Here is a 71,873-nt window from a genome sequence, read left to right as displayed (position 1 = left end):
TGAGAACAAGCAAAGGCTATTTATTCAGAGCTTGCCATAGCAAGGAAGTTGGCCATCAGTATTCGTGTTTGGCAGAGACTTAAAGGCAGGCAGAGGGTAAGAACGCTTCATGAGACAGCGGGGGTTGGGGAGTTGGGAAGAGATAGCATAGGAAGAAATGCCAGATATAGGTGATGGGGAGGAAGGCAGCAAATCACACTGCCATGTGTGTACCTATGCAACAATCTTGCATGTTCTTCACATGTACCCCAAAACCTAAAATGCAATAAAAAAAAAAGTCACACAAAAAAAGTACGCTTCATCATGGGAAGCACATAAGACTCCAGGTGTTCCCTGATTGGAGGCTATTGGTATTGGGGAGCTGCAGGTGGTAAATTAGAAATGGGGCCTCCTGTGTGATTGATTAGGGAGGTTGTGTTAGTCTGTTTGCATTACTATAAAGGAATACCTGAGGCTGGGTAATTTATCAAGGAAAGAGGTTTATTTTGGCTCACAGTTCTGCAGGCTGTATATGAACCACACAGTGCCAGCATCAGCTTTAGGGGGCGCTTCAGGGAGCGTACAATGATGGCAGAAAGTGAAGGAAGCCAGCATGTCACGTGACCAGAGAGGGAGCATGAAAGAGGAGGGGAAGGTCCCAGACTCTCAAACAATCAGATCTCACATGAACTGAGAACTCTCTCATCACCAATGGGATAGTGCCAACCCATTCATAACAGATCTGCCTCCATGATCAAATCACCTCCTACCAGGCTCCGCCTCCACCATAGGGGATTACATTTCAAAATTACATTTTGGAAGGGACAAACACCCGAACTATATCATTCCACCTCTGCCCCCCAAATCTCATGTCCTTCTCACTTTGCAAAATTCAATCATCACTTTCCAATAGTCTCCCAAAGTCTTAACTCATTCTAGCCCCAACTCAAAAGTCCAACGTTTCATTTGAGACTTGAAGTTTCTTTCTGATGAACCTGTAAAATCAAAACCAAGTCATTTACTTCCAAGATACAGTGGGGGTACAGGTGTTTGGGTAAACATTCTCATTCTAAAAGAAAAATCAACCAAAAGAAAGGAGCAACAGGCCCCACACAAGTCCAGAACCCATCAGGGCAGGCATTAAATCTTAAAGTTCCAAAATAATCTCCTTTGACTCCATGCGCCACATCCTGGGCCCACTGGTGCAAGGGGTAAGCTCCCAAGGCCTAGGGCAGCTCTACCTCTGTAGCTCTTTGAGGCGCAGTCCCCAAGGCTGCCATCACAAATTAAAGTTGAATGCCTTTAGCTTTTCCAGGCAGAAGGTGTAAGCTTCCGGTGGTTCTACTATTTTGGGATTTGGGGAAAGGCAGTCCAGTTCTATAGCTCCGCTAGGCAATGCCCTAGTCATAGTGACTCTGTGTGTGGTCACCAACCCCACATTTCTTTTCAGCACTGTCCTGGTAGAGTCTCTCTGTGAGGGTTCCACCTCCATGGCAGGCTTCTGCCAGGGCACCCAGCCTTTCCCATACATCCTCTGGAATCTGGCGGGAAGCTGCCAAGCCCCCTTCACTGTTGCATTCTGCAAGCCTGCAGGCTTAACACCATATAGAATCCACTAGTGCTTATAGCTTGTAACCTCCAGAGTGGGGGCCCAAGCTATACCTGTGACCTTAGAGCTACAGCTGGAGCTAGAAGCAACCGAGATGCAGGGACCAGTGTTCCAATGCTACACGAGGCAGCAGTACCCTGGTCCTGACCCCTCAAATTATTCTTTTCTCTTAGATAGCTGGGCCTGTCATGGGAGGTGTTGCCTCACAGACTTCTGAAATACCTTTGAGGCCTTTCTTTCATTGTCTTGGATATCAGCAATTGGTTCACTTTTAGTCATGCTAATTGCTAGCAACTGGCTGCTCCACAGGCCACTTGAATTCCTCTCCTGAAAATGATCAGGCCAGGCTGCAATTTTTTTAATACTCAGTTTCCTTTTAAATATAAGTTCCGACTTTAAGTCATTCTTTGCTCCCATAGCTGATCATAGGCAGGCAGAAGCAGCCACACCACTTCTTGAATGCTTTTCTGCTTGGAAGTTTCTTTTGGCAGATACCCTAGGTCATCACTCTCAAAGTTAAACCTTCCACAGATCCCTAGGCCATGGGCACAATGAAGCCTGTTTTGTCACTAAGGCCTAACATGGGTGACCTTTACACCAGTGCCCAATAAGTTTCTCGTCTCCATCTAAGGCCTTCTCAGCCTGGTCTTCACTGCCTATATTTTTATCAGCATTTTGGTCAAAACCACTTAACAAGTCTCCAAGAAATTCCAAACTCTCTCTTCTCTTCCTGTTTTCTTCTAAGACCTCTTCTAATACTCTTTCAATATCTGCCCATTACTTAGTTTCAAAGCTTCAGGTATCTTTATAGCAATGCCCCAATCCTTGGTACCAATTTTCTGTGTTCATCTGTTTGCACTGCTATAAAAGAACACCTGAAGCTGTGTAATTTATGAAGAAAAGAGGTTTATTTTGGCTCAAGGTTCTACAGGCTGCACAGGAAGCATAGTGCCAGCATCTACTTCTGATGAGAACCTCAGGAAGCTTACAGTCATGGTGGAAAGTGAGGGGGGAGCAGGCATGTCTCATGGAGAGAAAGCGAGCAAGAGAGAGAAGGGAGAAGTCTCAGACTGCTTTAAATAACCAAATCCTGTGTGAACTGAGCAAGAACTCACTCGTCACCAAGGGAATGATACTAAACCATTCAAGAGGGATACACCCCCATGATCCAGTATCTCCCACCAGGCCACACCTTCGGCATTGGGGAATCACATTTCAACATGACATTTGGAGGAGACACACATCCAGTCTATATCAGAGGCATATTTAACTTACTCTGGTGGGTCCTATGATGGAAGTCCATGAGTGTGTATGGAGGATGGCAGAAATTGGAGCAGCTGTCAGTTATTCATCAAGTCTTGGCTTGGGAGAAATGAGAGAGCAATGGTGGAGGCCAGTTTCGTATTAAAAAAAAATCTATCTATCTATCTCTATATATATTTCATTAGAAATCTATGCATCATCTACATTGTGACCTTCCAGGCTGGGCTATCAGAGTCTAGCCCTGTTCCTTGTCTCAGAGTGAGTGATTGTGCAACTCTGAATACACTGTAGCTGATATGTATATGAAATGGGTCCTGTCTAGTAGTGATTCAGTTTAATTGACTTCCCCCACCTCCTTGGGAAAACAAGTTTGGTTTCCAGTCGCAATTCATTCCAACTCTGCTTTTCCCACATATATGTGTGCTGTTTTGACCTTTTCTTTGACCTGGTTATGACGCTGTTTGCATCCTTCACATCATATGAGTAGCACAGAACCTTTAGTGCATGTTTGTTTTTATGTTTACAGGAGAGCCATTATTTTATTTTTCCCCAAAGTATTTTTTAACGTGTGTGTGTGTGTGCATGTGTGTGTGGGGTTGTGTGTGTGTTGGGGAGAGCAAGGGAGCCAGATGGCTACAGGTTTACCTGGAGACCACCTACAAAGCAGAGTGGGCTTGAGAGTGATGTTGTAGAGTTTTGGGGCTGGCTTGTCCATGGAGAGGGATGGTTACAGCAGTGAGGCCCATCCTATGGGTTCTTGTTTGACCCTGGGGGTCAAACGAGCTGAATTTCTCACCAGCTCTGACTAAGTAAGGTATGTGTGTCTGTGATTGGGAAGGTTGGGCAGGGGAGGGCTTAGAGCCAGATTAAATTTGATGTGGAAATATGAAGAAATGTGAACTATGTCGTGTCTAAGATTTATGGAGCAAATACCATGGCTGCTTGATTTTAGAGTTTTGCCTGGGCTTGTGGAGTACCTTTGCACAGCATGTATCTGCACATACTCGCTACAACCCAAGTTGATCTGAAGGCAAAGCAGGCTTTGGAGAACTGGTGTGCAAAATACTTTTAAGAAAGGGAAGGGCACAGAATATGGAAGATGATTTTAGGGGTCCAACTTCAGATGCTGAATGACTAAAAACAGCAGGGACAACAATTGCAACACAAAAACTTCCTGAAATAAAACAGAATCAAATTCTGCAAAACAGAAGCTCTTCCAGGAGAAAGAAGGGTATGCAGGGGTTGTGTCATGAGCAGGAACGTGGGAAGACTTCCTGCCCCAAGTCTGGGTCTGGCTTCTGAAACATGTGTGGGCTAACATGATGGACAGGGAATGGGGTGGGTTGTGCTGACAAATAGGAAAATAGTGAACTACACTGAGGGTATTTTCGGAAGGATGACACGGCACCTTTGGGGAGGGGGGCTGGAACCCTGGCCTGTTGGCTCATCTGAGATGCTGGGACGATAGCAGCTCTGGGTGGCCAGGAAGTAATATTACTGAAGAAATGCCCAGGGTTCATAATGCACATGCTTCAGGGAGTTTGGTAGGATAACTTAAAAACACACCAAAACACACCTTTGGGCACCTATCAGAGAACCGTCTGCCCTAGCTCCTTAAAAATCTACCAGATGTGGCCTGAGGGTTGGAACTTGAGTTCCCTGGATACTGGTGGAAAGTCTTTGGTCTTGGAAAGTGACAGATTGAATATGTAAGCGGATAATGGCCAGAACACAGACAAAAATAGAACTCTGCCCCATGATCTGCAGCAACCAGTCCAGGAAGCCACCCTGCTCTCAGTCAGACTTGTGGTAAGTCAGAGTACTTCTCGGGCAACAGGTCCAGGAAACCGAAGAATAACCCCTGTAGCAGCTGGCCCCAGATGGCCAGCACTCAGCACCGGCAGCTGTCCTGAGTTTTGACCCAGCTTTCAATTTACAATCAATTGGAGAAAGGCAAACATGCTCTCCAACCAATCATATAGGATGCCCCTACAGGGGTGAGGAGGGAGTGCTCCTCTCCATCTTCTGAGGGTTCACTGAAAATGAATTGACAAGGGGCAGAATAGTAGGAGAAAATGGCACACACTGTGCATAAGCACGGTGAAGTCACAGGAGGGTGATTACCCAGTAACCCAATGAAGTCCAGATGCTTACGGATTCTCCTGCACAGCGGAGGGGGTAATGGGAGAAGTGGGGCCCTTTAGAGGGGTAGTCAGTGACTTCCAGGAAGAATGAATGGGCCCAATGCTTGGACAATGGTCAGTAAGTGATTTCTTTGGGAATTGAATAGGACTGGAGAACAGACAATCATTTGGCACGAAGTTAGCCTGTGCTCCAGGTGTGGTGTTTAATTTTCAGTCTCTTTCTCTGTGATATGAATTTTAATATTCTCTGGTTAATATCTTTCAGGGAAGGCATCTGTATTCCTCTTTGGCGAGTCCAGTTTCTAGGCAGAGAAGGGAACGTCAGAGAACAGCCTCATCCTGTGCTTTGGAAAAGTCAGAGAACTTGGGGGAAGAGACTGGAAGGTCAGAGTGACCTTGAGCCTTGAGGCTGCTTCCTTAATTCAGCGTGTCAAAGTGCATGTCAAAAGATACGTTGGGGTATCATTTTCTGAGCCCCAACACCCCATTAGCCTGCCCGCAGCTCCCACAGGCCATTGCCCTCCAACAGGGCACTCCTGAAGCCTTCTTTTCTTTCTACTACGACGCTTTTGCTTTCCCACTCCCTGCTCTGAACGAGTAGGCTTTGCTCTTTCTCATTGGGAGTGGTCTTCATTTTCTTTCCACAAAAGCGTGGATCTGACGCATGGAGAAACTGAAAACAAAGTGGGCGGGGCCGGTCCCAAGGGCGACGACTCAGAGCTCCTCTCAACTTCCCTCCACCGTGGAGTCAGGGGAAGAGGGAAGGAGGCGGGGCCCGGGAGCAGGGCTGGGGGCTCCGGTCATTAGCTCCTCCCTAGGCTCTGACGGAAGGGAGAGATGAGGAATTCCCGCAGGAGCAGAATCCTGACTGCCTCTTGGGCTCTTGGGGAGTTTCAGAAAGCGAGGGCCCCCTGACAGCCAGCGGCTGAGCCAAGGACTTCTGGAACCTGGCAATCAGGCCTGCGTGACTGCCCTCAGTGGCCACAGGCATGCACAGCGGGGCTGGGATCGGGACAAGGAGACCAAGACCCGCGCACCTGCCAGGTGTGGGCGGTGTCACGAGGCTGGTGACAGATGTTTTTCTAACCTAAAAATTATTTTGACAACATTTGAGACCTAAACAAGAGTTGTAAGAATAGTAAATAGAAATTTCCACATCCTTCTCCAAGATTCCCTAAATGTTTACATTTTTAATATTTATCCTTCTTCTGCCCTCCGTGTGTGTGTGTGTGTGTGTGTGTGTGTGTGTGTGTGTGTGTGTGGTGTGTTTGTATTATTTTTTCCTGAACCATTTCAAGGTATGGTTAGGCATGCCCCTTTACTGCTAAATACTTTAGGTCAGAAGTCCCCAAACCCTGGGCGGAGAACCAGTACAGGTCTGCGGCCTGTTAGGAGGTGACCAGCCCCCGGCGAGCATTCCGTTCTGAGCTCTGCGTCCTGTCAGATCAGCAGCGGCATTAGATTCTCAGAGGAGCACCCTATTGTGAACTGCCCATGCGAGGGATCTGGGTTGCATGTTTTTTTTTTTTTTTTCCCTCCCGAGAAAGAGTCTTGCTCTGTCGCCCAGGCTGGAGTGCTCGATCTCGGCTCGCTGCAATCTCTGCCTTGTAGGTTCAGGCGATTCTCCTGCCTCAGCCTCCCAAGTAGCTGGGACTACAGATGTTGTCACCACACCTGGCTAACCTTTTTATTTTTATTTTATTTTATTTTTTAGTAGAGATGGTATTTCACTGTGTTAGCCAAGATGGTCTCGATCTCCTGATCTCATGATCTGCCTGCCTTAGTCTCCCAAAGTGCTGGTATTACAGGCTTCAGTGGCCGTGCTCAGCCGTTGCATGCTTTTTATGAGAATTGAACTAATCTCTGTTGATCTGAAGTGAAACAGTTTTATTTTGAAACCATTCCCTCCTCCCCAGTCCGTAGAAAAATTGTCTTTCAGGAAACCCACCCCTGGTGCCAAAAAGGTTGGAGACGACAAAAAGGAATTTTCATATAACCACAGTACAATGATCAAAATCAGGTAATGAATATGATACTATTATCTAACATACAGACCTCGTATAGATTTTCCCAATTGTCTCATTAATGCCCATTTACAGCAAAAAAGAATCCAAGGTCATGTGTTGCATTTCGTTGCTGTCTCTCTTCCGTCTCCTGTAATCTGGAATAAATTATAGCTTTTCTTTGTATTTCATGATACTGACATTTTTCGAAGAATGAGGGCTAGTGATTTTGTACAAGTCCCTGTCTTTCTGACTGGCACTTGCTCGTGATCAGATGAAGGCTGGCACCTTTGGCAGTCATCGCAGAGGTAAGGCTGAGCTCTATTCGCTGTGTCAGGTCATTGGCTTTTAAATCACGTCAGCCTCTTTGTGTGTGTACTGAGATTCAGCTATACCCATGTGCTGCAAGCATTCAGTCAAGGGAGCTCAGGCCAAAAGCGTCAGCTGGCCTTCCAGTAAACAGTGTGTATCCAGAGGAGGCTTCTGTTACTTGTATCTCAATCAGCGACCAAGTGAATTGTCAGTCACCTTTTACTGGTGAAAACAGTAACCTATTACTGTTCATAATTCAAGTTAGAAACGGGCCATCATTGCTGAGATGAAAGGTATTTGAGATGTGTGGGTTGGTTAAATGATTCTAGAAAGCATACTCACTCTTGTATAAATAGGACACAAGAACCCTCCTTAGGGATGATGCCCTGCTCATTCTGTATATAGCCACAGTCCCTGACAGATTCCGGTTCTCTAATGCTGGCTTGGTTTTTGGCTTAAATGAATATTTTGTGCCAAGTAGAGGTTGTGGTATTGACAAAAATGGAGAACTGGAACTTTCTCAAGTCTACAGAACAAAATATATGAACACTTCTTTTTTTTTTTTTGGTCTCTGCTGGTAATAAAGATTTAGTGTAAAAATGTCTGTGTATTCATGGGGCCAATGCTGGTCTTAGGTTTGCTTTCATGGCAACCTGGTGGCAAAGTTGTGGTAGGGAACCCTCACCATCTTCAGTCTTCATCCAGGGTCAAAAGTCTCTATCAGGTCAGTTTGCAGCAGTGGGGAATTTCTTGGTGCTGTCATGGAGCATTTAAGAAAGCCAAAGAGCCTTTCTTTCAACTGTGCTTGAGGGGAGTTGGCTGTCATGCCATCCTGCATTAACAGACAGAACATGCAGCTGGTAAAACAAAGCTAAGTCCTGCTCAGAACGCAGTGTTGTTATTTTTCAAGTCAGCTGAGCATTGGAATTCCCCTGGGCATCTTTTAAAAATCTCGATGCTTGATATTTTTCAAAAGAAGGCATACACATGGCCAATAAGCCTAAGGAAAGATGCTCAGCATCACTAATCATCAGAGAAATGCAACTTAAAACCACAATGAGTTACCATCTCACACCAGAACGGCTGCTATTCCAAAGGGAAAACACAATAGATATTGGTGAGGGTGCAGAGAAAAGGGAACACACACTGTGGGTGGCAATGTGGATTTGTATACCCTCTATGGAAAAATAGTATAGACATTTCTCCAAGAACTAAAAATAGAACTATTCAACTCAGAAATCCTACTGCTGGGTATCTACAAAAGAAAAATAAATAATGATGTAAAAAAGAGGCTGAGTGCGATGGCTCCTGCCTATAATTCCAGCATTTGGGAGGCTGAGGCGGGAGGATGGCCTGAGCTCGGGAGTTTGAGACCAGCCCAGACAACATGGAAAAATCCCGTCTCTACAAAAATAATTAAAAAAAAAATACTGGCATTTGTATGTTTATCACAGAACTATTCACAATAGCAAAGATATGGAATCAACTGAAGTGTCCATTGATGGATGATTTGATAAAGAAAATGTCATATGTACATATACACACAAACATAACACACACATACACAGGAATACTACTCAAGTCTTAAGAAAAAATGAAATCATGTCTTTTGCAGCCACGTGGATGGAACTGGAGGCCATGATCTTAAATGAAATAATTCAGACACAGGCAGTCAAATATTGCATGTTCTTACTTGTAAGTAGACCCTAAATAATGTGTACACATGGATAAAAAGAGTGGGATAATGGATGGTGGAGACCTGGAAGGGTGTTAGGGCAGTGGGGATGAGGGATGAGAAATTACTTAATGGGCACAACATACACTATTCAAGTGATAGCTACACTAAAAGCCCAGACTTCACCACCAGGCAATGTATCCATGTAACAAAAATGCACTTGTACCTGCTAAATCTATTTTAAAAGTCCTGATGCACAGGCCAATGTGAGAACTCTGAAATTAGAATGTCTGTGGTAAGGCACGGGCATCAGGATTCTTAAACGCTCCCTGGTTTATGAGCAGGTGCATCCAGGTTAAGAACGCCTGGAGGAAGTCCCCCTGGGGATTGGACAGCTGAGACTTGCCCTCTTGCCACCTAGGAGAGCAGGGCCCATGAAGGGAGCAGGCAGAGAAGGGAAAGTCCTTCCAAGGGTGGGTCCCAGGGAGGCTAGGGAGCTGCCTGTGCCTGCTCTGTCCCAGTCGCTTTTGGGGGCGTCCTTCTTTCAACATCTTGGAAGGGCCCAGATGTAAACAGTGGAGGGAGGCAGTTCCGAACAAAGAAGGCCTGGTTGGAGATTTGGGGTAGGATTTGCCCCCCCCGTACTGACCAAATCCAATCCTGACTCACCTGCCTTAAAGGCCAGGATGAGTGCTTGCTGCCCATCATGGAAGGAAGGTACAGTGCGGAGAGGTTCATACTCAGGGGTCTCCAGAAGCTTCCTTTTGGAAGGTGAGGGTTTGGTCTCCTGTCCAGTTGCACTGTCTCCCCTCTTCCCATTGTGGGCACTGGCTGCGGCGGGGCTGTGTGGGCCCAGCATCTCCACCCTCCTGGGCTCCTTCCCTGGAGGCCCTGGGCTGGGCGCTAAAGTCCTATGCCAGCCCAGCAGTTTTCTGTAGGAAAGTCTATGGAGATACCACTTTTCATCTGATTCTCAGGGCACTAGGAAGGTCCTGAAAGAAGAAACACAGGAATGTCCCCCCTTCCCCTCTGAAGAGGAGAACAGCAGGCCTTTGGGTTCAAGTCTTGGACGCCTTGCTCCAAGGCCAGTGTCATTTGCATTTCAAGGCCAATGTTTCCAGGTGGCATGGTTTGGGAATGCAGGCCCCCTGAGGGGTTAACCTGAAGGAAGCATCATCTGAAGAGGCGGGGCGGGGGGGCCCTCCAGAGAGAGGGAGAGAGTGGCACCAGCCTGCATGGGGGCTGGCAGCTGGAGTTGGGTAGGATGGGCATGTGCAGGGTGAGGGCTTGGACTGAAGGTCTGGCCTGTGATCAGTGGACAGCCTGTTGATGGTGGACAGTGGCAACCCTGGGTCCTGTAGCCACAAGAGCAATGTCCTGACTTTGACTATGAAGATGACCACCAAAGACCCCTCTCTCTACTGGACTGGACAAGTTCTGGTGTGACCCTGCTCACACTGCCTGGTGAGTCACTGGGCTCATTCAGGGAAGCTCCTATGGCCAAGAGCTTCACTGGGAAGATGAGAAGTGCTGTCAGCTCACAAGGGGCTGTTTTGAATTCCTGAGTTTGTGCAGAGCAGACAGTGGATCTTGCTGGTGTGTGGGCAGTGCCTACCACTCTGTGTTGATAACCCCATTGCCCAGCCGCCACCTGCAGCCCAGGGATTCTCAGGAGCCCGTTGCTTGGATTTCTCCGCTCCATCTGCCCAGCCTGAGCAACCAGTTCCCAAAGTTCACCCTCACAAGAACCAGGGCTCTGAGGAACACAGAACTGGCCAAGCTGGGGAAGAGATGTCACTCAGAGATGAGCCCCCAGCCCCCAGCTACTGGAGGAAGTACTGGAGAAGGCCGGGAGGCAGAGGCTTGGCCAGCTGCGGGCAGCAGAAAGTCTGCATGGGGACTGAGGGTGTGCCTGGCAGGAGAAGGGAGAAGATCTGTGAGCAGGGAACAGGGCTTGGGGCTCCTGGGTCAGAATACTAGCTCTGTCTTTAACTGGCTGCGTGACTTAGCTTTTCTGACTCTTGGTGTCCTTGTCACCTCGGTCAATGAGCTAACATTGCTCACTGCATGGAGGGCCGGGCCACTGAGTGGCATGATGCACGTCCAGTGCCTGGAGCATAGCACGAGCTTGGTAAACATCAGCCCCCTGTCTCTTCTTTCATGGGAACTGGGGTGCCCGGGGAGTTGATAGTGAGGAAGACATCAAGAGCTCAGTCATCAGAACCCAGGGTCTGCGGGGACTAATGCTGCCTCCGAGGTCTGTCCTCTATGGCCAGGCCAGGCACCAGTACCACAAGAGCAGGCACCCGGGGATGTCTCTGGAAGGGAAGATGGGGCCCACTTCACCAACTGCCACATCCCTCCTGCTGCCACCTGCCCACTGCCACCTCCTTCAGCCCCTCACAGTGACTCCATGATGTCTTTACCTCCCAGGCTTCAGGACCAGTTTCCTGGCCTCTGACTGGCCTCTCCCAGTGCCTGGCCCTGGAGGCCTATGCAGAGCCAGGAAGGCAGCCCCTGCAGGTCTCAGCCTGACCTGGGAGTGGGGGTTGGTAGGAACAAGGTCAGCGAAGCCTGAAAAGGCTGACGAGACCCTGAGCCAGTCGCCTGGGGCTTTCTAAATTCCCTCTAACCAAAATAGGCTGGGACCAGTTCCTTGGGTGGGGCTGTGCACAAGGGTAGGAGCCAACAACTCTGCAGCCAAGACTGGGAGCAGGGCTGGCCCTTGCTGTCTCCAGCTGGAATCCACCTTGTACTAAATCTTTCTCGGTACCTCGAGTCATTATGCTTCAGACCGCGTCTTCCCGTTTAGCGCACTCATCAGTTCACATGTTGGTTTTGTCACAGTTGCTGACACTTAATGAGTGCTTTCCTCTGTGCCCAGCCTTTACTAAATGCTGATTTAATCCTCAAATAACCCTAGAAGATAGTATTCTTGTCTCCGTTGTACACAGGAGGAAACGGAGGCACAGAGAGGTGAAGCCCAGGCTCAGCGACCAACTAGTACAGAGTCGTATTCATGTTGCACTTGAAATCCACAAAGGCCGAACAAAGAACTAGGAAATGTTCTTTAAGTTGGACTGAATTTGGGAGCGATACCACTTTGTGCAGTGTGTCTCCACTCTTGCTCGCTGGGGCTTCTTTTTCTTTAGGGTGTACATCAACAATGCACTCTACTCCCGAAGCAGATGAGGAGCTGCACTTTTATCCAGCACCCAGCACCCCGAGATGGGGCGGGCGTGCCAGATCTGGGCCCCTGCGGCGACCCTGTGCTGACCAGGTCTAGGGTGGGGAGGAGCCTGTTTGCGGGAGGCCTCTCACCTGCTGCACCTGGGAGGCGTTTGGCTCTGGCCTCATTCTGCTTGGCAGGGGCAACCAAAGTCATTTGCTTCTTGATGCAGGGAAACAGGCTCAACCCCTCAGAGTAAAATATCGGCTGTAAAAAGAAAGTGATAAACAAACCCATGCCCTCTCTCCAGGGTACATGACATTCTTGCCTGAACTGTCCTGTTGCTACTTGCTGGGAAGTTAGGAGATGTTTCAGTTTTGTTAGAGATGTTTGCCATCTTTTTGGGTCTATTTAAATCTTCAAAGAATGTGGATGGTGGCTATTCCATCTCTGCAGGGTTCTTCGCTAAATTGCCACCACCACCACCATGGCTACCACCACATGGGAACGTGTGTGCTATGCCGGCAGCCCCTCCACACAGCCACGCTGCATGGGGAGCCTGGGCTCCAACACCAGCTACTTGTGTGTATTCGTTTTCTAGGGTTGTCATGACAAAGTACCACCGAGTCAGTAGTTTAGAACCTCACAAATGTATTGTCTCACAGTTCTGGATGCTACAAGTCCGACATCAAAATGTTGGCAGGGCCAGGCTCTCGCTGACAGCTCTAGGGGAGGATCCTTCATTATGTCTCACAGCTCCTGCTGCTGCTGGCAATCCTCGGCATCCCCTGGCTTGTGGACACATCACTCCAGGCACGCGGCCGTCTCCTCCCTGCGTGTCTTTGCATCATCGTCCCTCCGTGTAAGTCTGCCTCTGTGCCCCCATTTTTTCTTTTCTTTTCTTTTTTTTCTTTTGAGACAGAGTCTCTCTCTGTCTGGAGTGCAATGGCTAGCTCTTGGCTCAGACTGGAGTGCAATGGCTAGCTCTTGGCTCACCGCAACCTCTGCCTCCCGGGTTCAAACAATTCTCCTGCCTCAGCCTCCCAAGTAGCTGGAATTACAGGTGCACGCCACCATGCCTGGCTAATTTTTGTATGTTTTTAAAGTAGAGACGGGGTTTCACCACGTCAGTCAGGCTGGTCTCGAACCCCTGACCTTGAGATCCACTTGCCTCAGCCTCCCAAAGTGCTGGGATTACAGACGTGAGCCACTGCACCTGGCTCCCATTTTTCTTTTTATGAGGACATCAGTCATGTTGGATTAGGGCCTACACTCATAACTTTATTTTAACTTGATTATCCCCATAGAGACCTCATCTCCAACTAAGGTCACACTCTGAGATACTGGGGGTTAGAACTTCAGCATATCTGTTTTGAAGGGACAAAATTCTACCCATCATAACACGGTGTCACCTTTGAGAAGTTATTTAATGTCTGAATATCTCAGTCTCTTTACCTGCAGTAGCTGTATGCTACTACACCATAATACTTGCCTCTTTGGGTTGCTGGGATGATCCAGTCAGCTGATACGTGAGTGAAGTGTTTGGGACAGTCAGGAACTCTGTCAATGCTGCGCGCCTGGGCTCTGTCGCTACCACAGCCCTCTCGTCACAGTAGCGGAAATGCAGGCTTGGGGGGGTTAAGGCACTTGCTAAAGGTTTCAAAGGTGAACTGAGAACCTGAGTCCACCTGGACCCAGACACAGCTCCAGGATAGGCCTCCCTGAGACCAGCGTCGCACAGCACGGCCTGGCTCTGTGCAGCTGGAGGATGCCAAGTGCATCTAGAAGGGTAGGAACCTGTTCTGGAAAACAATGTTTTCATCTGTTATTTCAAAGGTTTGTCATTAAAGCTCAATATTTAATATAGATGAAGCCCCATCCCTGGCTTCTTCATCGACAAATGCAGAGGGTGCCCTGGAGTGGCCTTGAGGCTCTTGTTACTTGGACGATCTGCGCGTCTGTGGATTTACAAGCACGAGAACAAAACACGACCATCTAACTAGACACTCGCAAGCCCCAGCTAATAGTCTGCTTAGTTCCAGCAGCATTTGGCCTAAGACAGCCAAAAAGCTTAGACAGCTCCTCTGGGCTGGCGAGGGTGGGCCTGGCTGGTTTCTTCTGCCTTAAGGGCCAGGGTAGCCAGGGCACTGGGCAGGGGAGCTCGTGGGACACTAAGATTCCCCAGAGAGTTAACGGCTAGGCCCACAGAATCCCCGAGAGCCTGGTGGCTTCCTCCCCAACCCCAACCAGGACTGTAAGAAAGTCTGGGGGTGAAATTCTTCCCCACCCCTTCCTGGGGCTGACTTCTCTGAGACCAGGCCCAAGAGTGATCTGAACATTGTCTCCTTGGTGAGCATGGTGTTTGGGAGAGTGGTCAGGATGGTTGGCCATTCATTCCCCCTCCAGAGGGCTTTGATGGGGTAGAAGTGAAGCTGTTTTCTTGGAGCCTCAGGGGAGCGACTTTCTCTTTCTCATTCAGCAGCTGGAAGGCAAGGCATGAAACCAAGATTCAGGTAAGACACCATTTACTGCTACTGTGAACTGAATGTCGGTTTCCTCCAAGAGTCAACATTCTTTTCGTTGAAATCCTCACCTCCAAGGTTCTGCTAAGAGAAGGTGGGATCTTTGGGAGGTAATTAGGTCATGAGGGTGAGGCCTTCATGAATGGGATTAGTGAATTTATAAAAGAGACCCCAGAGAGCTCCCTCACCTTCTTTCATCCAGTGAGGACACAGGGAGAAGATGGTCAACTGGACCAGGAAGAGGGTCCTCCGCAGAACCCCACACTGACACCTGATCTCCACCTCCAGCCTCCAGAACTCTGAGAAATAAATTCCAGATTCCTGTTGTTTCTAAGCCATCCTGTCTAAGGTACTTCGTTAGATGCAGCCTGTGCTGACTAACACGCTGCCTGATTTGATTTTCATTCACTGCTTTGAGAAGCAGATCGGTTTGGATGAGCACGGAATGTATCTATTTAAAAAGCAGCTGGAAGTCTGTCAAGTGCATTCTGGAAATGGATTCAGGCTAACAGTGTTCTGAATAGAGACGCCTAAAACAAGTAAGCATGATCTGTTATCAGTGTATCATCACGCTACGGTACATGATTGATTTTCTTAAGTAGTGATTGCACTGTCCGTAATTTTGTTTGTGTTTTTGTACTTAGCAACCCTTTTTCATATAGATGAAATCAGAATAAATTTCACCCTAGTTCTATTTCCAAAATATTATTGGAGCCCCTACTTTTACCACATGAGTGTGGTCGGATCAAGGCTTACAACCCCAAGGGCGATGCACTGCAGACTCTATGAGTGACAGCAGATAATGCCAATCACCCGGACTGAATCCAGCAAGAAATGACACTGGAATGGCTCTACCTTGTGGAGGGAAGTGTCCAGTGCAGAGAACCTGCCTGAGTATTGCTTACAATGCATCTTACTGGTTACAATGAAGCCATTTATTTATTTACATCTTCATAATTGGCATTTTCCTCCAATGCCATGGAAATCCTTACAGCCTAGAACAATGCTGGGCTTGGAGCAGGAGCCTGAAAGTGTATTAGCAAAATAAATGAATGAAAGAATGGGCGAAGATGCTGGTGCAGAGCTTGGTCTTTTGTGAGGTTGGTGAATGTGAACCGGAGTCTGAGATCCCTGGTTGCCCTGATAAGACACTGAGGATCAGGCGCTGGAAGTGCCACTATCCTGCAAGGTGCGTTCTCACCTAGCTCGGCAGCCTTGGCCTCACCTCTGTCTTTATTAACTGTCCTCTGTGAGTCCACCTTGGAAGGTTCTCACTTAATTGCTTTTTCTCTCTGCAGGAGCTAAAGACATAAGCAATGGAGAACATGGGTGGACAGCCCTCCGCCCTCCTAGAACCACGTAGGAGCTTAAAAAGTGCTGACCAGCTCGGCCCCACCATGGTCTTTTTTGGTGTGAAGGTGAGATGCAGGCTTCCTGGGGTCGTTCTCTTGTATAGCCAGGGGTGAGAACCATCTGAGTAGCGCTTCTGTGCACATCAAAATCATCTGGGGGGCCTGTTCACCGCAGGTCGCTGGGTGTCATCTCCAGCCTCTGATTCGGTAGCCTGGGGTGGGGGCCAGGATGCGCTGCTGCTGTGGTCCAGGCAGTGCTGTAAGAAGCTGCTCCAGGAGCTCGATCAGGCAGCCCTGACTCCCTGACCCAGGGCGTTTGCTGCTTCCTGCCTCTGCCATTCTTTTCTCATCCTGGGGCATTTGCTTTTCTCCTTTTGCTGCCCTGCCCTTTGCTATCCCTGGCAGGGTGCAGAAAAACATTTTTTTTTAAATTGCTTTTCACAGCCCAAAGGAGACTGGAATGCTTCACAAGGGGTTCTACTTGAGAGGCAAATGGACCACCCAAATGGCAAACTAAAAGCATCGAAGTGGACACCAGAGGCTCCTGGATCTGAAATGTGGCCCTGGCAGTGACCAGATGTGGTCTCAAGAGATGAGGGCCCGGGGCCAGGAATGCTGCCATTCCGGGAGGCCTTGGGGCAGAGCAGAGGGGCTGTGGGCTGGCGCCAACTCACTCCTGCTTCTTTCTGCACGTCTCCCTCATCCTTGTCTCTCTGAACTGCAACTTTTTGGCTCTTCTGGGTACTGGGTGAGACAAGGTGACCTTCTCAGCACTTGAGTTTACACCTTAGATGTGTAGGTCCTTACAGAGGCTGACTTGTCTCCTTCTGGGACCAAATCCAAATTCCTAAAAAAAAAAAGAGACTATGATAGCCTATCTCAGGAGTCAGGGAAGGGTGACTGTAACACAGGTATCATTATGATTGAGACGTAGCAAGACTAGTAGGTCAGGGGTGCCTGCCATTGAAAAGACTGTCATACAGTTTCCAGGCAGAAGGGGTGCACTACAAGGGGCACGTGGGGAAGCTGCAGGGCTGGGCAGAAGGCAGATGGAGGGAAGTTGCCGTTACGGTGTTTCTGCGGAAAGGTACAGGTGTGGTGGAGGAAGCAGGCTTAGGATTGGTTCATGTGACTGTCTTCAGTGGGCTCTGCTTGTCTGGTACCTGGCCTGGGGGTGATTAGGGTAGGTAGACAGAGGCCCAGAAGGCAAGATCCTGATACTGGGAGTGGTCACGGGGTGGGCTCAGGGCTGGTTGGTTTGGGAAGCATGTTTGCGGACCAGTTCCTGAGAATGGGCTAGGCCTGGGTGTGGCAGTCCTTCTAGGATCAGCAAGGCACCAGATATCAAAGTATCAGAACACAGAAGGTAAAAGACTGAGTTAATACCGGGTAGTTTACAAAGAAATGGGAAATTATTGGCTCTGAGCTGGGTGGACATCGAAATGGTGTTCCCTGCAGATCCATTTAAAATCGTTCTGTAAATACGCATTGGTGTGTAACTGCTTCTTGCCTCTAAGCTCAGCCGGCCCCTCCCATGCCAGGTGAGGGGCCTTCCCAGCTTCCTTTTCCTCTCTGGATGTCCCTCCATTATGGTTTGGGGACCAAGGCTGGCTGTAGCAGCATGCCTCCATGGCCTGGGGCGGGTGGCAAATGCAATTGCTTCGGCAGTGCTAGATGAAGTGGGATGACGCGGTGACCACACGGAATGTCATTTCTGATGAAAGCTGGCGTGCCAGCTAGTGACAGGACACGGAGGAGCCTGGATTCCCCTTCATGGTTGACTTCAGCCAAGGCCATCATCCCCGCTCCCAAAGCCTGCCCTGATTGCCTGCCCTGGGGGAGAGGAGTGTTTTGAAGAAGACAAATCAAAGTCAGGCCCTGCATAAAGTTTGCCTGCCTGACAGCGCCACTAGTACAGCAGGACATGCAGGTGGGGTTTGTGCAAGGCTGTTATTTTCTATAACACAACACACACTGAGAAGGCAGTGGGTGCCCTCAGACCCTGCAGGCCAATTCAAGCACCATGACTGCTTTTCAGAAGCGTGAGGCTCAGATGTCAGCTGAACCCAGCAAGATGTCCTATGTCACCAGAGCAGGTCTCAAGATTCAATGAAACAATTTCCTGGAAGTTGGAAGATAATATGGATGCTAGGGATATAATGAAGAGGGTTGCTCGAATGGTGACTCATGCCTATAATCACACCACTTTGGGAGGCTGAGGAAGGGGGGAATCACTTGAGCCCAGGAGTTGGAGACCAGCCTGGGCAACACAGCAAGACCCCATTTCTATAAATAATTTTTAAAAATTAGCTGAGTGTGGGGGGTGCATGCCTGTATTCTTAACTGCTCCAGAGGCTGAGGTGGGTGGAAGGCTTGAGCCCAAAGCTTCAAGGTTACAGTGAACTATGTTGAGAGTATTCCAGTTGGGTGACAGAGGGAGGCCCTGTCTCTAAAAAACAAAAATAAAAAAAAAAATAGGGGAGGGGGTCAAGGGTCGTGCGGTGTGAGTGAGGGTGACCAGAAAGGCCATTTCTGTGACAATTACAGAGGCTGTGTGTGTATGGTGATGCTGAGGTTTTATCTCAAAGTGAGTTGTGCATATGAGGTTTGTTTGATCCTAAAGCATTTATTGTCAAAATGTAAACTTTTAGAATAAAGCCTGGTACCTCTTGCTCTATTTTGGCATAGGTTAATGTTTAATATACTGAGAACTTCAAAATGATCGTGGTTGGGGTCTGTCTTCTCTGCTGGAGGCCCTGCCAGGTGCTAGCCAGAAGCAGTCATTATTGCTTAGGCAGTGGTTGTGGGAAGTTGGGCGTGGCTCTCAGGGGAGCCAGAATGAAGGATAGCAACTCATGAACACACACACACCCCTAAACGCATGCGTGTACTTACATACATCTGGGAGTCCTAAGGAAGGCAGCTCACCTTTTTTCGTTTGTTTGTTTTTTACCACCTTCATTGTGAGTCTAACGTCACTTCAATTAACCAGCTATTTGACATTTTTCCATCTAACAGGAGCTGAGAAGATCCAGTGGGTTATTGATTAGAATAGTTGGTGGAGTTGGCGGGTCAAGGTGGGTGAGATGAGGGGAGGGGGATGTGGAGGATGGCTGGGGTGGCTGCTGCAAGGTGGGGAGCTGAGGGTTGGTTCAGGCGTTACGTATTGGTTGGGATCCAATAGCTGCTGTCTGAGAGTCTGCTCACCATCTCTTCCTACTGAGCCTGGTGGGGCTGAATCGACCTTCATATCTCAGCAATGAGCTCTGTAGACTACAAGCTCCATGGCAGCTGCAGCTCCAGGGCTTCAGATTGGAGCTGCCGTGATATGCAGAGGTATAAGCACAGCGTCAGTTGTGGTGGATGGTGGCCTCTTTCAGCCCCCAGGTGCGTAACAAAGGCTGACTTGATGGTATCTGCGAGAGCACCATGATTTAGGGTCTTCTCTGTCAGTTTGGACCAGATTAGGAAGCAGCTGGGACTGCTGGCAAGAAAAGCCAGTCTTCCTATTCTCAGTGTGGGGACACTTGAGCTGGTTCTCAGCAGCGCAAATGATAGCAGGACGAATGAGCATTGCACTGCTCCCTGACGCAGAATGAAAATCAAATTCCCATCATGAAGAACAGGAAGTTTTCCATTTCTCCCCCAGAGCAGGGAGCGTAGGTCCACCTCAGTGAGTGGCTCATCTGTGCCCTGTGAAGTTGACTTCCAGGGTTTCTCTCTCAGACAGAGAGGGATAGTTTTTAGGTCTCCAGGGTCGAAAGAATGAAGGATCATTGCTTCAGTCCGTGCAGTAGACTTCCTGGGTTCATGGGGAAGAAGGGCAAAGCCAAGGAGCAGGGTTTCCACCTCCTGCAAGGGAGACAGTGGGCCTCAGGTCAGAGCAGGAAGGGCCTGCTTCGAGCCTCCTGAGCCCACGGGCCGGGGGAAGGCTTGGTTGTGTGGATGGAAGAGCAGCAGGGTGAAGTGCTCGGGGCCAGGTACTACTCGGGGCCTGGGTGCCCATGGAGGGAGAGCAGGCTCTGGAGGGGACCAGGTTCCAACTACCCTCTCATGCACGCTCTGGGTCTTGTGCAAGGGGGTGGAGGGAAAGTGGGCAGGGGCTGTTCGTGTTATGGGTGCTATCCTGGAATTCTCACCTTCCCCAGTGTCTCTCATGGAAACGCAAGGTGGGAAAAAGAAGCAGAAGAAAAGGCTGGAACAAAAAAGCACTTCTGCAATGAAGATTAGATTTTCTCTGAAATGAACAGCAAAATAAAATCTCTCCTGTAGATCTCTAAAGCTCTGTGCGTACTTTATGCTTTCAGACAATCTTAGCCGTAGGTATAAAGGGAATTGAGGTGTTCCAAATTATGCAGACTCTCTCTTGTTTTTTTTTTTTTTTTTAAATGCTTCTGTTTAGAATTGTAAAACACAGACTGTGAGGACTGGAAAGAATCTTTGAGCTTGTGGTGAGCTGAATAGCAGAATTCAAAGAAGTCCACGTCTTAATCCCTAGAAGTCATGAACAACATGTTACGTTACATGGGAAAAGGGATTAAGACACAGAGTTTTCTTCTTTTTTTTTCTTTTTCTGTTATTGTCCAGTTGACCAGGACAGCCTTTAGAATTTATTTATTTATTATTTATTATTTATTTATTTATTTAGCCAGGGTCTTGCTCTGTCATCCAGGCAGAAGTGCAATGGTACAACCATGGCTCACTGCAGTCTCAAACTCCTGGGCTCAAGCCATTGTCCTGCCTCGGCCTTCCAAGTAGCTGGGACTACAGGCATGCCCCACAACACCTGGATAATTAAAATTATTATTATTTTTTTTTGTAGAGATGGACGATTTGGCTTTGTCGCCTAGGCTGGTCTTGAACTCATGGCCAATTTTCCTGTCTCATCCTCCCAGAGTGCTAGGACTGTGCCTGGCCAGAATTTTTAATTTTATAGATTCTGACTTCTAAATGTATCCTATGATTTTCTTGAACATATTTTCTTGAATCAAAATTAAGAATCTCTGATCTGACAATGAGTGAGTTTATGGGGATAATATGACAGAGTATTTGGATTTGAGACTGCCCCATAAAAGCTGGGGGACACATATTCCCTGTTGTAATACATGATGTAGCCTCTCTCTCCCTTCTCACCTTCCCCACTCTGTGGCTTGTACATTACTAGGAAGGGAGTGAGCATTCTGCTAATCTCTGAAGCAAAGCAGACTTTGTAAAGGCCTCCTGGGTCTAAAAAATGAAGAATCATTGCTTCAATCTTTGCAATAAACATCCTGGGTGACTTTCACCTCAAACCTCAGAGAATTTCACGATTCTAGAGAACATTCTGTGCTTTGTGGGTTTCCCATCAGTTGGTGGAGAAATCGAGCCATTCAAATGTGCTGTTGGTGGTGGAGCCAGCATGACATAGCCCATGAAGTGGGGGTGGAGGGGTAAAGTAGCCATTGCTCCATGAGCCCCCCAGCAGGCCTGGGAGCTGACTCTTGCGTGTCTGTTGGGTCTGAGCATTAATTCTTGAAAAGACTGCTTAAGCAATTCTTGTGATTCTGTGATCAAGTTTTCCCATAGAAAGAAGTGAGGTTATGTAAATTCCTCCTTATAGATCACAAGATCAGCAGTTAACTCCAGCATGGCCAAGGGCAGATTGCATGGTTTTGCTTCCTCTCTTTGGCTATATTAAGCTGTGGGCTTCCTGTGTTATTTGGTGAACCGGATCCTAACCGAGGCAGGTCAACCGGGAGAGATGCTGACCACAGAGCGAGGGTAGAGAGAAGGGCTCAATTATTGGCGTGATCTTGATCCTGGGATGATGATGGTATTTGGTGAGATTTTCTTGTTGGGATGAATTCCCATCCTTGAAATGTACTAGGCTTGACTCAAAATTTATGCTTTATTCTTCAATCTTACCAAGTCAAAATGATGGAAAAAAAAAAAAACAAATATTTCACCCTCTAATGGTCCTTAAAAAGAATAAACGTGATATTATGTAACATCTACCCTCTGCTCAACAAATTCCATTTTGGGGCATTCATAGTTTCCATACAGTTTCCATAAGAATCCACCCATTGTGAAGTTATAAACACCATTAAATCGATACAGCTGACTCACTTCACTCCCCCTTCCCAAATGTCTGAACTTCAGTTTTCTCTTCTTTTTAAACTGGAGAACAGATTTGACCATCTCTAAGTTTCTACCTAGCTCTAATGTTGTATTTTTCTAAGATTTTATTTAACCAGTTGGGATTTCACTTTGGAGAGTTACCTTCCTTTGTTAGCAAAAGGATAAAACTAGGGCCCATGGGCCCTTCTGACTTAGCCATTTGTTCTAGGGGTGTGAATTCCCTAAGATTTCTCTAAAGGAGTTTCTATACCTGCCTCTTTACTTGTAAGAAAATGAAGATCTGCATAAATCAGGCAGACAGTATTACGAAGGTGAATGCCATGGTTTTAAAGCACATTGCGAAAAACATTCTCCTTTTCCAACCACCAACAGAGGGATTCCAAATTACACCTCTTCCTAAACGGGGCGACACGAGTGAGCACATAGGCAAGAGGATGCGGGGGACGATGGAAGATTCCAGCCCTGCAGCCTGGCTTTCCAGGGAGGCCGTGGCCAAGGTTTCACGCTCCCACTTGGTCTCCTGTTGATATCAAGGGAGGCCCAGGACCCTGAGTTCTCAGAAGTTCCGTCAGAGCAGCCATTGTGGAAGGGAGTCTGTGGGTGGAGCAGCCTTCCCCACGTACGAGGCAGGACCAAAGCTGCTTCTGTTACCCCTGAGGTTTGCAGGGAATCCACTGGCTCTGAGCAGCCAGGTGCACCCTGCCTCGATTTCCTTCCCTCTGACTCCACAGCAGCGACTTGCGTGGTAGAGAGAAGCAACCGCCAGCACCCTCCTGCTGGTTAGGGGGTTTGGGAGACATTGGCTTTGTGCAGACGTGACTGGGTGCTGGATTCCCACTTTCAGAAGACAAACTACTCAGTTCTGCAAACTCCACAATCTAGAATAAGGAATTAGAAAACCAACCCCCTCCTTTACTTAACAGTTAGAAGCCATACGGGACTCAGAAAACAAAATAAAACAAAAACTTAACCTTTCTTAGATCCTAAAAGTGTTCCTCGGATGGAAAACCAACTCTCCCACTGACTAAAGATCAAAGGCGTCTTTTTCTCTTTAATCGGGCCACAGTTGGGCAAAACGCCCATCGCTTTAAAACCACCTCTCAGCTGGCAGTACGTAATTTTTAGCGAGTCACAGAAAAATAGGGAAACTTATGCAGAGTTTCCTTGGCCACTTCCCCATCTGGGTGATCATGTACTCAGCCCCAGCACTGCAGCCTGGGGTGCTCCCCGTGAGGAGGAGAAGGTGTGTCCACTGCCACCCAGTGTGAGCGGGTGACACCGCCCAGTTAGGAAATCCCAGCTCCCAAGAGGGTATAAATCCCTGCTCGACTGCTGAGCTCCCGCTGGAGGTGAAAGTCTGGCCTGGCAGCCTTCCCCAGGTGAGCAGCAACAAGGTGAGAGAATGCAGAGCTGCAGGTAAGAGCTTTTGAGACACACACGGAGAGAGAGAGAGAGAGAGAGAGAGAGAGGCAGAGAGAGAGAGAGAAAGGCAGAGAGAGGCAGAGAGGGAAAGGAAGAGAGACAGAGACAGAGAGAGGCAAATAGAGACAGAAAGACAGAGAGGTGAAAAGACAGAGGCAGAGAGACAGAGACAGAGACAGAGACAGAGAGAGACAGAGAGAGGCAGAGAGACAGAGACAGAGAGAGACAGAGACAGAGAAAGAGAGACAGAGAGAGGCAGAGAGACAGAGAGAGACAAAGACAGAGAGACAGAGACAGAGGGGGATACATAGAGAGAGGCAGAGAGAAATACAGAGACAAAGAGAGACAGGGACAGAGAAACAGAGACAAAGAGATGGAAACAGAGGCAGAGAGACACACAGAGACAGAGAGAAATCTGGGAGTCTACACACCTGAGTCCATTTCTGGTGGAGCCTCAGGCAACCCTCCCAGTTTCTCCAGAACTCAGGTACCTGATCCGGGCGACCTTCCTTCCCCATGACCTTCTTCCCCTGTGTGAAGGTGACCTTAAGCACTCCTTGACCTTCCTGGGCCTCAGTTTTTCTATCTGTCACAAAAGGGGCTGGATCAGAGGGTTTCTAAGGACCTCCCATGATTCAGGCAAAATCGCCGTGGAATCCAACACGAGGCAGCAGACCACTGAGACCCATTTCCACCACGAGAGGCTGGGCATGGGAAGTGTGCTGAATGGGGGGTGGGCATGGGAAGTGTGCTGAATGGGGGGTGGGCATGGGAAGTGTGCTGAATGGCGGGTGGGCATGGGAAGTGTGCTGAATGGGGGGCTTTCTTCCTTAGAAGCCTCATAAGATTTTCTGGTGTGAACAGTTTGATATTCTAAAGTCACTGTGGATTCTCTAGTGCCTGGCTCTTGGGTGGTTTTCTGGGAGAGGTGGCAGAGTGTGGTTAGTGCTGCGGTGTGTCCCCAGAGGTGAACTGGCCTGGGTTTAGAGCCCAGCCTGCCTGGGATGAGCTGTGTGACAGCTCACTGCTCAGGGCCCATGTTTCCACCTGCAAAGAGGAAGGTTGAGGGTGATGTGGAGTACGGTCAGTGAATCTGAGTAATATCAGACACACGGGCCTTCAGGTAAGGGGGGGCACCCCGATCAGGCACCTGAGTTCTGGAGAAATCAGAAAAGTTGCCTGAAGCTCCAACAGAAACAGACTCAGGTGTCCTGACTCCCAGATCTCTCTCTGTCTCTGTTTCTGTTTCTCTCTGTCTCTACTTCTCTCTATCTCTCTGTCTCTGTTTCTCTCTGTCTCTACTTCTCTCTATCTCACTGTCTCTGTTTCTCTCTGTCTGTACTTCTCTCTATCTCTCTGTCTCTGTTTCTCTCTATCTCTGTCCCCCTCTCTGTCTGTTTCTCTGTCTCTCTTAAATCCTGGCACACAGTTTGCTCTTACTGTTTGAAGCTCCTTCTCTTCAATCCATTTCCTTTTGGGGTTTTTGCTCTTCTTAGAGCCCCTCAGGACCCCTGTGCCCCCACCTGCAACTCTGCTCTAAGATCTTGGTCAAGACTCTACACTGCCCTGAGTTCCCTCTCTGTGAGCAGAGGCAGCCAAGTGTCCGGACCGTCCGGGAGCCCCCTAGTGCTGCGTGGCTGCAGTGGGAGCTGCCGGCCCCCTCTCTGTGCTCCATCCCACCTCCTGTACCCTCACTTTTTCCATGCGCATTTCTTCAGCTCTGCCCTCCTGAGGCCAGCCAGCTTCCTTCCCACCTGCTCCTTACCACATGCACAGACACAGGAGAGCGCCTTTCTTCTGACCTCATTTAGAAGCTTGTCCATTTGGATTCTACTTTTCCTTTTTTCTCCCTTTGGTTACCCTAAAAGGCAAGAAGGAAGCTCAGCTGAATGTCTCAAGGGAACTGTCCTCACTCCAGGGCTCTTCAGTTGGCCTGGGAGTCCCCTGCCCGGCCCTGCTAGTAGGGCTTCCCTCCTACATTCCCACTCCCATCCTAACCTCCAAAGCCTGTTTGACAATTAGAGCTGAGGGGTCCAGAACATCCACGGACCCTGAGCCCTCTTCCCCTCCCCCAGGAGAGCAGAGTTGGCCTCTAGCAACCACACATTTGAAGCAGGGCAGACTCAAGTTGCTTTTTCATGTTACTGTCATGGCTTTCCACAGGGGAGACACTTGATCATGACAGTGCCTTTGGCCAGTGCTTCTCAAATTTGAGCCTGCATCAGAATCACTGGTGGGCTTAGGAAAATGCAGAGGGCTGGGTGTCTGATTCAGTAAGTCCTGGTTGGATGTCTGAGAATCTGCATTTCTAATACGTGCCCAGGTGATGCTGCTGCTGCTGTCAGGGGACCACACTTTGAGAACCCCTTCTTCAGGAGAGATGTCCAGCGCCAAGCCTGTGGGGGAGCTAGTTCAGGACAAGGGCCTTTTGAGATGGTGCTTGCACATCTCCTGAGAGTCTTGTGAATATGTGGCTGATTCTGATTCTCTAGGTCTGAATTTTTCACAAATCGTGTTCATGCTGCCGGTCCTCGGACCACACTTTGAGTAGAAAGGATTTAGAAAGTCCGTTTACTAAAGAGGGCTTCTTATTTGGGAGCTGATCTGTGCTCTTGTATAATCCCCTCCTTGTGGGATACGTGAATAGACGGAACCTCACTCCCATGATTAGGTTACTTGATGCTGCAAGGGTCAAGGAATTCTGCGGAAGTACTTTAGGTTCTCAATCTGTTGACTTGAAGTTAATAAAAAAGATCACATGTGTTGGGTGGGCCTGACCTAAGCAGGTGAGTATTTAAAAGAGGATCTGGAGGTCAGAGTCAAGGGGTCAGAGGCTCAAAGCAGCAGCAGATGGCGTTCTTTCTGTTGGCCTTGAAGAAACAAACCATCCTGGCTTAGAGAGGGCCTCAGGGCAGGAAACACGGGTGGCATCTGGGAGCCCAGAGTGGCCTCATCCCGGGAGAAAGTGAGGGCCCAGTCCTGCAGTCACAACAGCCCTGTGAACTCGGAACAGGAACCCGTGCTCCAGGAATGAATACAGCCCAAACGGTACCTTGATTTCATTCTTGTGGGACCCTGAGCAGAGACATCTGACCTACAGCAATGTGAGCTGACGAATGTGTTGTTTTAAGTGGCTGAGTGTGCTGGTATGTTACACCGCAATAGAAAATGAATATAAGGTCCTGATCCTTCTCTTTGATTGTGGTGCCTGCCCACCAAGGTGTACTGTGGCAATGACCCCAGCAGCTTCATACAACACAGGCTGATTTCTTGCTCGTGCTATGGCATCGTCATGGGTTAAATGCGTTGGACTATGACAACTCATCAGAGACACTCGGGGACCCGGGTCATTTCCAAAACAATTTACGGAGCCCAACAGTGAGACTCCTATTGTTTTGATACAAGTGCTGGGGGTGGGGGTGGAGATTATTCCTATTTATCAGAAGCAGAAGCAAGCATAGTAGGAGTAAGGGAGTGGGTCGATGGATGCAGGTGGACCTCAGCCTGCTGCCCACATGGCTTGACTTGCCCACATGTGCGGTGCTGGCAACATTGATGAACAAGGCTCAGCATGCACCACACAGGACAGAGGCTAGCAGCAGAGCACCAGCTGTGAAACCCACAGGCCTGGAAAGGGTACTTGTTCTTTCCAGTCACGTGCCCCACTCGACTTCAAGGGTGCAGAGAAGTGAATATTGGTGAATACGGGTGTACCCACCACATAGGGTTACCCAGTTAGCTCAGCTGGGGTGGGAGGGAGGGACGCAGGATTTCAGCTTGCCAAGCTTCACGGAGTTGCTCTCACCAGCAGGGAGTGAGCTGGCTGGGCATCTGATGGCTGAGAGGAGCTGGAGGGGCTTAGAGTGAGAATGGGGCGCTTGCCCACAGCCCCATGGTGAGCCAAAGGTTTCCTGTGTGACTTTTTGGATCTGGTCTGTAGAAACCCAGCAAGTCTGGGCTATCTTCAAGCTGAAGACCAGATTTTCTTGTGGTGAGGGTGAGAGATTTTCCCATACAGTGTAGATAAAAATCCCCTGCAAATTTCAGTCTTTTTTGAGGGGAGGGTGGCTGATTTCTTGTCATTTGGATACCCCGGACACAGGGCTTGGGGTAGTTGCCACCCTTGGTGTCCCTCAGAGGACAAGATGGGTACATTTTCCAGAGAGTAGAAGATGATGTTTCAAGGCATACAAAGAAAATCCCATTGGTTTTTACATCTTAACAATTTTGGAAGAAAATATTTTATATATGTGTATATCATGTTGAAAATGGATACTCACTGCAAATTGATGCCAAAAAAAGCACCTTTAAAGCTTTGCCAGTAGGAATCTCATTTGGAGCTAAAGGTCCCTTTCAACTAGGGCAAGGGAATTAAGCCTGCTGCTGCATGTATCGCCCTCTGAGTTGGCTCAAATCCACCTCTCTTGCATTCGTTTCGTTTCTTTTGGGTAGATGTTTACTCTTCCAGTTTCTCACCAGCACTTTTTTCTAGTCAGGAAGAAACCTGAGAAGGGGAAGTTGTGTCCCTCGGGAGTGGTGGGCAGCTGATCCACATGCGCTGACTTGGGGTCTGCACTGGCTTCTGTGGAGATGTCCCTGGACCTTCCCGCTCATGGGGTGTCCTGATGAATCTACTGCTGGGGTCTGTGACTGGTGCCTCAGTTGAGTCAGTCAATGCTGTCCAAGGTGGCCCTGCTGCGTCTCTTGCTGGCTCCACAGGTTCTCTGCATCTTGGCCATGATCTTGTTTCTTCTGTAGCTTAGACTGTCCAGGTGATGCTTAAAATGTTTAGCAACCAGCAGGGCATGAGTACCAACCCTTCAGAAAAGATGCCATGGCACCTGTTGCTGCACGTGAATTGCTCAGAGGAGCACCAGGAAAGCCAAGGTGGCAGAGGGTGGAGAGCCCAGGGCCTTGGCGAAGTGGTTATCTACCAACAGGTAGGGCCATCTTCCCCGACGTGGGCTCAGTGCTCCTTGCTGACTGAATACCCAGCAGCTGTGGCTATAGGTTATCTTGTCTTTCATCATGGCAGCCCCATCTCAGGCGAGATCTCAGTTCACCTCCCATTCTCTCCTGAGAGAGCAGGGGCAGGTCTGAATCTCCCCCATGAGTGACACATCTCTTTAGCTAACAGCCACACCATTATTTCCACTATTCTTCAGCGCCCCTGACATTCACCAAGGCGGAATTCCTCTAGAGACGCAACTTGGAAGCAAAGCAAATATTCCTCTGCATCCGGCCTCCCTTTCTCTTTTACCTCTTGTCCCTTTGATCCCAGGTTTCAAACCCAGAATAAGAAGCAGGACTGCCTGCCCGATTCCTCTTGTACCTTCCCACTTTTCACCTTGGAGCCCGAAGGGTCTTTTTCTTCTACTGACGCTTCCTACCTGGAAGGAACTTCCCTGTGTCATGTCCACTTCCTTTCCTCCTTCTGAGGAGGCCTTTGCTCTTTCCCTTTCCTGGGGCCATAGTGGCAGAAGAATACAGGATAGCAAGGAGGAAACACATTAGGAGTTAACGGCAATATCATCTTCCTTGTGTCTGTGTTGCATGTACTGTCTCGCCTTAGAGAAAGAGGGGTTTGAATAAAATTTAAACTGTTCTTTGTGATTCAAGGAAATCATTAGGAGCATCAACTGTTTTGTGCTTTAGCGTCCTATATTCTCAGTAGGGCACAGTAGCATGAAAGGGACTGTCGATGCCTGCGCTTAAAGTCCCCACATGGCTGTGTGCTTTGATTCTTGCATCTGCCGTAATGGTTTTCCTGTCTCCTCTGCCACTGAGCAATCAGCTTCCGCTTTTTCCAGTGTGCGTTTTCTTCTCTCAGCCTCTCCCTCTTTCCAATTTGCCATCTGGAATCCGCTTTTGATAGAGCATTCTGTTCACCTGTTGCCGCATGAAAAACTACCCCAAAACTTAGTGGCTTAAAAATGACAACTATTTTATGGCAACTCCTAGTTTCTGTATGTCACGAATTTGAGGGCTCATCTAGGTGATTCTTCTCTTCCATGTGTCTGATTGCGTTCAAACAGTGATACTCAGCTGGTGAATGGACTCATCTGGAGGGTCCATGATGGCTTCACTCACAGGGCTGGTGCCTTTGCAGAGTTCCCAGGAGGCTGGGCATAGCTGGGACTGTCAACTAATGCCCTACATGCAGCCTTCCTAGTGAGGTGGTCTCAGGGTAGTTGGACCACTTTCATGGGACTGGCTTTCCACGGAAGCCAGGCAGAAGCGAGCACCCCATGGAAACCAGGCGGAGGTTGCATGGACTTTTCTGATCTAGCTCCAGAGTTCACACAGCATCACTTCTGCTGCATTGTATTGGTTACAGCCAGTTACAGGCCAGCCCACATTCAAGGGAGGTGAGTTAGACTCTACCTCTTGGTGGCAGAGTGACACAGTCACATTCTAGAAGACCATGTGGGATGGGAGATACTGTTGTGGTCACCTCTGGAAGATACAATCTGCTACTCTGAGAAACTAGCCACGCTCACACAAATAAACAGAAAGAGCTTCTGAAGGAAGACTTCAAACCTGCTTCTGTGAGTAAAATACGCCACATGCCTTTGTGCCAGGGTCCGATTGGCTGTCTTTCACCTACTCAGGTCTTCCTGTCCGTGCTTCTTCTGTCTTTGTCCTATTTTAGACAGGCAGGTTTTCTGGATGACTGATTACTCAGATATTTCAGGTGTTTCCCACACTCAGAGTATAAGGTTGAAAGCAAAATTTGTTTTAAGGGTGTATGTCTGTTACCAACCAACTCCTGCTCCAATGCCAGTAGAGTGTCCAGTTGCTAATTAACTTCGTCCAGCAGGTAGCCCAAGATAACCAGAAGTCCAGTGCCCAAGAGACCTCAGAAGCCCCGAGTGGCAGCTCTGCCATTGCTGGCCATGGGGCCTTCAGCAAGAGAGTTGACTGGGCTTAGCGGTTGTCTTCTATGACTCGATGCTTTAGAAACTGAAGCTGTATCTAGGACTGAGGAGGCCTAAGCTCAAATCCAGATTGACTTAGAGTCCCAGGGTTTTACACCTGCGAGGTACCTGGGAGGTCTCACCAGCCCAACCTTTGTATTTTAGAGGTGAAGAAACTGTGACTCAGAGATTCAGCAAATGACTCCGTGGTTGCCTAAGATTACATAGTTAGTTAATGGTAAAGTGAAGACAGGAGCCCAATTCCAACCTCCAGTTCCATATGCTTGAAGACTGTGTCACTAAGTTAAAAACCTTAGAATTCCTGGCAGCCTTGGATATGTATGTATGTGTATGCATGTGTATGTATGTACTTAGAATTGTGTGTTTATATGCTAAACATGCAACATTTCTATTGTGTATTTATACAACATTTATATGTTCTATAATATGGATCTATGCATTTGGGCTTATGGATTCTGTTAGGTAAAAATTGCACACATTTCTAGTACAGTAACTGGTGTTAGCTAAGTTACCAGCTATGCTACCGGTGCGTTCTCAGGCTGGCTGTGGAAGGGTCCCTTAGCAGGAATTTGGCAGAATGCAGATGGCAGACGTGCTGATTTCTCATCACGTCTGCCAGCTGTGTCCTTGAGCGAGCTCCCTACCTCCCTGAATACCTGGCTCTGCTTCTGTAAAACACCGATGAGAGCTACTGCTGGTCAAGCACTTTCTTTTTGCAGCACTGCTGAGCTCGTTACATATGATGTGATATTCAATCCTCCTGTAGTGCACACCAGGGTATGCCCATTTCACAGATGAGGAGTCTGAGCCTCACACAGGTAATGTAGCCTGCCCACCCCCCTGCTGCTGGCAAGAAGGAAGGCAGGATTCCCATTTCTCTGTCCAGATACACTGTGCTCTTCTGTATAAACCTCCTAACTCTCAAGGTTATTGGAAGATGTTGACAGACTTCTTCGATGCTGTCCCAGAGGGTAGAATATAACTAATAAATGAAGTTTAGAGGGAGACAAATTTGGGATCCAAAATGACAGACATTTCTAATTGTGGATACTTCCCAAGACAGGCAGTGAGTATCTTGTGACAGGGTAAGCTTGGCCTTCTATAGAGGATGCTGGGTTTTGGAAGACTGTTTGACTGGGCAGATGGACTTAATGGCTTCTGGAGCCCCCTGCAGCTCCAGGTGCTGATGCTTCTACAGAGCAGAGAATGAATGGCAAAACCAAGGATTGTTTAGACTCAAGTTTACATCCTACTTTGTCATTCCTTAGTTCTGTGGCCTTGGGCAAGTGACTTAATGTACCTGAGTCCATTTCCATTGCTCCAGATTTATAATGGGGATGCTGAGCTCTACCAGACTCTGAGTTTTGTCCTCTGGAGTTGCACAGAGCAGCGCATTCCTCTCACCCAAATACCAGGCTGGGAGAATTTGAAGCCTGTGGGATTTCCCTGCAGATGTCCAGGGCCTCATGGGTAGAGCTTCCTCAGCAGTCATTTTGGAGTAGAATGGTGACTGTTACAGGTTAGAGGAGTGGTCTTGCTGGGTGTCAGCCTGGGCAGGGTCTAATGAAGGAGGCAGGTGAAGCAAATGTTGGTTGATGGTCCAGGCTGCTGGGGACTTGGAACGACCTAGGTTCACGGAGAATGGAATGTTGACACAGGATTTGAATGAATGAATCATGAGTTGGATTGGTTGACTGAACATGACCAACTTCTGTCCCACGAATCACTGACTAAGAGACACTTCAGTGGTGGTTTTAGCGAGAAGCGATGTTTGCTGGCAGACAGTTAAAGAGAGTGCTTATGCCTTGGTGAAACTGTCTGTATCGGCTTCTGCAGATTTGCTCCTCTGAGATTCAGTCCAATGTGGCCCAAGCCCAATGTGCCAAAGATGGGTCTCCCTGCAGCATGGCCTCCAGGAAGCAATCTGTCTCAGCAGGTCCCACCAGGGACAGGAGACTAATGTCCAGGACATTACCAGCTGTCATTCTGACACAGCTATGCAAACCAGGAACAGTCTCTGCCTGCTGCTCTGAGGCTAATTCCTTCTCTAGCTTTTTTCTTTCCTATAGAACAAAAATAGTTTCTAGACAACTCATCTAGGTTTTTGTTCTGAGCTAGTACATTTTTCAATAAAAGCTGTCTGAAACCTGGTCATGTATTTCTCTGTATTTGAGTCCAGAAATTCCACCCTGTCTCCAGACTCTTAAAATTCTGTGATATCCTAGGACTTAGTTAAAAAACATATTTTATATTGTTTCACCTTTGGATTTATAAACATTTTCCAGACTTAGTTTTGATGTAAATATTTATTTCCTCATGGGTTTCGAAGGATTTATACGACACGCATAAAACATGTTTGGGCTCTTAGGAATTCATTTTACACACCAGAGGTGACTCAGTGGTATGTGTAAGGCCTGATAGTTATGTGACTTCATTAACATTCAGCACCTGACACCTTGTTTTTGTTCTTTGAATGACTGTGTCACCTGACTCAGAGATGAGACAGTTGCCTAAAAACTTCTGGGAACAAGGTAAAGGTAGGCATAAAGAGTTTAATCTTCTGGGTGAATTCAGTCCAGATATATTCAAATGTATTATTAAATAAAATTGTTACTCCTTCTACATGCTTGAAAATTCCTTTCTGGAGCCATCGTTTACTTACTACGTTCTCAATCTGTTAAAAAAAAATGCACTCCTGCATGTATTCTCAAGTATTTAGAGGTGAAGTTTGATGATGTCCAAAACTTTCAGGTGTTCAGGAGCAAATAAGTCTGTGTCTGTGTCTGTGTCTGTCTGTGACGTCTTTGTCAATGTGTATGTGCCTGTGTGTGTATAGAGAGAGAAAAAGAGGGAGAGAGATTGAGAATAAGGCGAATGCAGCAACATATTAGCAACTGGAGAACGTAGCGAAATAGATACTTGCGTTTGTCATGGTATGTTTTCAACTTTTCAGTCTTTTTGTAATTTTTAAAAATTAAGTGGAAAGGTGGAGTAGACACTTCCATCCCTTTAGGCTGTATGTACTGTCTATGACCAGAAGCTGCAGACACCTGGGAATCAAAGGCAGGTAATGGTTACCTGGGCCTCCGTGCGTGCTGCACCACCTGTCCAGCTTAGGGCTGTGTCATCAGCTCTTTCTACCTTCCAGAATTCTTTTTCTTTCCTCTCACACTTCACACATTTTTGTCTTTTTCTTATGCCTGGTCCTGCTTTTCCTCATATGCCTCTGTTTTCTTATGTTGAATGTGTTGGGGGAAAAAAAAAAAAAAGGATAGAGTTCTAACTCAAATACTTGGAATGAGGTGCCCTTGAAATTTCTTTCTTCCAGTAAGGTCAACTCAGATTCCAGCAGAAATGTCAAGCTGTCTATGATTTAAAAACTCATTTAAAGAAAGTAGGGCAGGAGAAGAGTGTTTTGCTGCAAAACTAATTTTTTTCCCCCCTCTGGGCTTGCCAAAAATTTACTGTTTCCCACACTATAGCAATTTTGGTTCCAACCTTTTTTTGAGGTTTTGATGATTGAAAACTGTCGCTACTATATGTTTGTGGTTTACGTGTCTGCAGCCACTTCCTGGAGAAGTCACAGTAAAGCGGCTCTTTTGCCCAAATCCAGGGAGAGAAAGCAAGACAATTCCCTGGGCTGGAGATGGGGGTTGGGGCGGATGGGGGTGGCAGTTACTGGAGGAGGACAGCATTTTGGGATTTGTTCCATTGGAACAGGGTCCTTGTTGAAACACTTCTTCTCACCCAACCAGCCATGTGATTTGGAGAAGGGAATTAACTTGAAACTCACTTTACCTGTAGAAAGAAGAGACTTGATTAGATTTCTCAGACTCTTCAGCTCCATAGCTCTGTGAATCGTTACATACTAACTGTTCCTGAATGGCACAGCCTGACTTTCTGGTGTCAAAGTTATTTTAAACATGGTTACAAACCTTCCCATAATTCAAGGCTAAGCCTGAACCTGAGAGAACGTAAGCATGGTGGAGCACTTTCATTTGAGGGGTGGCTGCACATCAGCTCCTGATTTTGAGTTAAAGTGACTTTTAGAGTTAACCAGCAGAAACTGTTCACTTGAAATAGTTGAATATCTATCAGAAAAAAAGACTATGAGAACACAGCACCTGACAGTACCTGACAGGGCTCCGCCCGCTGGGATCTTTTTATAAATTCTGGAAAAATAATATTTTGGGAATAGGCTTGGCTGTGCATGACAGAAATTCTAGACACATAACAAAGGTAGTCCAGGATGGTGGGTGGCTTCATGAAGCCACCAAAAACTCAGGTTCCCCTCTTACTGCCCTACTGCATTCAATGAGTGGTCTGTACCTTAGAGTTCTAGACGGCGGCCATAATCCAGCCACCACATCTGCACTGAGCAGCAGGAAGAAAGATTAGTGGAGACCTCCCAGGGGGATCACATGACACTTCCACTCACATCTCATTGATCCACATTGTGTCACCTAGCCACTGCTTGTTGCAAGGGATGATGGGAAATGTCTATGGATAGAGGGCCATGTGCCCAGGTAAGATTCAGGGGTTCTATTATTGTGGAAGCAGGGGGGACAGATATTGGGAGAAGACACTAGCAGCATCTGTCATAGGAAGTGTATTTTCTAAGAACAAGAGCTTTGGAATCACAGTGCTGGGTTTAAGTTTCAATATCTGCTTATCAGCTGTAAGATCTCGGCCAGGCCTCTTAACCTCTTTGAACTCTTCTAATACCTCCTCTGTAGAATCAGCATGGTGCTCACTTCATGTGGATAAAATGCAGGAACGGATGTTCAACATTTGGCACAACAGCTATGGCTATTACACTAGTTCCTACAACAGCAGCTTTGAATTCATTTACTTATCCTGATATGTGGTATTGGTTAGCCACAGTGTATTTAATTCCACTTCTTCACGTCCTTACTGGAGAACCGGTGGGTCTGGCTTGGACCAGTATAGGTGGGGATGCGATAAGCTAATGCGTGTCCAAGGAGGACATAGCAACTTGGTGGATGTTTATGTCACCTTCATGCTGGCAAACCTGAGAGTGTGGTTAGAGGTAAAGTCACAGGAACTATTCGTGCTTCAGAAAGCCCTGAAGAATAGTATTGTGTAGAAACAGAATTTAAGGGAGAAAGCTCCAGGCCAGATATACAGTTAAGGGCAAGATCTCAGGTCACCAGAAGGGGGAGCTCAGACTGTCACTCTGAGTCCTTGGACTCTGAGTGTTCCCGACTCAAGAGGCAACGGGGGAGGGTTTCTGGAGTGCGAGGGTCGCGTCCTCAATGCACCCTGGGTTTACTGCGAGGCATTTCCAGAGACATCTGTGCTGGGAGCAGGGAGCAATTCAAGGAAAAGGTGGCTGAAGATTTTTCTCCTGGATTCATCCACAACTCCTGCCGTGGGTAGACTTTCAGTCACAAATATTCCCTGGTATGTTCTGGGGTGTAAGCCATGAAGGCTGTGAGCAAGACCAGGAGTTGTCACCATCCTTGTGGAGCCAGAAGAGTCAGGCTCCGGCATGACGGCATGACTACTCCCACTTCCCGCCCCGCCGATGGCCGGCTGAGGCATTGACTTGCTATGGCGGATGGAATGTGGGCAGACAGGAGGGAGCTGGTTCCCAGCGTGGCCTGGTGTGTGCTTTTGCTCGCAATGTTTCCATTTTTGCCATCCCCAAAGAGAATCATCTCCCAGGAAGCTTACTGGTCCAAGGAGGATGAGACACCAGTGGAACAGACTTGGATCTCATCTGCACCTCAGAGCCAGGTCTAACCCAGCCTAGTTTAGGTTAACCAAATTTCATCTCCCCCACAGCCTTCTGAGCAAGAGTGAATGACTGTTGTTTCACACCATTCCATTCTGGGGTCGTTGGTTTGTTAAGCATCGTTGTGGCTGTGGTTAGCAGACACAGGGGACATTTGTGATAGAGTCTGAGAAGGTCATCAGAAAGACAAACAGGGCATCTGACATGCCAGTCTCTGTGGGTGCTGGGGGAGGAGTGCTTCATTAACTTGTGTAGCTATTTCTGTTTTGGATTTCATGTTGCATTTTTCCCTGAGACGCTGTAGGCCAGAGTGACAGCAGCACACACAGAATCCTTCGGCGCATCAGAATTGAATGCCAAATAAGAGTTAATCCATATAGGATATAGGAAAAATTCTCTGCCAAGTGTAAATATGAGGATCCTTGGGCTTTGATCCATTTGCTCATTCATTCATTTATTCATTCAAAAAATAGGAGTTAGGGCTAGAACTGAATAAAATAAAGCAGGGTTCCATCAACCAAAAAGTATCTGACAGTCTCAACAATTTAGAAGCTTATTTTGCCAAGATTAAGGACAATGCCCAGGAAAAAAAACCACGGAATCATAGAAAAAACAGTCTGTGGTCTGTGCCTTTCTCCAAAGATGATTTTGGAGGCTTCAATATGTAAAGGTTTTCCCCTATTGAAAAGCAGGCTGGAGGGTGTGGTCATTACTGAATTCACATGTTGCAAGGGAAAAGGAACAGGTAGGGGAAAAGTCAATTACATTCCTCTCGTGCTGAGTAAATCTGCTCTTTACATAAGATAGGGTGAGCATAGAGTAGCTACCTGTGGAGAATTTAAAAAATCTTTTATCAGGAGCTCTCTGCTTAGGAGGAAGAGGAAAGGCAGCTTCTTGCAGGACTCTGAAAACTAAGAGTTTTCAGCTTAATTTTTTCCTTTTGGCAGAGTGAATGGGGGAGTCCCACGTTTTTATTTTCCTTTCACAGCCCTTCCATCCGTGGAGCCTGAGTTCTGGAGAGGGGAGACAGGGCTGATGATGAATGGCACAGGGAATGACAGGGAAGGGGAGGAAAACACGGAGTGCCAGGATTAAAGGTGGCACAATTTTAGACAGGGAGGTGAGGGAGACCTCACCAAGAAAGTGAAGTCTGAGCAGAGAGGGCACTAGCAGTGGCCTTAGCTGAGGACACAGCACCTCTGGCCAAGGGACAGGAATGGTGAAGGCAGGCCTCTGCAGAGACAGCAGCTTAGGGGATGGAGCCTCTCTGCCAAGCATGCCTGTAGGTGCTACAGGGATTCAACTTTAGATGTGTTCAGTGAATGCAGCTGCAGAGAAGCAAATCCAAAAATTCGGAGTTTTCTTCTTAAACAGAGTAGGCACAAAGGTTCCCATCATCCAGTGAAGCCTGCAGACCCTGCTCCTGCCGCATCTTCAAGGGATTCTCGGTTCCTGGTGACACTTCTGTCTCCTCCCCTAGACCACGTGGTGCCGGACCTCATCCTCCTCTTCCTGTGTCCTCTGGAAGTTGTCAGGAGCAATGTTCCGCTTGTACGTGTTGGTGATGGGAGTTTCTGCCTTCACCCTTCAGCCTGCAGTGCACACAGGTAAGAAGTAAACTCTTCAGATGCAAAAGGACTCGCCTGCAGCTTCGCTGGGGAAAGCTGTTATCTAGTGAGATTTTGTTGGCAGAAAGCAAACTGCCAGCCGAGCTCGGTGGCTCCTGTCCTGTAATCTTAGCACTTGAGAGCCCTAGGTGGGTGGACCCCTTGAGCCTGGGAGTTTGAGACCAGCCTGGGCAACATAGCAAGACTCATGTCTCAAAAAAAAAAAAAAAAAAATTAGTTGGGCTTGGTGGTGCATGCCTGTAGTCCCGGCTACTTGGGAGACTGAGGTCAGATAAGTGCTTGAGGCCAGAAGGCTGAGGCTGCAGTGAGTGGAGAATGCATCACTCTACTCCAGCAGGGCAACAGAGTGAGGCCCCACCTCAAAAAAATAAAAAAGGAAAAGAAAAAAAAAGCACAAGGGGCAAATGTGCTTGTCAAGGAGCAGACTGAGGAAGGGATGTGTTTGCCCTTAACAAAGTTGCCTTTGGAGTTTAACCACACAACACGCCAGAACGAAGCTTTTACTGTATGAACTCAGCCCAGATCTACTTTTAATAATGAGAGGTCAACAAATGAAAAATATAGCCATAGTTTTTCATTTTTAATTTTTGTCACCGTAGAAACCTGATTTAGCTTTCTTCCCAAAACGTAAGTTGAAATGGATAGTAGCACTGAACTTGCTACTTGGAAATTTTGAAAGTATACTAACGGAGTAGGGAAGGAGTTTAGTAGAACTCCAGGGTGTAGGTCATTCTGCGAGGAACAAATGACATCTTCCTTGAATGTGCTCCAGGTCTCCCTGCCACAATCAGGATCGGTCCCAGGTCCAGGGAGGTTTTATGATCTGTACAGGGTTTGGACCCAAAGCCTGACCGTGGGCTCTCTGTCTTCAGGGGCTGCCAGAAGCTGCCGGTTTCGAGGGAGACATTACAAGCGGGAGTTCAGGCTGGCAGGGGAGCCTGTGGCCCTGAGGTGCCCCCAGGTGCCCTACTGGCTGTGGGCCTCTGTCAGCCCCCATGTCAACCTGACATGGCATAAAAATGACTCTGCTAGGACGGTCCCAGGAGAAGAAGAGACACGGATGTGGGCCCAGGATGGTGCTCTGTGGATTCTGCCAGCCTTGCAGGGGGACTCTGGCACCTACATCTGCACTGCTAGGTAAGCCCCTCGGCGCAGGGCTGGGGAGGCGATCCCGGCAGAATGGAGCTTTTGAGTTTCTTCAGTCATGATCTGGAGCTCAGAATCCAGTGTACAAAATACAAATCCAGTGAACCCACATCACGTCCCCCTTGCTGTTTTTGACGTAGCCCCCATCCTACAGTCTCATTCTCTCTCCTTTTAGTCTTTGCTCAAATGCCACCTCTTTTGAGATAACATCCCTAGCCATGGCAGCTGATGCAGCCCTCTGTCACTCTCCTTATCCTGCTGTAGCTTCCTTGATAGCATTTTCCCATCGGACACATCTCTGTGTGTTACCAGATTTAACGTTTGTCTACCCCTTTAGAATGTAAACTGCGAGGGCAGGAACTTGGTCTATGTCATTCACTGCCGACGCCACATGGTAAGGAACTGAGAAATAGACAGAATAAGATTTTACTCTGAACAGGATTTTAGAGCTGGGTGAGGCCTTACAATTAAATTAGTCCAAGTGCTCATTGTAAGGATGAGGGAACCACGCTGGCTTAGAAAGTTTCCCAGGTGCTGAGTGGTAGAGCCGACACTGGAACCTGTGTCTCTTGACCCTGGGTCCAGTCCTCCTCCCTCTTTGACCTGTTGCTTTGTTCCCCTTTAACTGTAGAAAAATACACATAACACAAACTTTATCATCTTAAACATTTTTTAGTGTACAGATCAGTGGAACCATCACCACTATCCATCTTGAGAACTTTTTCATCCTGCGAAACGGAAACTCTGAACCCAATAACTCCCCGCTTGCCATTCCTCCAGCCCCTGGCAACCACCATTCTACTTTCTGACTCTGATTTTGACTACTCTAGGTACCTCATTTAAGTGCAATCAGTCTCTGTGACTGAATTATTTCACTAGCATCGTGTTTTCAAGGTTCGTTCATTTGGTTTAAATCATTTGATTTAAGAAGAATGGTACCCAGGAATATGTGCATTTAGAAAAAGAACAGATAAATTCTATTCTTAGCACAAAGGAATTACTGGTGAATGGAAAAATTTCAGACCACATCAGCCCCAGTCCTAAGCTGGGTGTATGCATGTCAGGAGGTGTAGGGGGTGGGAGGAGATATGAGGTGGAAGGTGCCCTCTGTGTGTGTGTGTGTGTGTGTGTGTGTGTGTGTGCGCATGTGGTAGCCTGTGGCAGAGTTTCCTTCCTTTCTGAGGTGAAATATTGTTACTCTGTTCTATGTACGTACCACATTTTGTTTGTCCATTTATCCATCCAGGATCACTGGGTTGCTTCCTTTTTTCAGCTGTTGTGAATCCAATATGAACATGGAAATGCAGATATCTGTTGGAGTCTCTGCTTTCAGTGCTTCTGGGTATAGACCCCAAAGAGGAACTCCTAGATCATCTGTTACGTTTTTATTTCGTTTTGAGGAACGACTACACTGTTTTCCACAGCAGCTGCGCCATTTTACATTCCCGCCAATAGTGCCAAAATTCAATTTCTCTTCATCTTCACCAACACATGCGATTTTCTAGCATGTTTGATAATAGCCCTTCTAATGAGTGTGAAGGGGTGTCTCACTGTGGCTTTGATTTCCATCTTCCTAATGATTAGTGACACTGAGCATCTTTTTATGTGCTTATTAACCATCTGTGCATCTTCTCTGGAGAAACGTCTACTCAAGCCCTTTGCCCACTTTAGAAAGTAGATTTTGCTGTTGTTGTTGAGATGTAGGAGTTCTTTACAGTCCCTGGTTATTAACCTCTTGCCTTATCAGACCTATGATTTAGAAATATTTTCACCCGTTCTCTAGGTTGCATATTCACTCTTTTCGTAGTGTAATTTGTTACACGAAAGGTTTTAATTGGATCAAATCCAGTTTTTTTTTCTTTTATTGCCTGTGCTTTTGGTGTGAAGAAACCATTGCCCAATCCAATGTCATGAAGATGTTCCCCTTTGTTTTCCTCTAAAAATTTTATAGTTTTAGCTCTTATGTTTTGTTTTTTGATCCATTTTGAGTTAATTTTTGTATATGGTGTTAGGTAAGGGTCCAGCTTCGTTCTTTTGCCTGGGGATATCCAGTCTCTCCAATAGTATTTGCTGAAATGACTGTCCTTTCCCCATTGAATAGTCTTGACATGTCCTATTGCTTCTTGATGGATGATGTTTTAGGCCTAGTGTTGGTGATCTTAAAAAGTTTCTTGGCTTAGTTCTTCTGAAAGGCTTAGGGACAACCCTCGGCTTGATAAGGAACTAGTGTTTTTGGCCTTACTCCTCAGCTGCGGCTCCTGTTCCCCCAAAGGCTCTGCTTACTCCTTCTACCAGCTGGCTTCAGAGCCCCCAGATTTCATAAAATCATTTGATTTCAGAAGAATGGTACCCAGGAATATGTACATTTAGAAAAAGAACAGATAAATTCTATTCTTAGCACAAAGGAATTACTGGTGAATGGAAAAATTTCAGACCACATCAGCCCCAGTCCTAAGCTGGGTGTTTGCATGTCAGGGGGTGTAGGGGGTGGGAGGAGATATGAGGTGGAGGGTGCCCTCTGTGTGTGTGTGTGTGTGTGCGTGTGTTTGTGTGTGTGTGTGTGCATGTGCGTGCATGTGTGAAATTGAGAATCTTTCCAAATCAAACCCAGCTTGACACTACCATCCGTATGCCTAGCCCCAACTACAAGCAATTCAGGACAGTTTAAATCCTGTCAATGAACCTTGCCTAAGAAGCAGGCAAACTATCTCCCATTCTTATGCCAGGAAAGTGTGGATGTCTGATTTTACAATAGCTATAAATGCACGTTTCTTCTTTCTTTTTCATGGTAAAAGTTCTCATTTTCTCTAAGGAGCGCTACTAGGAAAACTTCACAGTGCAGTAAGAAGAAATGGAACCCAGAGTTGCAAAGACAGATGGGAATTTAGCTCTCTTATTTCCTATCTGTTGAGACCTTGGGCTTATCACTTGACTTTTATGGGTGTTAGTTTTCTCCCCTGTAAGGAAGTCTGTTGAGAGGGTTATGTGAGATCACAGCATGTGAAGGAGCTGGTGTGGGGTGTGCTGTGGTAGGTGGTTAACACATGCATAAAAATTTCCTCTCCTTCCCAAAAGGCAGTCTACATGACTACTGAAGTGAGGCTGTGCAAAAATCAGGGAGATGTGAGCTGAGTCCTGTTTGTGTTAAAGTTTGTTTTTATGCTCAGTTTTTGAAGGAAAAAAAAAAGAGCTGAGATACAGGGGCAGTGGAAATCCCAGTGTGTGTCAAACTTTCTATTCATGATGGGACAGTTTACCTGGCTTGACCTCTGTCAACTGTAAGATTGGGGTTCTAAGAGAGTGAGAATCACCAGCATTTGCCATAATACTCTTTAGCATTGATGGTCATGAGGCAGTAGACTGCCCTGTTCCTGTGACTGTTTAAAATCTGTGACCTAGAACCCACATGGTGAGTCAGAGCAGGTAAGGATGCAAGCCATCAGAGAGGTCAGGATTTGAGCAGTAGCTGCCTCGGTCTCCTTGCTTGGCACCCTGCAAACAAATGCCTTACTTTCTACTGCTGAAAAAAGAAAGAAAGAGAAAGAAAGAACAGAAGAACAAAAGAAAGAAGGAAAGAAGGAAGGAAAGAAGAAAAAGAAAGAAAAGAAGAAAGAAAGAAAAACAAAGAAAAAAGAAAGAAAGAAAAAGAAAGAAGAAAAAAGAAAAAGAAAAAGAGTAGGCAGGCAAGGTTATGCTGCTGTAACAAACAGCTCCCAAATCTCAGCAGCTTACAATAACAAAGACCTCTTTCTTACACATACAACGGATCCACTGTGGGTTTGCAGACACTCAGGGACTCAGGCTGAAGGAGCAGTCATTGTCACTAAAAATGTTATTGATTGGTTGCTAGAGCAGAAGAAAGCATGCTTTGGAGGGTCTTTCATGGCTGTTACAGCTTTCATGTAGAAGGGCCACACATACAACTCATGAGCTAGGAAGAGTCATATATCTACACCCACCCACAGTGGGGATGAGCACATGCTGATACACCATGTGCTCAGAATGGGAAGAACTGGGCCTATCTGGTGAGCAGCACTACTGATGACTATCCTGCGTTTGCCATGGGTGTATCATGCTACATGGAGAATGCAAGTGGTGATCAAATTACCCCTCACCACTCTTCTCTTCCTTTGAGTTATTTTCATGAGGTTTCTTGCTCAAGGGGAATTACCAGATCAATAATGTGCACAGCCTTGTAACTTTCAGTATGTCTACTAAGCTTGGTTTCTAAAGATAGTGTCCTGATTTATGGGTTTTCCCAGAGCCTTGCTGGGCTTCCCATTTTGGTTTGACCTCTTTGTAGCTGTACAGCCCACTTAATTTCTGTACACCTAACTTTCTTTCATATAAAAATGATGTAATAGTAATTCCTACTTCATGGGGTTGGACTATAAGTGAAATAATGTGTGCAAAGTACACAGCACAGGGCCTGGCCTGCATCTGCTCCCTGCTGGCTACCTGCTGTGTGACTGTTACTCAAGTAGTCCCTGGTCTTTAGATTTGTCTGTTTTTGCCTACTCAACTTGCAGTGAGATTATGCGTTTTTCAAGGTGAGAGTTAACATCTTGCATTTCTTTATGCATAAAATATATTTGCTCATCTATTTTCATTTTTTAAGGTAAGCATAATATAGATATTGGCCTCATATATTTAAATTAATTCTTTTTACCTTGGGGTGATAAGCTTCTATTACTTTTCTTTCACTTTTTTAAAAAACATTTTGTTACTTTCTTGGATATGAATGGTTTAGATTTTGCTGTGCAAGTAATTTTTATTCCTATATGTAAAACACATCCTCATTGTCTCTGTCAAAGTCGCAGTTGTCTTAGGTAGCCAGAAATTTAGCTGAGATAATTAAATTTATATATATATATTTTTTAAAAAGTGGTTTTAATTACTGTCTTCTCTCCTCCATCCATTTCCCCCAAATTTTCAGCAAGGTTTTGCTTCTCCCCCTTTTTCCAGCTCCAAGGTCTTGATAGAATTATGGCATTGAAATAACGGTTAGGCTAGTAAAATAATAATAATAATAATAATAATAATAAAGGAAACTTACCAAGTTAATTTCCCATGCAGTATTGCAAAAATCTTTTCTAGGTCTTATGCTAAGTTTCCAGCAGTTTTCTAAAATTAGACTTCAGTTGATAATTCCCCAAAGGAGCAAAGGGAATATTCCTTTTCACAGAAAGAGTGGCTCTTGGGAAGCAATCTCTCCATGTGGATGTGGTTTCCTGGATCATGAAGTTGGAGTATGTGGGGGCTGGGCTCAAGGAGCTCCAGAACTTGGAAGCCTTAAATCCTTTTGAAGAGGACTTGGGGACTTAATGAACTTTGGTGACATTAGAAATGAGCTTGTAGACAGTCTTTCGTGAAAAACACGAAACACGCCCTTTCTGTATAATTATGTTATGATACTTTTCATCTCACAAGAGTTCAAAAAGATCAGGGACAGAAGTATTGCCATATAGATGCTCCCTGACTCACAATGGGGTAAATACCAATAAACCCATTGTAAGTTGGAAATACTGTTGTGAGACATGTACTTGATACACTTAACTTACCAAATATCGCTTAGCCTAGCCTTCCTTAAATGGGCTGAGAATGTTTACATTAGCCTATAGCTGGGCAAAGTCACCTAACACAAAGCCTGTTTTGTAATAAATCGTTGAATAACTCATGTAATTTACTGAATAGTTCATTGAAGTAGGGTTTCTACTGAATGCTTATTGTGTTTGCAGCATTATAAAGTCAAAAAATCCTAAGTTGAACCGTCTTATGTCGGGAAACCATTTGTACTAATCCAGAAAATGCAAACGCAGATTTTAATAGAGTTGGGGAAATGATTCTTAATTTCATTTAGCTGTACTTTTATTTTGGTTTGCCATTCATCTTTGTTTTTGTTTTTGTTTTATTTTTCCTTTTAAATCAGAAATGCCTCTTACTGTGACGAAATGTCCATTGAGCTCAGGGTTTTTGAGAATACAGATGCTTCCCTGCCATTCATCTCATACCCGCAAATTTTAACCTTGTCAACCTCTGGGGTATTAGTGTGCCCTGACCTGAGTGAATTCATCCGTAACAAAACTGACGTGAAGATTCAATGGTACAAGGTATGGCTTTAAAAAATGCCATTTTATTAAAATGTGTTTTCTTTTTTTTACTAGCTATAAAGACGTGAAATGTTGATTTTCTGAGCACTGTGCACATGTGTACGCGTGCACACACACACACACACACACACACACACACACCGGTTTGCTATTCGTATCTGTGAGTTCCACATCTCAGGATTCGACCAACCTCGGATTGAAAATATAAACAAATAACAAGCAAAATAACAATATAATAAAAATAATACAAATAAGAAACCCAATACTGTGTAACAAATACAGTTGTGTGCTGCATAACAATGTTTCCGTCAACAGTGGACTGTGTGTACAATGGTGGTCCCCTAAGATTGTAATGGAGCTGAAAAATTCCTATTGCCTAGCAGTCTTCACATTGTAGTGTGAAACGTTACCTTTTCTATGTTTAGGTATGTTCATATACACAAAAACTGACCACTGTGTTCCAACTGCCTACAGTATTCAGGACAGTAATGCTGTATAGTTGTCGCCTAGGAGCAGCAGGCTGTACCATGTCACCAAGGTCTGTAGTAGGTTCTACCTTCTAGGTCTGTGCAAGTACACTCTAGGACTTTCACAAAATGAAGAAATCACTTAATCTGTTTCTCAGAATTAACCCCGTTGTTTAGTGACACAGGACTGTATTTATATATGCCATTTACATTGTATTAGTAATCTACAAATAATCTAGGGATGATTTAAAGTATATGAGAGGATGTCCGTAGGTTATATGCAAAGACAACACCATTTTATATAAACACCTTAAGCATCTGTGTTTTGGTACCTGTGGGGGATGTTTTCTGAAGCCAATCCCCCAGATACTGAGGGATGACTCTATTTTAAAGAATTTTAAAGAGCCGTAATTAATATGTTCTATTAGTCCTTATGTGGCTTGGGTAAAGGTGCTTGAAATCGTGATTTGTGAAGACAGAGTACATAATAGCTGAAGGAAATAATTTTATATTTTATTTGTCTATATGAATGTAGAAAAAAGTTTATATAACAATTTTATAGACATATTAAAGGAGTTTTTTAAAAAAGCACATGATGGCCAGGCTCAGTGGCTCACACCTGTAATCCCAGCAATGTGGGAGGCGAAGCAACTGGAACACCTGAGGTCGGGAGGTTGAGACCACCTTAGTCAACATGTCGAAATCCCATCTCTACTGAAAATACAAACATTAACTGGGTGTGGTGGTGGGCACCAGTAATCCCAGTGACTCCAGAGGCTGAGGCAGGAGAATCATTTGAGCCCAGGAGGCAGAGGTTGCAGTGAGCCAAGATCGCACCACTGTACTTCATCCTTGGCGACAGAGCGAGACTCCATCTCAACAACAACAAAAAGCACATGACAACAAACCTTTGGGTTAAGGGATTAAATACGAACACAATTTGTTCCCTTTTCTGGTTGAATAGATGTTATTTGATGTGTTCGTTGCTCCTAGTGAGACCGTCAGATATTGCTTAGGTAGACCAGGGGCCGGAAAACGATGGTTGGACCCTGGAAACAAGTCATCTCCTGGATTTGAATGGCTCACAAGCCAAGGATAGTTGTCACTTTTTTAAATGTTTGAAAAAAGTAAAAGAAGAATATTTTATGATGTGAAAATCACATAAAATTAAAATTTCAGGGCCTGTAAATTAACCTTCCCTGGACATGGCCACGTCTTCTGTCTAGGTACTCTCTGTAGCTGCTTTTGCACTGCTTAGTTGTGATGGAGACCCTGCAGACTCCAGGGCTCAAAATACTTCCTTTCTGGCCCTTTCCTGAAAAAGTTGGTCAGCTCCTGATAGAGACCCTAGACGATGCTGAAAAGTACAGTTATTGACTAAATCATTGATGGGAATTAACCCTTTAATCAACAATAGGTTAACAGGTTAAAAGTAGTTGGCTGGTATTGTAACTATGGGATCTCTATATAGGATATCGATTTAGTATTGGAAACTTTGAAATCATTTCCTGAAAGTAGAGGAACGTAGCTCCTATAAATAAGCTGGCTGAACTCTGGAATGCTCTCTCTCTCTCTCTCTCTCTCTCTCTCTTTCTTTTTAAATAGAGATGGGGTCTTACCATGTTGGCCAGGCTGGTCTTGAACTCCTGGGTTCAAGTGATCTTCCCACCTCAGCTTCCCAAAGTGCTGGCATTACAGACGCGAGCCACCAAGCCCAGCCTAGAATGCATTTTCTTTTGGTTTGGAAGAAGCATAAAGAGGACAAATTAAAGGTGTTACCTGGAGAGGAAAGAGCACAGGCTCTGGCATCAGTGGGTCCAGGTTTGAAACTCTATTCCTTTTCTGACCTGCTGTGTAGCCTTGGCCGGGTGACTCTACCTCTCGAACCTGTTTCCTCTGTAAAATGGCAATTAGGAACTCCCGCCACATGGGATTGTTTCAAAGACTAAATGGAATGATGTGTAGGAAGCATCTGGTGCAGTGCTTGACATGTAAATGGTGTGCAATAAATGTGCAAGGACAAAGATGTCATGGTGGTGCTTAGTCAAATTTATTCCTTTCATAATCATGCTACATATTACCGGCATGTACTATATCCAAGCCTGTTCTGAACTCCCTTATACTCAATCCAATGAAGCAGGAACTGTAAATATCCTCCCCCCCACTTTTTTTTTTTTTTAACAGATAAGGACCCATAAGGAATGTTCCCAAGATCACACAGCCAGTAGATGGTGAAGTAAAAACTAACCCAGGAGGCCAATTCCCATATACTACCGGAATGACTGTGTGCTGGCATTTTTCATATTTGACTACTCACGCTTAGAACAATGAAATCTCTCCTTTTAATTAAATATGTTCTAAAGTGGTATCTCTCGTGAGCCATGTGGCAATTTCAATTTATTTGTGTTCTCATTCAGAGTAAGTCTCTGAAGTGACTCAAGGTTACATCTGACTACCGCAAACTTTGAATAATCATGATTTTGAAAGCGATGTCTCTGAGAACATTGTGTGCTCATTAGGGTGTTTTTAGACATCCCATTCAGCTGGAGGCCTTACTCTTGAGGATTGTATTCTGCAGAGACCCCAGAGAACCTTCTGTCCATATAAAAAGTGTGGACTCATTTCCCCTATTTAGTTTTTCTTAGAAATTTTTCTCTTGCTGACTCACACAATCAAAATGCTTTTTAATTACTGCAGCGTCATCTCTTCTGAGCATTGCTGTTCCACTCATGATTACTATTTAATAGTGCTCTTCCCAGATACTTCCTGAGGCCTGAAGGTAGCAGTCAGGACATAAATACATTTGTATTTGACATGGCTTACTTTGTCAAAGAAGAGTTCGTCTCTTTTATTTCTTGTACGGCCTAGACAAATATGCTTTAACTATTGTAGTTAAGCAAATCTAGCACTTTTATTGGTTTTATATGTTAACAAATTCCCTCCCCAAAAGTATAGTTGAAAGTAGGCCTAAAATACAAAACTGGCAAAGTAAATACCAGGGCAATTCTTGGATTGCAAATCCATCACTGGTTGATAATGATGATGCAATTCATGGTCATTGAGATGTATATTGGTATAATGTAAACTTAAAAAAAAAACGTTTTCCTTTAAGGGTTCTCTTCTTTTGGAGGAAGACAATGAGAAATTTCTAAGTGTGAGGGGGACCACTCGCTTACTTGTGCACAATGTGGCCCTGGAAGATGCGGGCTATTACCGCTGTGTCCTGACATTTGCCCATGAAGGCCAGCAATACAACATCACTAGGAGTATTGAGCTACGCATCAAGAGTAAGTACTTGCCATGGAGGCACCGATCTATCCCGGTTCAGTAACAAGCACGCAGAGAACAAATGAGGCTGCATGTAGAATTCCTTGCAGGTCTTTGGAATAAAGGATGAGGGAAAACAGATCCGTCAACTCTCCTGAAGCATCAGGTTAATAAGACACGTATGATATTTTGAAAGGTATCAATCAGGGTGTTATTTGGAGGAAAGGTGAATGAACTGGGCAGGTTATAGGGGCAAGATGAAAGCTAAAACACACCACGCGAGAGGGCCAAATAGTGGCTTCCTTTGAAGGTCCCCTTGGAAAATCTTCTGCGGAAGCTTTGCACCTGCAGGGATAGAGTTCCCCGTATGCCATAACTTTATGTATAATTCTAGGACACTAAGATTTTTATTGGGTATTCTAACCAGAAGTCTATGCCTTGCATGTCCAGCGGAAATCACTTTTTATTTGTTTCCCCTAAGGCGGATCTAGCTGCCCTGAATAGCAATATTTCAAATAGAGCTACCATTGACTGAAATGAATTACGTTTGAAATGGTGCTGTGAACAGTATTGGCTAGTGGTTCACATTTGTTCAACATTTACTCCATCCCCACTGTGTGCTGGACATGGAGCCAGGTGTGACCACGTGTAAATCCTGGACTTTGTCTTGGAGAGCGGGCCACTTTGTTTGTTTGTTTGTTTGTTTTTGTTTTTGTTTTTGAGACGGAGTTTCGCTTTTGTTACCCAGGCTGGAGTGCAATGGCGCGATCTCGGCTCACCGCAACCTCTGCCTCCTGGGTTCAGGCAATTCTCCTGCCTCAGCCTCCTGAGTAGCTGAGATTACAGGCACGCGCCACCACTCCCAGCTAATGTTTTGTTTTTTTAGTAGAGACGTGATTTCACCATGTTGACCAGGATGGTCTCGATCTCTTGACCTCGTGATCCACCCGCCTCTGCCTCCCAAAGTGCTGGCATTACAGGCGTGAGCCACCGCACCCGGCCTGTTTTTTATAGTGAATAACGAACACAACTAGGATCTTTTAAGAGGATTTCAGAGAGCTTTGAAGATGCACTAAGTTTAAAAATCGGTCTATGAGAGCAAAAGAAATATTTTTCTCACAGAGAGTGCAGAGATTCAGCTTCCCCGCGTTCTTTCATGGACGGAAGTGTCCCGATTGTGTTTGTTGCACAGTCCTGCGAGGATTCGTTCATACCAGCTCCCTGTTCCCGGACAGGCCAGTGCCTGAGCCTTTCGGTGGACCCGCACAGTCCTGTCCCTGCGATACCGCACAGGAACACTAGGGGGCAGCCGCCCCACATACCTTCCCGGGATCTCAGTGGCTGCATCACCTGGGTACTCAACAGACGTGCAAATCTCGGGTCCCGTGCAGACCTACTGATTGAAACTGGGGCTGGGGGCTGCCATTTGTGTCTCACAAGCCCCTACCTTAAGGGTGCTGGGGACCCTTAAGTCTAGGAAGCACTGAGGTGCTGGGGGCTTCTTTCTATCCCTGGATGCCCCAGCTCCACAGGGCCGCACGTGACTTGGAGGGGAGGAAAAGGCGTCTGGCTTTGGTGGAGAAGCTGGTTGCCCCTCGGGCTGTCCTGCGATACTGTGTAATGTGCACCCATGTCAGGATTTCAAAATGCTGTTTACTGCAAATGAGGATGACGAGGCTGGTGGTGGAGACGACTCACAGCCCTCACCCCCAGGTGTCCTTTCTGCTCATTTCAGTTGCCTCGTTTCTTTACGTTGGCTCTAATCCTTTGGAGATCCACTTCTGCCTCTCCGAAGAGTTTCTCTCTTCAATTAACAAGACCTCCCTGGCCGAGGCCAAGTGACACATTAGCCTTCCGAACAGGCTGTTCTCCAGCCCTGTGCCTTTTCTAGAAGAAGTGAATCCAGTATTTTGTGGCAGGCACTTTGGAGAGGTGGAGAAGGTATTTTAGGACAGACTGAGTTTCGGGGAAAATCTATCTCGTGGACTTCGTAAATGTGACTCTTAAGATTGTGTTCAGGAAGTCTGGGAGGGGAATGGTTAATTGTTTATCACAGAGCAAGGAGCAAAGACCTTCTGTCAGCGGAATGTGTGTTTAGCTGTGGCCTCTTCCAGTAATCTCTCTGCTGGGAAAGGCATTGGCTGAGGATGCTCGATTTTATAGAGAGCCTGTTTCCTTTGCCAGACAAAGGCTGACTCTCATAATGACTGGTCATACTGGAAAGGATAACCCAGTTAATTAGCCAAACAATGGGGCTTAACTACAGCTTCAAATGAAGGCTTTCCTAACGGAATCTCTTTTCCTTACATCTTTCTCAGAAAAACAAGAGGAGACCATTCCTGTGATTATTTCCCCCCTCAGGACCATATCGGCTTCTCTGGGTAAGGCTGGAAAGGACCATGCAATCCATGCCCCTGTGTAGGTGCCCGGTATCCCAGTGCAGGGGGCTTGGGACCCTCGTGTCTGCTGACCGTACCTGCCCCTTGGTGCAATGCTTGGGTGGAGACCTTAGCACCTCATTGTGTGAGGCTGGAATAACAAATGTGAGGGGATATTTCCCTTTGGCCAGTTTGATTAGAAATGGCATAATCTGAAAACAGGTATACTTTGCTTCATGCAGAGCTTACCTGCAAAAATCTGAATGTGAAAATCTGAACGTTCTGGCAGCATTTATTAACTGCATGAGAAGATAAACAGCATGAAGCCCAGGCATAGCCAGCACCCTCGGTGCATTTAAAATAATTCATATCACCAAAACCTGGCTGGCTCTCTGTGTCTCTCTAAGGCTCCGTTTGCAAAGCAGGCTCAGCAGTGATGAGTTTCTTGTTGCCGGAAGAGCTGGTAAGCTGGTTGAATGGTGCTATGAAAATGACCAGTGGGGCTTTCACTTTTCACGCCATGTGGTGCAGTGCATCTTGGCCAGCACAGGTCCACGCTAGTGGCCAGTGAGGGTATGTGAGTGTGCTGTACTAACAGCCTTCTGATGCTAGTGGTGGGAAGGAATTGATGTTTATTGAGCATGTACTGTGTCCAGTGGGATCTCATTCAATCTCAGCATAGACCATAGACCCTGTAGGAGGTTTTATTTCTTAAATTTTTCACAGGGAAAAAGTTTCCCGGGGCATCATGATGGCTCAGTGGAGGCCAGAAGGCCACCCTCAGAGTCAGGCTGGAGTTCAGATTCAGGTCTGTGTACCTATAAAGCCTGCACCCTTTTATGTGTTTGCTTCTGGGTAATGGTTTTTAGGTCTGATACTCATTTATGAAACCCTGGCTGCAGAGTCTTTTTAAAAACAATTTATTTGCTTTTTCCTTTTGTTTAGTTTTGGTTTAAATTTTAAATTTGAATTGGAGGCCATAGAGGAGGAGGGCGTTTGTGCAGTTGCTGGGACTGCTGGCTGGCACTCGGGTTGCCACTGCTACAGTGCAGTCCCCATAGCTGCAGCTCTGGGAGCGACCGCCTGGACATCTGGGGCAGCGGGCACACTGGGTGATGCCTACTGGAGCCCCCATGTTCTTGCTCCCTTCTCAGCCAAGTTCCCATGCCCAGTTCCCAATCAGTTGCTTTGAATGTACTGGAGTGGGTGATGGGGCCACATGGCACCAATTAATAGGTGGTTATGGCTGAGGAAGATCTTTGAGGTCATGGGAGTGGCACAGGATGGAGGAGATATAGCATTCTGAACCCATGGTGGAGACAGTGCACGAAAAGACATGCCACAGGGAGGCATATCACCCACGAGGAAAAAACGAGTGAGAAGGATTTCTTCTTTTCCTTCGACTCTTCTTTGGTGAATGAAAAAGAAAAATAATTTCCTATGATTGAGGCAGGGGACCCAGTACATCACACTGCACAACTGCAGAGCATACTGTCTACAGAAAATACGGAGTTTTTAAGAAGGGTTGATCCTTAGTCAGAGCCGTCTGGGAATGGACAGTTTCGAGGAGAATCATTAGAGCCAAGACCAGCCTCAGGGAAAGAGACAGACTCCACACACAATCTGGATTTTCTGAGGTAATCGAAGTAAGTGGCCACGACTTGAATTCAGAATGTCCCCTGGGAGCTCAGGGGCCTTGGTGAAGGCGTTGGACTTCAGGTGCCTCTTGGTTTTCGCCTGCCGTGAAGACCAGGTGTAGGAACTGGAGGCTCGTTGTGAATAGTAAAGGTCTATGTGAACAGAATCATTTGAGAAAACTAAATTTTCTTGTAAGGAAAGAATTGGCTGGTGAGGGGTGTTTGAGAAGCCGAGGAGGGACTCAGGGCTCCGGTTTGCTGATGGGTGGGAGGGGCTGGTTCTGTGCTTGATGTGGTGCGCCTTGCCGTCCGCAGGGTCAAGACTGACAATCCCGTGTAAGGTGTTTCTGGGAACCGGCACACCCTCAACCACCTTGCTGTGGTGGACGGCCAATGACACCCACGTAGAGAGCGCCTACCAGGGAGGCCGCGTCACCGAGGGACCGCGCCAGTAAGTGGGCCAGGGTCTTCTGTTGTGAGACCTCTGTGGGTTTTGCGCTTCGTTTTGGAGATAGTTATCACTATGACCCACATACCACATTAAAAGTACCTTTTTTTGATTCCAAACTGTTGAACGTTTAGGATTTAAAAAATGATGTTTTGCTAAAAATTATCTTGAGAACCAAGCTTTCTCTGTAAGTACTTAACATTTGAGTTGCAGTTGACATGTTGGTATTGATACTGCATTTTGTAGCTGTTTAATTAAACATTGACCGTTGATTTTTGCAAGTTAAAACTATTTTGGAGTTAGTACCTTTCCATTTTACACTCTGCAACCTGACTGTCAAACATTTTCAGAAACCCTTAAAAGGACCCTGAGACCCAGCCACAGTTATCTATAGTGCCTCTTCTAGTTCTCAGGGAACTGTGGGCTGCCACACTCTCTAAGCAAAGGCTAATAATAAAAGAAAGAAAGAAAGAATTGAGTTCTCATAAGCAGTGATCCCTAGAAAATCTCTTCTCACTCTGAGACTAGAACAATCAGACTTCATAAATGGGAACTCTTTGCCTATGAGGGAGACCATTCAACATTCCAAATTGGAAAGCATTTTAAAAATTACAGTTTTGATATTTGAATTAGCCTGAGCTTTTACTTGCCGAATGGTTGTGTTTTTTTGAAGGACTTATCACAAAAGATGTTTCTGGATGTAATTTAGTGGATGAAAACTATGTGTGGTTAGCACAATCATGTGCTTGCAAGTTCTCGTTGTGAAAGACTTGGCCACAACTAAATGCCCATCTCAGCTTACTCATACGATCCATTTACTTAAAGGAACCTGTGTTCTCCCTAAAAATAAAACAAAAATATTCCTAGTGGATCCACCCATCCATGCTTTTATTCATGCTAATAGATAGTAGTGAGGTGTCTCCACATTCCTCTAACACTATGAATGGCGGCCCTCCTGGCCAGAACCATTCCCCTGAACTGCCTGCAGGTTTCCAGAGTGAGTCAGCAGTAGAGATGAGAGGAGGAGGCACCTCTGAGGGCTGGAGTCCTGGAAAGTCCCTGCCCTTCAATATGCAAGTGATTTAATGGTGAGAGAGTCAAGTTTCCTCAGACTAGACGTTTCTGTTCCCACGACTGGTTTTCATTGTTCATTAAGGGAATTAAAGATGAACTTCCCCGTTATCTAACCCTGTAGTGTAACGAGTGTTTGATTCCAGTGACCGCCATCTTCAGTGACATTCAGGCCTTCAGGAACAGGCTTAGAAACTGTCCCAAATGAATAACAAGCGTGGTGGCAAGTGCTCCTAACTTTATGAAACTTTGAAACAATAAAAGCACAGTGGGTACTTCTAATGGAAAGCATTTGGATGTCTATGTGGTAAAGGAGAAGCTTGCTTTTGATGCATCATATTTAAGTGAATGTTTTGTAACTCAGGGAATATTCAGAAAATAATGAGAACTACATTGAAGTGCCACTGATTTTTGATCCTGTTACAAGAGAGGATTTGAACACGGATTTTAAATGTGTTGTCCGTAATACCCTGGGTTTTCAGACGCTACGCACCACAGTCAAAGAAGGTATGTATGTATTTTGGGGTGCACTAAAGGAGAATATAACATGTTGAATATTCCATGGATACTAGACAAACCTGCTCATTCTTCACATGATTCCATAGAAATTCCCTTGCATTGCCTGCTAGTGGAGAGCTGAAAAGAAACCTCCCATTTTTAAAAGATTTTTGATAGGGTGGAGGCTGGACTTTGGGACATTATGCTCAAATGAAAAATTTAAATAGCAAGATGACTTTTGGAAAACATGAAATGGTTCTACAGTAAACTTCGAAATACTCTGTCTGCATGTGGCTCCGTCTTGGGTCATTGATCACCTGTGTTCGCATGACCTTTAGGGGAGGGTGGATTGTTCTTTATCTTGAAGATGAGAAACTTCATCTCTAAGAGCTGGGGATTGGGAGCTACCCAGGGTTCAGGGCAGCTCTACAGTCAAAGTCATTATATGACAGGAAATAGGTACAAGACCGCAGTCAATCAACCCAGTGTTCATTGAAGGACATTTTAAAAGAAGAGGAAGAAAACCCACATGATCACTTTTGATTAACTTGATTTCATGCCAGTGTTTAATTGTTGAGCGGGAGGAAGAGGTGCCTTGAATGTAGTCTCTGTTGACAGCCCGAAGCTGGCGGCAGGCAAGCCAAAGTGATTCCCAACTGAAATCTCAGTGATGCCTTCTTGGGCAATCTTACAGCAATAACACAAATACAAACTGCTCCACGTCTCCATGTTTTGCTGGGGAGGCAGCCACAGACACAGTGTAAACTGGAAAGCCAATGATGTGTTCCAGCCTCAGGGCAGGGAATGGCACCCAGGTCGCTTCCTCCAGCTGTGCTCTGTGCACCGGCAGCCTCACACTCAGCTGAGCCACTGGTCACAAACGTGGATCTCCACCTTGTCAGATTCTCCTAGGGAGAGGCTGAAGCCCGCGGACTCAACTCCTTTCACAGTAAAGTGTGTGAACTAGGGCACACATGTGAAGGGTGGTGTTTCAGATAATTTCCGGACAAGCGGGCTGGGAGAGAGATGGTGGTTGTATGCATTTAGAAATGAAGGATCCCACAAAAATCAGAATGTACCCTCCAGGGGTTAGATTAGTGAACCCCAAGGCACCTGTGGTTTGTCTGGCCCTGATTTTAAAGGCTGGGAGCCTTCAAAATTTTCCATACCATGAGCACCCTGCATGTGGTTGGCCACGACTGATCTGGGGAGCAGAGGCTGAAACCCTTTCAACAAGATTCAGAGGTAGATTCAAACAGCTGCCTAGAAAATTAGAGCTGAACCTACTTCTAACCTCTGTGGGATTTTAAGATGCGAGAATCCTCTGGAGCAACAGGCCGAGGTTGTGTTGATTCCTGGATAACTAAACAGACTGTGGCGAATAATAGCTTTAAAATGCAGATTTCTGGTCTCATCAACAGTGTGTCTGGTAGCATTCTGTTCTCACATTTGCTTTTTACCTTCTTATTCAACATCTCTTCCTGTATTTCCATAACACAGAGAAACATAAAATAGCTGGACCCAAGCAATTCTGTTGGCCCCTACGGCTCCATTATTCAAACTTTATTTTTCTTTGCTACTTTCTTTGATCCTCCTGACACCCATGCTCATTGGAAAAGGGCAGATTGTTCCTGGCTCTGTCACTGTTGGCAACTGAGATGTAAACAGACAGCATCTTAAACCCACAGTGTTTCACTGTCGGAACAAGTTAAACCCTCTGCACTTGGCCACTTACCCTATGAGGTTTCTAACAGATGCCCTATCTCGCTTGTTTCTCTAATGCCACAGACATCATTCTCAAATAGCCTCCATCTTGGTGTGAGGGACGTGCTTTCTGGAAGTCAATGCACGTTTATCAAGAAAAGCAAACTCCAGTTTCTTTTTTGTCTGTACACCTGCATTGCCCTGTCCTCCCGTGCAGTGAGAGACTGTTCAGCCCCTGACGTGACTCTGTTCTTCCCACAGCCTCCTCCACAGTCTCCTGGGGCATTGTGCTGGCCCCGCTTTCACTGGCCTTCTTGGTTTTGGGGGGATTATGGATGCACAGACGGTGCAAACACGGAACTGGAAAAGCAGATGGTCTGACTGCGCTACGGCCTCGCATCATGACTTTCAATCCTATCCCAAGTAAAATAAACGGAATGAAATAATTCAAACACAAACTCCGTATGTCCTCTCCTATGGAAGTGGCTGTGTCTTTTTGAGGGACTCTGTTCTTTGCCTCAGTTGTCTACCAGAGGTGCTGCATTTATAGTGGATTTGTAGTAAAGGAATAAAATCTTACATTCTGTTTGTTTGTTTGTTTTTTCTAAAAATGAATGACAGGAGTGACTGTGCCTGTGAGTGGGTGTGACTCTGCTACTTGTGACCTATTTAACAGAATGAGGTCCCCTTAGGCCTGCATGGGAGTGGAAAACATCTACATGAGTTTGACATTCATTCAACATAAACATATTGTGAGTCTATTTTGACTAGACTCTATGGGAGGTGCTGTAGATACAGTGATGGTTAACACCTAGTTTGCCTTTCAGGAAGCTGGATGTTCATTTTGAGGCTGAAAGGGCTTTCCAAAAAATAGCAACTAAAATCTCGTGGATTGTTAGAAAAAGACACACATTAGAATGTATTAGTGAACTGAGAATTAGACCCAACTTTATAACAACAAGTTTGAAAACAGAAGGAAGGGCATTGAGATAATTGTAGACAAATTGAAAAAAATGTAACAGAGCCTCTTTCATATCACATACCAAAAATAAAATCCAGAGAGATAAATGAGTTCCATTTAAAAAACAAAACAAAACAAAACAAACACCTGCAATGGCAGGAAAATCAGCACGGCTGGCGACTCTGCCTTTCAGGTCTCTGTTCAAATGTGACCTTCCCAGAGGCCTTTCTAAAGTGGCGCCTCCTTCCTTCCTCTCTGTCCCTCACCCTGCTTTGTATCATTGCAGCTTTTATCAATAGATTTGCTTCTTTTCAATTTGTGTTTCCCACCCAAATGGAAGATCCATGAGGGCAAGAGATTATTTTGGTCCTAGTTGTATTCCCAGTACCTCAAAGCAGGCATTGAATAAATATTTGTAGAAGAAATGAAGATGGGATGAACTCTCTCTTGTTCATTACCAATAGACTTGCAGGAGTAAAAGTGAGTAGACTTAATTACATTATAATTTCTACACAATAAAATAACGAAAGCCAGGTTTAGATGAAATTGTGCCTGACAAGTTCAAGGAATTAATAACTATCACATAAAGTTGTAGAAAAGGCATGTATCTTAGCCTGTCTGGGCTGCTGCAACCAAATACCGTAACTTGGGTGGCTTGTAAATGGCAGAAATGTGTTTCTCACAGTTTTGGAGGTTGAGAAGTCCCACATCAAGGTGGCAGCAGATTTGGTGTCTGGTGAGGGCAGCAGATTGGTGTCTGGCTCATAGATGGCTGTCCTCATGACTTACCCACCTCCCAAGTGCCACAGCTCCTAATACCATATTATAGTGGGGGTTAGGGTTTCAACATATGAATTTTGGGAGGACAGAAACATTGGATCTATAGTAGCGTCATCACCCTAACATGAAAAAATGTGATTAGGGGATTGCAGAAGAGACACACTTAAAGGAACTCATGGAAAAGTGACACTTTCAGTAAGAACCAGGGGATGTAAATTAGAGCAAATCTGAGATACCAGTGCACTTGCACACGATCAAGTGTTTTAACAGGTTTTATGAAACACTTCTCACAACCATTATTCCATTTATAATTTGGTAATGGGAAGAAGAAAGGCAACATGAACGAAGTCATTTGGGTACTGGGACCAACTTGCATCTTCTTGCAAGAGCCCAGGATGTGCATACCTTCTTGGCTCTGTTCAGTGATGTCCTGTTGGTAGCTTATAATTGGTGGCCATTGTGGAGCATTTACACCACAGAAATTGGCAGTTGCCACAAATCAGCACTCTCCTCTCCAGCATATCACAATGAGGTTTGAGAGATGCTCAGTAATGCTATTCCTGGGAATTTAGCTTAGAAAATAATTAAATTAAATAAAATCATTAGATATATAAAATAATTTAATAAAACTTTTTACCCTGATGATGAAAAATTATATAGCAATTATCAATTATAATGATAAATATTTTAATGACCAAATTATCAAGATTGTGAGACTTAAATATTTACAATATTAAGGAAATTTTTTTTTTTTTTTTTTTTTTTTTTTTGAGACAGAGTCTCACTCTGTCACCAGGCATCAGGCTGCAGAGCAGTGGCATGACCTTGGCTTACTGCAACCTCTGCCTCCTGGGTTCAAGCAATTCTGCCTCAGCCTCCCAAGTAGCTGGGACTACAGGCACGTGCCACCATGCCCAGCTAATTTATAAATTACTTTGTACAATTTTTATGGTTACAATACTGACAGTTGTTTGCATCTAAACAAGGAGAAAACTTAAAAACATGGACTTTGAAGACAGACTTTGTAAGTTCAAGTTCAAGCACTGCCACAGAGTGCCTCTGTGATCTTGGGCAAATCCTTTAATCTCAAAGTACATCAATTTTCTCATCTGAAAAATAGAAATAATCACGTTAATTAACTTAGCTATTTCGCTATATTTTATATTTCCATTTTTTCTATTTTTCTACTTCAACTATAGTAACTATTTAATAAGCAAAACATAGGAGGGATAGACAGAAATAAAAATGGTTATACTTAAGACTATGTGCTGACAAACTACAGCCTGTGGGCCGAATGCAGGCTGCCCTCTGTTTCTGTGAATGAAGACTGTTAGGAAACAGCCTTCCCTGTTTGTTTGCAGATTATCTTTGGCTGCTTTTGCTCTTTGAAGATAGAGTTGAATAGTTGAGACAGCAAAACCTAGAATATTTACCTTCTGGTCAATTACAGGAAAAGTTTGCCAACCCCTGGTTTAGGTGAAGGAGGTTTTGGGCAGTTTTTGACCTTCACTTTTCTATTTTCCTATTGTCATCTCCTCTTCTCTTCTTCTCCTGTTCTCTAAGCATTCAGGGAGGGAGAAGTATGGAGGGGCTGGGAGAGGCCTTTGAACACCTTGTTAGAGTTTAATGATGAAAGGAGAGGAGAGCGAGGTTTGAGAAGAAGGATTTGGTGAGGACGCTGCACAGGAGGCTTTGGGTGCTTCTGACTTTTCTTTATCTTCAGGCTTGGGGCCACACAGCTTGCACCTCTCTTCCTCCCTTGGCCTTTTTCAGTGCTCTTTGGAGTCACCCAGTTTAGAGTCTGGCAGCTTCAGCAATGACCCAGAAAATGAGCTGACTGCAGCCAGAGGAGAACCACCACCGGCTTTCAGACTCTGCTGTGACCTCACAGGTTATGCATTTCCTCCCCTCTGCGATTTCAGAAGTGTAGGGTCACGCTGGCAGAAAAGATGTGAGATGATCAGGAAGTTTGGAGGGCTGGGTTTATGCTAATATTAAAGAATAAGCATGATATTTGCATTGCTACATTAAAAAAAAGGTTATTATCTAAGTGGCAAACTAAATTTTTTATGGGTGATGTCTGAGATTTGCTTCAAAATTATCCAGTGGTGTGTGGCAGAATAGATGAAATAAGATTGGCCAAACGTTAGTAATTGTTGACCCTGGTGACTGCTGCATCTTGCTTCCCTATATCATTCTCTCTACTTTTGTATATGTTTGAAAACGTCCATAATAAAGAGTAAAATACAGCGCAGAAACAACTCAATACCTGCTAGACAGGAGAGTGAGCGGCTTTTATGAGTGGTAAACAACATGAAACAATATTGATGAATCTTGGATATATATTACTGAATAAGTTTCAGAAACATTTTTTAGAATGATGTCCTTTTATATGAAGTGAAAAACAACTGAAATTAATATGCTCTCTCTCGTATATGTGAAAGCATATATACTCACACAAGTTTAAAATGTAGTTTTTGTTATATATATGCTCTTAAATATAAATGTGTGTGTGTGTGTGTGTGTGTGTGTGTGTGTGTGTGTGTGTTTGGATAGTGATCACATCAGCCTTGGGATGGGTTAGGAAAACATAAGCTTCATTAAGTTCTGGATCTCATGTTGGATAGTAGATTATTATTGTTTAATTTATTATTAAACAAACAGATTTAAAAAAAAAAACCAAGCTATTCAGGGACCAGTGAAGAATCTGTGTCTTGAACTCAGGATTATGACTAACCTAATTCTGAGTCCCTGAATCCAAACTGAACACACAAACAGATGGCCAAATGAAACAAAGTGGTTTCTTTTCTTAAAGTGGCCGATCTCCTCTATCTTATATGAATTCTATTGTTTTAACTTTCTGAAGGTGATTTCTTTCACCTCCAACCCTACAAAAGCTGAGGAAGGGGGTAGTAAATAGTGTTTGGAGACCTCACACTTCTATGCACTGCCCACAGGGAAAACACACATCTTATGTAATAAGTGCCACTTCCTCAGGAACTAAGGATGTGAGCAGACATCAACAACAGAAGCCAAGAATAATGTATGCACTAAAAACTAAATGTGATCTGTCAAGTATTTAGAATGCTATGAGAATATATAGGGACTCTTCTACAGAAAGGGCAGGATGTGTGTTTCTTGTAAGTTTCTCAAGGCAGGAGCCTTCTCGCTCCTTGATGCAGCCCAGCACCCGGCACTGTGTCTTGCTGTGGCTTAGGCGTTTAAGTGTCTGTGTGATGCAGCGTGTATTACTTGGATTTTTCCAGCCTGTGTGAGCAAGTGGGTCCCATCAGTGGAACTCAGCTAAGTTTCTCTGCTCCTGTCTCTACACTCAGCTCTCATTGGTTTTTTCCATGACGTCCTGCTAATAGTTCACTTGGTCACACAAAGGTCCCTCGTGTTTTGTGGTTGTTTTCCTGCTCTTGTGGTCCTCACCCATTGGCATCTTTGCCTATGCCACCTTTCAGGGCTACTCGTGACTGCTACTGGGCTCCAAGAAGGCACTGCCACCCACAGATGGCACTGCTTGGGGATGCCTGTGGATAAACCATCTAGAAGCCCCCTGGGCTGTAGCCTCTGCCAGCTTCGGTGCCTGGAGCCAGCCTGTGTACTCCTGGAATCTCCTCCTCCCTTGGCTCATGGGGTCAGCCAGTCCCCGAAGCAGGAGTGGTAGGCTAGAAGCCCCCTCCCACAGGGCTCAAGCACTGGCATGTTCTCCTTCTCCTGGCATGCCTGCAAAACCCACTTCCTCATTCTTCTTCAGACAAGCAAAGCAAACAAAGTCTCCTACAAAGAAACTCCAGAACCCACTGCCCAGTGGTTTTACAGAAATTGCCCTGACTACAGTTACCAGACCCCTGGTGGAGGCTGAGCTACTGGGGCCAGGAGCTACTACTCAGCCACCTGCCAGGATAAGGGGACAGAAATCTTTAGATAAAAAGGAGTGGGAGAAATAAAGCAAGAATGAAGGAGGGGAAACTGACGTTTAAATGTCTACAATATGCAACGTTTTACATGTTTTACTCAATTGAATCCTCAAAAAAAAAAAAAATCCACCAGGCAAAGCTTATAATTCACATTTTGGAGATAAGGAAACTGAAGCTCACCTGATTTAAAAATTACCTCCTAGAGTGTGTGGTTTAGATGTGCAGCAGCAATGGGCTTCTTAATACCAAATCCCCGGATTCGACAGCTGAAAAACAGCTGGCCCAAGCAGTGGCTGGTCTGAGTCAAGGTTACAGCCAGGAGCAGAGCAAATATTTGCTTTTCTAGGGGCAGACTAGCTACCACGAAGAGAGGAGAAGAGCTGAGCCACACACACGCAGTTTCTCTCCTAAAACCTGCAGAAAGCACATCTGGAATCTGGGGGACCCCAGGGACTGTAATAAGGATTCTTTCACAGGGAAGAAGAAACAGGAGTGGAAACCCAGTGTCCCTGTCTCCTACAGTATTTCCCAGTTTTTTGCTCTCTTAGCCTGTGGACTCCCCAGCCAGCCTGCGACCAATCAAGGCGTCACTGTCCTACTGGATGGAGGAGAGGCGTCCGGTCTGCGGTCCTGCCACCGGGTCTGAGGCTGTTCTTCCAGGAAATAAGACTGCGTGTCCCTGGATCCTTCTGAGCCCACTGCAGGGGCAACGTGAGTTTAGCACCCAGAAAGCACAGAAACAGCTAAGAGCAGTCTGTGAATTAAACTAGTCTCAAAACCATGCTATACCTCAGGCCAACCGTTCACCTTGTTATATTTCCTACCCCAAATTGATGTTTTGACATACAGGCTTTGTTATTCAGACTTGGTGAGGCCAGCAGATCAGGAGACAATGGTGGAACGTATCATAAAATGATAAAAGCTATATATGACAAACCTACAGCCAATATCATACTGAACAGGCAAAAGCTGGAAGCATTCCCTTTGAAATCAGGCACTAGACAAGGATGCCCTCTCTCACCACTCCTATTCAACATAGTATTGGAATTTCTAGCCAGAGCAATCAGGCAAGGAAAAGAAATAAAGGGTATTCAATTAGGAAAGGAGGAAGTCAAACTGTCTCTATTTGCAGATGACATGATTGTATATTTAGAAGACCCCATTGTCAGCCCCAAATCTTCTCAAACTGATAAGCAACTTCAGCAAAGTCTCAGGATACAAAATCAATGTGCAAAAATCACAATCACAATCATTTCTATATACCAGTAACAGACAAACAGCCAAATCAAGAGCCAACTCCCATTTGCAATTGCTACAAAGAGAATAAAATACCTAAGAATACAACTAACAAAGGATGTAAAGGACCTCTTCAAGGAGAACTACAAAGCACTGCTCAGTGAAATAAGAGAGGACACAAACAGATGGAGAAACTTTCATACTCATGGTTAGGAAGAATCAATATTGTGAAAATGTCCATACTGCCCAAAGTAATCTATAGATTCAATGCTATCCCCATCAAGCTACCAATGACCTTCTTCACAGAACTGAAAAAAAAACCACTTTAAACTTCATATGGAATCACAAAAGACCCCACATAGCCAAGACAATCTTAAGCAAAAAGAACGAAGCTGGAGGCATCACACTGCTGGACCTCAAACTATACTACAAGGCTACAGTAATCAAAACAGCTTGGTACTGGTACCAAAACAGAGACATAGACCAATAGAGCAGAACAGAGACCCCAGAAGAAACACCACACATCTATAACCATCTGATCTTTGACAAACCTGGCGAAAACAAGTAATGGGGAAAGGACTCCATGTTTAATAAATGGTGTTGGGAAAACTGGCTAGCCATGTGCAGAAAGCAGAAACTGGACTCCTACCTGTCACCTTACACTAAAATTAACTCTAGATGGATCAAAGATTTAAACATAAAACCTAATACCATAAAAACACTAGAAGAAAATGTAGGCAAAACCATCCAGGACGTAGGCATAGGCAAGGACTTCATGACTAAAACACTAAAAGCAATGGCAATAAAAGCCAGGGTAGACAAATGGGATCTAAGTAAACTCCAGAGCTCTGTACAGCAAAAGAAACCATCATTAGAGTGAATTGGCAACCAACAGAATGGGAAAAATTTTTTGCAATCTACCCATCTGAGAAAGGGCTAACATCCAGAATCTACAAAGAAGTAAAACAGATATACAAGAAAAACAAAACAAAACAAAACAACCCCATTCTAAAGTGGGCAAAGGAAATGAACAGACACTTTTCAAAAGAGGACATATATGAGGCCAACAAACATATGAAAAAATGCTCATCATCACTGGTTATTAGAGAAATGCAAATCAAAACCACATTGAGATATCATCTCATGCCAGTTAGAATGGTGATCATTAAAAAATCACAGCAGATGCTGGAGAGGATGTGGAGAAATAAGAACACTCTTACACAGTTGGCGGGGGTGTAAATTAGTTCAACTACTGTGAAAGACAGTGTCGCAGCTTCTTAAGGATCTAGAAATAGAAATTCCATTTGACCCAGCAATCCCACTACTGGGTATATACCCAAAAAACTATAAATCATTCTACTATAAAGACACATGCACACGTATGTTCATTGCAGCCCTCTGTATAATAGTAAAGACCTGGAACCAACCCAAATGCCCATCAATGATAGACTGGACAAAGAAAATGTGGTACATATACACCATGGAATACTATGCAGCCATAACAAAGATGAGTTCATGTCCTTTATAGGGACTTGGATGAATCGGGAAACCATCATTCTCAGCCAACTGACACAAGAACAGAAAGCCAAACACTGTATGTTCTCACTCATAGGTGGGTGTTGAATAACGAGAACATGTGGACTCAGGGAGGGGAGCATCACAAACTGGGGACAGTTGGGGGGAAGGGGAGAGATGGTGAGGGTGGGGAGGGAGGTGGGGGTGGGGAGGGAGGGGAGGGTGGGGAGGGATAACATGGGGAGAAATGCCAGATATAGTACGCACCTAAAGTAAAATAAATAAATTAAAAAAGAAAAAAAGAAAAAAAGAAAAGGCAACATTATACTCCAGATCCCAGGAGGAGGGGCACACCACACCATAGCGGTAGCAAGAGTGCCCAGGGAAGCACTGGGGGCGGGGGGAGGGTCAGGAGGCTGAGGGAGTGAGGGGAAGGTGTGGGCGAGAGCCCTTCTGAGGCAGGGTAGGTAGGCTTAGGATTGGCTGGTTTCAATGGCTTCCTTGGGCTCTGGGGTGCATGGGCTCATGGGCTGTGGATGGTGATCCTGGGGGTGAGAGCTCCGTAAAGGAAGTAATTGGGTTTTGGCTCTGGATTGGTCAGTTTGCATTTGAAAAGCATGCTGCAGAAGCAGGCAAGTTGTTTAGGATCTCTAGGAATTGGCTAAACCCGGGAAGGGCAGTATCTCCAGGGTCAACAAAGTCCCAGTTATCAAAGCATCAGAAACACATTGCTAATACAATTGAGAGAGCTGAGTGCAAAGGGGTTCCCAGAAAAACTCCAACCGGCCTGCACACTGGGGTGGAGTCTTGGGAATTTCAAGCCATTTGCAGTGGGGAGGAGCCTGGTCCCTCCTCTTCCTGGGTAGAACCTGGGATTGATTCAGCCTGGGAGGCAGGAAGTACACTAGCCGGCACTCTGGCTTTGCGGAGGGTCCCTGTTTCTCTTTCCCCCACCTTTTTGCCCAGTAAATTCCATTTTTTTTTTCCACCCTTCAAAGTGTCTGCAACCGAGAAGCTGGCTGTTAACTGAACTAAGGAAAAAGTCCTACAGCACAGTTACATCCTGCCTGCTCTGCTGCAGCTCATCAGCAGGTCTGCATGGAAATTAAATGGCTAAAAGTAAGCAGCCAACAAATTAAATGTGCTCCCAATTTTATTTTATTTTACTTTGTCAAGCGTACCAAATATCCTTTGTTGGCACAGTAAAACAACTGCCATAAAACTTTAGCAGCAAAAGCTTCGTGCTGCACAGAAATGTAGTATTGCGTTTATAGCCTTGGCAATATCTAAAAGGAATCTATCTATACTGAGCCACAAAAATTTTAAAATTAAAGCCTGAGTTTCTCCACAATTCCCTCTTGCTCCAGCCCAGCAAAAAGGAAGCTGTGTCCAGGAGAGGGGACTGTAGTCAAGGCTGTCTTCCTGCTTCTGCAGAGAAGGATGTGGCTCCTTAGGGCATTGCGTTGGCCTCATATGTCCCCTTTTAATGTGTTCCAGGTGTTTACGCAAGGTTGGCACAGTCCTGACCCCATCTGCAGTGAATTTTAAGACAAGCCATTCTCTGGTCCCTGGAGTAGGTTTTGTGGACAAATGTTGCTCCCAGGAATTCATGTCAAGTGCTAACAGTGACCACAGCAGCAGCTCAGAGATATCAGAGGGAAGAATGGGAGATGCAGGTGGACCTCAGTCCAGTGTAATCAGCATCCCTCTGCTGATTAGAGCCAGCGGGTGGCCCAGTATCCCAGTTCAGCAAGCCCTCCAGGACAGTCTCACTCCTGCTATCAGTGGGAGCACCTCAATTTCTGTGGTTAAGTATAGAACCCGTGACTTGGGAATGTAAGCTCTTTTTGGCCAATTATTCCAGCAAGAGATAGTAACAGTACCAACGTGAGCTCTGAATGAAGAGACCTCCCCCAACGGGCTTTGTGTGAGCAACATAGCTATTTATTCACCTGGGTGCGGAGGGGCTGCATCTGAAAAGAGAGTCAGCAGAGGGCGGTGGGATAGGAGTTGGTTGCATTGGTTTGGGGTAGGCAGTGGAAAGTTACAGAAGTTACAGGGTAGGGTGGTTTTTGCAAGCTGGGAGGGGGTCGTAGGGACTGGAGTCACGAGGTTGACCAAGGTCGGTCACAAAGTCCAATTGCTTTATCAATTGGGGCAGGAATAAGGAACAATAGAGAGTGTCTCAGAGTTAATTAGGCATCCCAGGGGTTGATCATTTCTTTCCCTTTTCATGGTCTTCTAGTTACTTCTGATTTTCCAGGAACTCATCTGGAGCGACCATGACATCCAGAGAACATCACAGGCTTGTAATTAGTCAAAGCTCAAAGGTTACCATGATGTCCTTGGCGCTGTCAGTCAGCCTGAAAGACCTTACACCTTTATCACATCTGGGGGAAATTTCACCATGGATCTTAAGTCAGTAGTTGGGACCCTGGGCTTTCTTGAATAATCTTCAAGGGTAGCTCCCTAGTCTCCCAGGCTCCAGGCCTTCTCTGGAGCCTTTCTTACCCATCTAGCATATTTGCAGCTTCTCACTGTGCTTTTCCCCCTGAGCCCATGAAGATCTGGCTTCTTAGTGACCAAGCTTCCCCACTCTGTTCTCCTTATGCAGACAGGGACCATGACCTCCTGCTACAGAAGTTTCTAGGCCTCTGCACCTTTTCTGAGAAGAGGGCTCTTCTTCAGCTCCACTCCAGGTGCAAAATCATCCTCAGCAGGTCACCCACAGTGCTTCCATTCCTGCGTGAGGATGGCCTTCTTACCATGTACTCCTCAGTAGGCAATTCTTTTCCTCAGCTTTTGAATGTTCAAGATGCAATACAGGGTTTCTGTTGCATTGATACTTTTTGGAAGTGAAGAGATATGCCTTGAGTGAATGTGTACCAGTTAAGCATGGGTCCCCAGTTGCAGACTGGGATCCTCTAGAGAGGTGAAACAACAATGCCACTGATATCTGGACCCATGCCCAGGAGCTCTGCGGTAAGTGATTGGGGTCCTGGGTGATTCGAATGAGTGGCATGGGCTGGAATCCCCAGTTTGACTTCTGTTTCTAACACCTGTGGTCTCGTACTCTGGGCCCTTTGCTTTCTGTACTAGAAATTAATTAAATCACTTATTGCTTTATCCTAGCATACTCCTCTAGATTTTTGTCTCGTGTGGGTTTTCCTTTTGGGAGCTTTAAAATCAGTAAATTTACACTTGCCAAAACACCCTGTGTTTCTGATTTTAAAGACAAGCAAGGCAAGGCCCTGTCCCGCACCTCCGGTCCATCTAGGAACATCAGTACCTATTCCTGGAGTGTCCATGTCCCAGTGTTTTCCCCCAGTGGTCTGTTTAACTATCCATGTGTGCCCCTGGACCCCTCAGAGGAATCCAGCCTGATCGATGCTTTTTGGAAGCTGAGGTCTACAGGTTTCCCAATGTCAAAGATGTGTCAACTAAATGAATGGATGAAATACGGTGGTGATTGGTACCCATCAGGCGTGGGATGTTCTCACGGCTAACAAGGAAGTTCTTCCCTGTAATCCGAGGAGAAGATTTGAATAGTAGCCCAGGATTCATTCCCTCCTGCTCAGACATCAGTCTTCTTTCTCTTTAAGATTGCCTGCTGCCATGCTTTCAGTAGCACTCCAGCCTTGAGATTCTTTATCTCATTGGGAAAAGAACCCTCACATTCTCCCCTTTAGTTTCAGCCTTAACATCTCAATGAAGTAGGGAATACAAACTCTCACACTGGAGAGTTTGGTGTGAGCAGAGGATAACTTTTCCAAGTCATCATGGGCACGATTCTGTGTTTTCTGTTCTCTGGATTCAGAGTTTCCTGTTTAAAAGCCTGAAAGACTATCACTGTTGGGCAGAGTAGTTGCTGAGCTCTGACTGATTACAAGCCTGTGATTAAATTATTTTGGACTCTAATAAAAATATTTTTAGAAGACAGTCCTTTGGGAATTACGTAGAGTGCAGAGTGTATTTTTCTTGGCAAACACTTGGACTTGTCATGTCTTTCTGAGTCAGCTTGTCCTAAGCAATACCCATCCTGAGGAAACTCAGGAGACATATCTTCAAAGTCAAAAGGCTGGGTTGATTTCAGATACCTCCTGGAGACAAAGGATCCCGATAAGACTTCTCATGGTCTGGCCAATGCATTTGTACATATATTTCTCCTCTGTCTTCTTTGTTTAACCCTTTGTAAGACACTTGAAATGACAATTTTTCAAGGGAGAAAATGTATGAAGGAGTTACCTTCAGCTTCCCTTTTCCCTGCCCCACTATCCCCTAAATACAAATTATCTGGTGGTAGAGTGGGCTGGCTTAGGGGCAGCATGAGTTTCTTGACTTTCTCATGCACACTGAGAACACCTACACCAAAATTTTTAATTAAATCACAAATTTTCTTCAATAGCCCAGCATTTTCTCAATTTCTTCCTTCTTAAAAGCAGATTTTTTAAACTTTTATTTTAAATTCAGGGGTACATGTGCAGATTTGTGACAAAGGTAAACTTGCATCATGGGGGTTTGTTGTACAGATTATTTCATCACCCAGGTATTAAGCCTGGTACTCATTAGTTATTTTTCCTGATCCTCTCCCTCCTCCCATCCTCCACCCTCCAATAGACCCCATTGTGTGTTGTTCTTTATGTGTTCATGTGTTCTCACCATTGAGCTCTCACTTATAAGTGAGAATGTGCAATATTTGGTTTTCTGTTCCTGTGTTACTTTGCTAAGAATAATGGCCTCTGGCTCCATCCACGTTCCTGCAAAGAACATGGTCTTGTTCTTTTTTATGGCTGCATTGTTTTCCATGGTGTAAATATAATACATTTTCATCATTCAGTCTATCGTTGATGGACATTTAGGTTGATTCCATGTCTTTGCTGTTGTGAATAGTGTTGCAATGAACATGATGGGTGCATGTGTCTTTGTAACAGAATCATTAATATTCCTCCGCATATGTACCCAGTAATGGGACTGCTGAGTTGAATGATATTTCTGTCTTTAGGTCTTTGAGGAATTGCCTCACTGTCTTCCACAATGATTGAACTTATTTACACTCTTACCAACTGTGTATAAGAGTGTAAATAATCCTTTTTCTCCCCAACTTTGCCAGCATCTGTTATTTTTTTGGACTTTTTACTAATAGCCATTCTGACTGGTGTGAGATGGTATCTCATTGGAGTTTTGATTTGCATTTCTCTAATTAGCAGTAATGTTGACATTTTTTCATATGATTGTTGGTTACATGTATATTGCCTTTTGAAGAGTCTGTTCATGTCCTTTGCTCACATTTTTAGGGGGTTGTTTTTTCTTGTAAATTTGTTTAAGTTCCTTATAGATGTTGAATATTAGACCTCTGTCAGATGCGTAATTTTCAAAATTTTTTGCCCATTCTGTAGGTTGTGTATTTACTCTGTTGCTAGTTTTTTGTTTTTTGTTTTTGTTTTTTTGCTGCACAGAAGCTCTTTAGTTTAATTAGATTCGATTTGTCAATTTTTGCTTTTCTTGCAATTGCTTTTGGCATCTTCGTCATAAAATGTTTCCCTGTGCCTATATCCTGAATGGTATTGCGTAGGTTGTCTTCCAGGGTTTTTATGGTTTTGGGGTCTTACAATTGTCTTTAAATCATTTTGAGTTAACTCTTGTATATGTTCTAAGGAAGGGGTCCAGTTTTAATCTTCTGCATATGGCTAGCCAGTTATTTCATCATCATTTATTGAGTAGGGAGTCCATTGTTTGTTTTTGTCAGGTTTGCCGAAGATCAGATAGTTGTAAGTGTATGGTCTTATTTCTGGGTTTTCTATTCTATTCAATTGGTCCTGGTGTCTGTTTTTGTACCAGTACCATGCTGCTTTGGTTGCTGTAGTCCTGTAGTATAGTTTGAAGTTGGGAAGTGTGATGCCTCTAGCTTTGTTCTTTTTGCTTGGGATTGCTTGACTATTCAGGCTCTTTTTTTGGCTCCATATGAATTTTAAAATAGTTTCTTCTAGTTCTGTGAAGAATGTCAATGGCAGTTTAATAGGCATAGCATTGAATCTATAAATTGCTTTGGACAGTTTGGCCATTTTAACAATATTGATTCTTGCTATCCATGATCATAGAATGGTTTTCAATTTGCTTGTGACATCTCTTTTTTATTTTCTGTCACCCAGGCTGGAGTGCAGTGGCACAGTCTCTGCTCACTGCAACCTCTGCCTCCTGGGTTCAAGTGGTTCTTCTGCCTCAGTCTTCTGCGTAGCTGGGATTACAAGTGTGTACCACCACACTCAGCTAATTTTTCTATTTTTGGTAGAGACAGGATTTCACCATGTTGACCAGGCTGGTCTCAAACTCCTGACCTCAGATGATCTGCCTCAGCCTCGCAAAGTCCTGGGTTTACAGGCAAGAGCCACAGCACCTGGGATCTCTGATTTCTTCGAGCAGTGGTTTGTAGTTCTCCTTGTAGAGTTCTTTCACCTCCCTGGTTAGCTGTATTCCTAGGCATTTTAATCTTTTTTTGTGGCACTTGTGAACGGGAGTTTATTGCTGATTTAACTTTTGGCTTAAATGTTGGTATATGGGGATGCTGGTGATTTTTGCACAATGATTTTTGTGTCTGAGATTTTGCTGAAGTTGTTTATCAACTTAAGAAGCTTTTGGGCTGAGGCTATTGGGTTTTCTAGATATAGGATTGTGTTGTCTACAAATGGATAGTTTGACTTCCTCTCTTTCCACTTGGATGGCCTTTATTTCTTTCTCTTGCCTGATTGCTCTGGCCAGAGCTTCCAATGCTATGTTGAATAGGAGTGGTGAAAGAGGGCATCCTTGTCTGGTACTGGTTTTCAAGAGGAATGCTTCCAGC

At 45.5% G+C, this 71,873-nt stretch overlaps 1 protein-coding gene across 1 annotated transcript; it reads left to right on the top strand.

Annotated features, from left to right (window-relative positions):
- Window positions 1–23,356: 23,356 nt before the first annotated feature.
- On the top strand, window positions 23,357–57,203 carry IL1R2 (interleukin 1 receptor type 2). Its single transcript, XM_039478906.2, is given in 10 exon segments — window positions 23,357–23,539; window positions 37,744–37,870; window positions 38,764–39,028; window positions 44,967–45,147; window positions 48,727–48,901; window positions 51,200–51,262; window positions 53,212–53,347; window positions 54,780–54,922; window positions 56,879–57,010; window positions 57,013–57,203. Coding segments are annotated over 9 exon segments (1,194 nt in total). The 5' UTR covers window positions 23,357–23,539; window positions 37,744–37,803; the 3' UTR covers window positions 57,045–57,203.
- The last annotated feature ends 14,670 nt before the right edge of the window (window positions 57,204–71,873 follow it).

Source organism: Saimiri boliviensis, chromosome 1, assembly GCF_048565385.1.
Source record: "Saimiri boliviensis isolate mSaiBol1 chromosome 1, mSaiBol1.pri, whole genome shotgun sequence".
Lineage (NCBI taxonomy): Eukaryota > Metazoa > Chordata > Mammalia > Primates > Cebidae > Saimiri > Saimiri boliviensis.
Note: the sequence above shows the minus strand (reverse complement) of the source record. Positions and strands in the feature narration are given on the sequence as shown.